Genomic DNA, 72,089 nt, shown 5'->3' on the forward strand with positions numbered 1-72,089 from the left:
CCAGGTCCATACACCCACCCTAATGAGGCAGGAAGACTCATCGGATGGAGGTGTTTGGCATTAAATTTACATTTCACATTTCGACAGTGTTGGGCTATACACCAGCAATGTCATTCTTCTGAAGATGAAGTGAGTGATATAGACTGGTAAGTGGGGGGGGGGGGGCTGTGCATATTCAAAATGGTCTGACTGGTGTGATCCATATACTGAGAGGTATGTGACTGTATAGACTAAAATACCCATTTAGTCATAATCCACCACAGCACCTTGAAAGGCTGACAGGATAGCCATGTTAAAATAGGTTACACTTTTTTAAAATAAACATATACATATGAAAGAGCATGCAAATATGGAATTTATAGCCAAAGTTAAATTTTACATCTTTAGCAGAAGTAGCAGTTTAGTTAAATAATTACTCCATCACACTGTAAGCAATTACCCCAGGATTTAAAAAGAAACAATGGCTAAGAGTAGGTAAGAGAAGGAGAAGGTTTTAGTACAGAGCCAAAACAACATAAATAAATACATCTCTGTCTAGTTACTTACACCCTGCCCTTTATGTGTGGACAAAGAGGAAATATATATGTTAATATAGACTGTAAAATACATATAAAGTCAACACTAATCATATTAAATAAACCCCCCACACATACCCATTCTTGGATGGGATTGAATGAACCAGTAAAATAATTTACCATTAAGGGAAATTAGAAAATATGTACCTTTTTTTCCACATACAGTTTCAGCAAAGAAATGTATGAACCCTTTGGAGTATTTCTGTATAAATGGTTCCAACATATGATTTGATGTGTACTTTGTATGGTTTCTTTATTCAACAAACAGTTTAAAAATGTAATTAAGTGTTTGAACTTCTATGTATATAATTTTATATATTTTATTCGATTTTGTTACTCATATATTTTATTAGTATACAGAGGTGGGTAGTAATGCACTACATTTACACCATTACATTTACTTAAGTAACTTTTTGAGTAAATTGTACTTTTAAGAGTTGTTTTAAACGATGGGACTTTATACTCTTACTTGAAAACATTTGCGAAGTCAAAAATGTGCCTTTACGCTGTTATACATATCATTATGTATAGCAGGCCTATGGAAAATCAGTACTAAGGAAAATGGAGACCATCTGTGTTGGCAGACTATTGCTGGACACTCAAGATGGATGTTTCTGAGGCCAAATATTCAGGGAATTAAATTTAATTTGGGCAAATAACACACATGGGGAGGAGTCTAGAAGGAGGGGGTCGTGCCTTGACCGAAAATACATGGGGTTGGGTTTGAATTGTCCTAAGAAATAAGTGTGTGTGTGTGTGTCTGAGTAACAGAATTGTTTAAGGAAGGTTCCATACAATTTAGAGGACTTAGTTGAAAGGCTGTTGAAGCTCATGAGGTTATAAAAGGACATAAAGGATTTGGGCCTCCCTCAGGCCATAGTTAGACAGATAGCTTACAAATAAAACACCAGTGCTGCTCTCCCTGTGAGTAGGCATCCTGCAAAGATCAGTGTAAGAGTACTGGGTAGAATCTTCAAGCAACTTGCTCCAAAACTTAGGCGACTGCTAAGGGTATGCAGGCTTCTCTTGCCTTTGATAATATATGTGTTCATAAGTTTATTGAACAGAAGAGTCATTCTTGGAGGAAACCAGTCATCTTGTAGTCCCTGCACTAATTGAATAAAAAAGAAACTGCCCTATGACAATTGAACAAATGGGTTTTTCACAGCAATACTGAAACAATGTTCTGTGGAAAATGGTATGTGGACAAACGTTGAACGTTTGGCAAATGTACACTGTTATGTTCAATAAAGTAAATACACAGAAATCCAAAATTTTATCTACCTGTGAAGCATGTATTTGCAGTTACCATGGCAGTTAAATCACAAGTTTTATGAGGAAATACTTATGAATTCTGAGAGTGTTTGTAAAGTAAATCTAAACAGAGTTAGGCCATACAACATAGCAAGGATCCCAAATACAGATGTACATAAAGAAACACAGGAATTTAGATCATTCTAAAGAGCTCACAAGCCTTCTCACAGCCTTTACTGGTAATTTTTACAAGATGCAGGTGACAGAAGCTTTCTTTGGGATTATGTGAATTAGCACAGAATCACAACACACCACCCTAAATGTCTAAACTGTCCTACTGTTTTAATCCGCTTCCGTGAAACTACAGGAATGACAGCACACGTCCCCTGTTATTCCTCAGGTTTGTGTGTACTGGCAGCTCCACAAGGCCCAGAAGCCTATCATGCTGCTGTTGGGGCCCGGCAGACAACCTCCTGAAGGGTGCTTGCCAGATGATCTTCTAAGTGCTCTAGCAGTTTCCTCTGAATGCCTCACAAGTGGGCTGTTATGCATGTTGCAGCCTGGGCTGATCAAGCAGCTCATGGTACTACTTGCTGAAGCACATGCTCAGCTTGTGTGCCAATGAGCAAAAAGCTCTGAAACTTTCAATGTGGCCTTGTACAAGTGAAACATTGCCAGGAATGTGTTCCAAAAAATTAAAAGTTCACCATAAGTTAATGTGGAACTCCAGAATGTGTCCAAACTCCAAAATTTCAGACCTCCATGAAGTTATAGGGTGAAAACAGGCAATATAGGACTATCAAAATTTAAATGTTATTCATATTTGTTAGTAAAGCAGTATTTATAGCCCAGCATAAAACAAAATGGTTAAAGAATCAGTGCTTGTACCCTTATGATCACTGCCAAGCTTCATGATTAGAAAACCGAGAACTAACAACTGGAATAGATCCAGAAATCCATACTAAATAAAATCAGCCGGTTTTGTGGAACAGACTAGCACAGTATCACTTGTATGAACTACCCAGGATGTCAGAGATGTTTGAGCACAGCATGGTGTGGATTGTCTGTAATATACACTGCATACCTTATTGTTAAGAAACAGTAAATTACCCTCATAGATATTCAGCATTTTAGTAGAGCACAGCGGTGGCATGTACAGAGACACTTGTCAGATACTAGTACACAGCAAAATTCTCCTTGTGAGACAATAGCCCAACACCACAACCTTCCACATTTTGTTTTAAGTGTGTTTTGTTTCTGATATTTTTTTTCTACCATAACACAAAACAAAAAGCAACAGGTGGTGGGACCAAGACTCAGCTACATCACATGCCATTATCAACCTACTGCCAATGACAATGATTAAATGAATGATTAAAAAAGTTCATTTTCAAAAAAAAAGGGTCATTTTCAATAAAAGTTCATTCCACATTCTTATTTAAACAAATAACTACAGAGCAGATGATAATTTCCAGTGACTCTGTACTTAAGCTAACCTTTATAATGAATTTCAGAGAAATCCTTGAGAGAAAATTCATTAACTTTGTTCTAATTGCTGTCTCCTAATGCCTGATCAATGTCTTGGCCCTAATCCCCTTTTTTAAATGTCACATCCATTCAAGATCACATTGAGGCTTAGCATTTATTTATTTACTTATTGCATACATGTAGGTTATAGAAAAATATCTGATGCTAGTAACTGTCTAAAAAACAAATATTCCAGGAGGAATGTGAAACATGTGGATGGGAGATATTGACCATCATATAAAGACCTCTGCAATAATGTTGGCCAGCAGTAAGATTAAGATCAAAACAGCAGTCAGAATCACCTGTAACTGGCAGTGTACTAGTGTTGCAAAAGCAGAAAATGCAAAACTATGTGAAATCTCTGACTGAACTTTTAGTCACAAAAAAGTAATAAATAAAATATACAATAAGGCACTCATTCTTGTCTACATATACTTCCAGTCTCCTTATAAAAATAGCAAAGTAGTGAAAATTTCATCAGTGCATGTGTAGTGTGTGTGTGAGAGAGAGAGTAGATGCAGATTATGACTCTGCTTTTTCTCTTTTTAACCCAGTTACACACCTGGACCCCCACCTACTTATTGTGCGTCGGACTAGTAGCACAGTTCAAGCGAGTCAAGGACAGTCAGAAATAATAAAGGATCATATTCATTCATTACACAAAAAGGATGGGGACAAAACCATTTAATTGAACCTAGCCTTGCACCCTAAACCCTGGGAACACTACAGGTATCAACAGAAAGAGATAAAATTAGCTATTGGCCAAATTTCCTGCAGAAGCAATAATACTGGCTACAGGAGGGACTGCTGCTCTCTGCAATCTGCTGTTTCACAATTGTCACTTCTTTGCCTAGTTCCATTTCCCATGTAGGCCTATTAGACACACATTTACACTAACCCTTCATCTGGGTAATACCATGACCCAAATAGGTCTCTGTTAGGTGTGCAGCAAGCAATCAATGACTATCAAGTAATCACAATTACTAAAGTGCTGATTGCTAACTGGTTTTCCCCACCAAATCAGAATGATATGAATGTTTCCTGGAAAGACCAGAATAGTCTTTGATGTCATTGCCATAATTTTACAGTGCCCTAGAGCAGGAATGAGAGAAGATGAACTCAAAATATGCCTTCTTTCCTGAATATAAAACACACGTTTAGATAATCCCAAGACAAATCCTCTGTGAGCCACTCAGACCCATGAATAAATATTACAGGAGACACTTGCTACAGAGACTGCAAGAAATGGCAACATGTTATGAGCAAAAATCATTGATTTTCTTGTGAAAGACCAGGAGCTAATGGGAGAGTCATTATCAGCACAGATGGTCTGATCATTACCAGTAATTAAAAAACAATATGCAGGCCCAGGTGTTCTCTGTCTTACTGCTCATTATCGCTGATATAATACAGTTACAAGGTTATTGTAAAGGTCACTATAATGTAAATTTCCTAGTGGATGTATATATGGTATAAACTTATGTGCCTGAAGAAAGTTCTATTAGATGTGCTTTCTTATGCACCTGACAGACTGCACAAATACTGAGAACAAAGTACTTACCTTTAGCTTAACTCTTGCAACAAATATACAAAAGCACTTTTGTACCATTGTACAGTATGCGCTGGCCTCACTGAATGTCATATCCAGTTATCCAGCAAGCTAAACACCCCCATACAATGACTCTCGGGACCATGATATAATGTTAGTCCTTTATCAAAAATAAAATATGTAATAGGATTAAAGGAGCCAGTAAGCATTTCTTTTCAAAGTGATTGGAGAAAATTTGCATTTCTGAGTTTTAAGGATGACTTTAAGTACATGCAGTGCTAAATTTTCTCTATAAAATGATGACCTTGCATTTTAAGAAAAAGCGTGCTCTCAGCATTTGGTGTATGAAATTGTATAAGTTACAGGTTCCATTAAACTAGTAGTCTTAAATTACTGCACAGTGACTATGGCCTAAACTTGGCAGACTCCAGTATAGATTGTTGCCATTTCCTCCACCCCACAGCCCAAATGCCTCCACTCATTTAATAGTAAGTGGATGCTTTATTATGCAGAACAGCTGCCTGGATGGATGCAGCCAAAGCCATTCACCAAGAGGCTTAATAATTCCATTCTCTTCTTCACAAGCCAGCATAATGCTAGGCTGAAATGTCTAGGATGCAGGCACAAACAACCATAGTTGCCTCATGTTTCACAAAGATGTACAGCACCAAAATAAAGTTATGCAATAACTGAACTCTGGGAGAAAGAGTATGCCTGGAACATCTCCTTTATGAATAACTTTTTATATATTTATACCAAATGTACATTCTGTTGTCCATGATAAAGTTTACAAACCACCAGCTCCCTATCTCATCACCTGCTCATGTGCTCCTATATGTATCTCTAAACAAATGTGCATTCTAGGCTTCTAGTTCAAAGCCCTAAAGTTTTACATTCACTCTTCAAGCCATAATCCATACACCAAAGATGTGCCTCACTATTGCAAAACAACATGTATGAGTGAGTTATCTACATAATGTTGAGTGTCAAGTAAACCAATAATCTAGCTCTTGCAACATATATACAAAAGCACTTTTGCTTTTACAGTATTACGTTGTACAGTATATACTGACCTCATTGAATGTCGTATCTAACTCTTCATCAAGTGAAATACCCCCATAAAATGGGGGGGGGGGACTCTCGGAACCACAATGTGATGTTTTTATCATATGAATGGTGTAAAACTGAAAATATACATACAACAAAGTAATGCTTACATGGAATAATAAATAAATACATTCCCTAGCAATTACAGCATATGTTGTTGCTACTGTAGTCAACAACCAGAACACTGTTCATGCTTACCTCTCAACTGTTTGTGAAGATAAAACAAAACAATAATATACATTATCATCCATACTTCATTATCCAAGCATCCACTTAAACCACAGATTAGCAATAATAAAACATTAGTACTCATAGGAAATGCCTTCTAAACAAGCAATAATCACAGATTCTGATGGATTCTGAGATACACTGTCCAATGTGTTCTCCCTGAATACTTCCTGTTCAACTAATTCCTAATGTTATTCCTGTACAGCAAGCAGGTGTCACTAAATTTCCAGAACTCTCCCAACTTGGCATCTTAAAGATACCACCGCTAACATTAATAAACAGGAGAGAACAGGAGAACCAGTTCTGAGATGGGCCTGTACAAAATCATTACTACACCTTGTTGTACAACCTTTATCTCTGCTTTTCTTATAAATCCACCTTTACTGGAAACACCTTTCACTACAACATCCATAGGCCACTAATTTCTCCTTGCTTGACTTCATCACCCTCTTTGATGTCTGGTCTCCTCTGTTACCATTTCTGAAGAGGCTGCAAGGTGTTTCTATACTTCAGAAATTAGATAGGAACTGTACACACTTTCCTTGGTCTCTTACCCTTTCACTTTGGCTGAGACCACTGTGCAGAGAAGAAGGTGTACCTGTTTTTTGGGTCAAGAGCATAGAGGGTGTAATGATACTCAGGGTTGGATGATTAATTATAACTGTGACCTCTGCCAAAAGTGTGGTCAAGACTTCATGTGCGAGTCCTACTCAACCAGCTTGCAACAGCATACAATATACACTGCGCTACTCCAATCATCCGCTCCCATGTGGGATGAATTGGAAGTGTTAAAGACCCATGTGCATTTCTGTTCCCACAAATACTCCTGCACACTCTTCTACCCTGATGCATCCATGCCGAATTCCCTGCAAACCCCAGTGATGTCTTGGTTGGACCATGTAATGCGAAAAATGCAAAAAATAAATTAGTGCATTAATGAAGCTTGAAGAACTAATTTCTTTAACAACTTCTGTGTGAACTGCCCTAGTACTTAACCAGACCATGAACACTGCCCACCTTTTGGCAATTGCCTGGCTTCCTCTTGTGTGCCTTGTGGACAATGACCTTGTGGATAACCCATGAACCGAACATGTCTATGCTCACATGGGAAAACAGGGGATCTGTTTAAAGCAGTTCTCTTGGCAGATCACACATTTTCTGTTCTTGCACTCTGCCTTCAAGTTTCTTGCAGGTAACAATTACTTCAGCTATGCATCATTTGGTTCAGATCAGTCACAGGCTACTTGCTCTGACTGCCCCCTCTGTAAAATGCCTTCCTTGATGGACTTTTTTATGGTGATGTCTTACAAGAAGAGTTGCAACATGGTGACTGCTGGGGATAATGATAGGGTTTGTTTCTTTCAAGTCAAAGCCTGAATGTCTGATGCATTCACCAATTCAGAGCAGGCCACTACTATCAATGATGGGGTTCAGTTTTATGAGTAGCCTTTGTCAAGGAAGAGCATGTTTCACATTGAGACACTGGATTTCCTCTGAATACACCTCATGTTGTGGCCTACTGATGAGAAATTCCTCAGCCTTGTCCAACACATAATCTGAAACACCTTTCCTGCAGATGTGCCAGCCAGTCTTTGACCTCCGTTGGGTGACCAAAGTAGAGAGCAGATGAGCTTTAGCTTTGACTAGGGATTTCCATTCCGATAAATGTTCACATTGTGTTGAGCTCAACCAGGCCTTGAAAACGTGTGTAGACAGTGGTTTCACCTCAGGATGGATGTCTGCATCAGTCTGTGGGTCAACAAATTCAAATCCCAACATCAACCATTGCTCCTGAAGCCCATATGGAAGTAAGTTACTTAATTTTCTAAGCCTTTGTTGATCTTTGGGGGATATATTTGGAAATTTCTCTACCTTTCAAACAAAGCACATTCAATGGTTTCTGGTAACCCGTTCATCTTTTCCACCCCCTCCCAGATTACACTTAGCCCAGCAGATGGGTTCCTCACATGTATTGAGTAATATGCCGTGCATATTCCACAAAGTCTTTTCCTAGCCACTTGATTAACAGCTCTGTCTCTACTACACCATTAAGATCTAAATTCTCAATGATACAGAGAAATGATGATTTCCAGGATAAGTAATTATCAAGTTGGTCATTAAATCTAGTGATACCTGATGACACCACTTGGCTTCGTGCCAAGTATCTTACTGGATCTGATGAGATTATATCCCTGGAGCAACAGGTATCAGTATTTCAGTGATATTTTTGATAGCCAGAGCAGGGCTTGTAGGCTTATATCATGACGTGACTGGCTATTCAAAGGGGTGGGCCAGTCATCTTCTAGATGACCTACAATTGCACTTTTTTGGCATAGACTGGCTATTTTGCACTAAAGGTTTAATTTCTAATTGTTCAGCTGCCACTAAGTTGTAAGAATGAGTATGTGGAGTGCATCTGTTATTTCTAGTTCTGTCTCTGAGTGATTGGGCACTGGCACTGAATTGAATATGTGCCTTTACAAACTCTTCAAAATGCTTCTGCAGGCTTTGCTTAGGTGAAAGCTGAGCGCTGTGTTCTCTGCTGCTTCCATGTATATAGCTGCAGCCTCCATCACAGCTCCTTCAGCTAAGGCAGTTTCTGCCTCTCCTCCTCTTTCCAAGGTATCTAGTGTGGCTTCTAAACAGGCCGTTTCTAACTTTATTTCAGTCTCCCTCTTTGAGAATGCATCTCTAGCTTGTATCTCTAGCTGGCCTCACTGAATGTTGCACTCAGCTACCCAGCAAGCTAAACACCCTTATACAATGACTCTCGGTACCATGACGTGATATTTAGAGTGTTTTATTGTATGAATGGAATGAAATACAAACACATACAAATAAGTAATTCTTACATAGAATTATAAGTAGATACATTTGCTAGCAGTTATAGCATATGCTGTTGCTCTCTAATCAGCAATCAGAACACTGCCCATACTTACCACATGACACTTTGTGAAGATTCAACAAAACATCCAAACTTCATTATTCAAAAGTCCACTTAAACCACAGATTAGCAATAATAAAACATTAGTACTCATAGGAAAAGCCTTCTAAGCAAGCAATAATCACAGATTCTGATGGATTCTGAGATACACTGTCCAATGTGCTCTCCCTAATTGCTTCTTGTTCCATTACTTCTTTTCTGTTTTTCCTGTTCAGCCAATAGGGGTCACTAAACTGCCAACAAAATTAACTGGCCTGGCCAGAACACAGTATCTGCACCAAAACATATAACCTGTGTATAACTATTATTTACTATTTCCTCAGCATAACTTGCAATTACTAGACTGAACAGACTGTCAAGAAACCTAAAATTTGTGTATTTAGGAGTATTGATAATTATTCTCTCTCGTCTCCAGTATGTAAGCTCACCATGAATGATATCTTTAAGGTCAATATAAAAAATCAAAACCGATTTGGACTTTATTATTTTGAACTGAAGTGGGTGAATTTTCAAAGTTTGAAAATCAGTGAAGAGGGGAATGATCATTAGATTTCTGGTACCTTACAGCCATGCAGAATATAATGATTCTCTCTATGCATGAATTATCCTTCGTTAGGGGGGGAGAATATTCAAGATGGGGCTTTCACCTACTAACCAAACCATGAAGAAATTTTCTTCTCTCCCTTAAAGAGCTTTCAAGATGTAAGAGTCTTCTAGTCTGGCAATAGAATCTGGTTAAATTGAATGTTGTATTCCTCTTACACAGAAAGTAATACCATGATGTAAATTATTATGCTGAGTTCTTGATAAATTATCCCTCAGAGTTTCTCTAGTTTACACTAAGACTGCTTTAGTCATAATGTAAAAGTATACTAGCATACAATATGCACCAGTGAGACAAAAATATTTGTTTCTTCCTTGTCAAAACTAAAGATTTAGAAGTTAAGATTTTTGTTTATTGAGTGTTCAGGAATAAGGTAATATTTTTGGCTCACCTACATTTTGCAAACTACATTTTTACATTACCTAAGTGCTTATTCAACATCCATGGTCATTAATTCAGGTCTAAATATATGAATACTGCAAATAACACTGACCTGATATAACAAAAGACTTGTCATATTCTTGTGCAGACAAATTATTGGAGAAAGTAAATAGACATCTGAAAAAAAATACATTTTTCAAATACCTCAGAAATAGATTTTCCCATTTTAGCAGCTGAGCATATTTGCATTTAATTACATTTTCACTTTCATACCTAGAAAGCTGCTATTAAACTAAGTGCCATTGGACAGGTTAAGCAAATAGTAGCCATTATCCTTTTCATGGCATCACCTAAGTGTTTGTGTTGAAGCAAACGATACCCTGAAATAAAAGAAAAACTGCTTTTAAACACCTAGGTAGGCAATTAATCTTCAATAAAACAACTGGAAAAAGAGACATACACAGAAGGTCCTCTGCAATTTGTATGAAAGAACAGAACCAATTTATTTGTTTATTTTTCTAACAGTGACTTTGGCACCACGTGCTAGTTCTGAAAACAAAACAGAAGAAAGTAAGAGAGGAGAGAGCAGTGAAAGAAGAGAGAGAAGTGAGAAAAAATGAAAATGATTTGAGAGGAGATTCATAATTCAGGCTAGGGCTTGAAAATGACATTTTCCAGTAATTAAGCTATTATGACTTGGCCTCAAAGTGCCACTGCAAGCGTGTCAGCTACTAATGGTGTTAATTATATACAGCAACCTTGATGTGGATGGAGGCTGATTAATGCAGAAATGAAATGGAGAACATACAAACTTGAACATCAAAGTAAAGGATTTTGTGAGTTTTGGGGCAAAGGAGCAAGGTGCAAGTGAGATTTAAGCAAAAATGACTTTTAATGAAGAAACACGACAAAGGGATCAACAGAGGAGTGAACTGAGGCCAAAAATGTAACAGAAAAATTAGAACATAAGCAAAAAGGTAAACATGAGCAAAAGACTGTCTGGTCTTAAAGTTCACAGTCTTGTGAAATAGGTTCTCATGAAGGCCAATGCAAGGCCAATGCAAAGCACTGACATGATGGTCCTGTGGGCTTAAATGAAGAGGAAGTAACGAAGTGCAGGTTTATGTGATAATTAGTAAATTTATGATTATGAATGTGGAAGTGTTATGAGGGACTGGTGATTCTTGGTTGAGGGTGAATGGGACTGTATGGATGATAGGGTGTGTGTTTGGTTGGGTGTGGGCTGGAGGGTGACAGATTTTCTTACTCCTTTTGAGCTGTCAATCTCCACGAATTGTTTGGAAGAGAACTACGAGACACTTAATCTTAATGAATAATTGTGTAATTCATATTTGCAAAAAAAATATTTTAGTGACTGTAATGTAAATATAAAGTAAATGTAATGGTCATCATAAAAATACTGACCCCTAAGACCCCTCTTACACAGTTATGTTTCTTCCTGTCAGTCTGTCTAATCTGTTATTACTGTCTTTCATAAACAAGCTCTTGGGCTGTCTATTTCTGCAGTCCACTTCTAACTCATACTAGATCAAACAGTTATGGGAGCTCAATGGAAAATTATAAGATATCTTAAAATATTCATTTCCTCCTGTTTTTAAAACTCAGGGTCTAGGAAATAAATGAATAAGACAAACATTAATCATTAAATTTCAAGTTATTCCACTGCACTTGGAAATCATCATGAAAAGGCAAAGTTGGGATACATCTGAATTCAGTGCTTTATCAATATAAATATCAATATGAATATCTATGCTATTTCTGGGAGAAGGATAAGTGGTCCAGCACAAGGTAATGGTCCAGATCTCACAGATTATTTTCTTAATTTAATGTCCATCTTAAACAGCATAAATAATCTTGATTAAGTCTTAATCAAAAGTCTTTAAAGTTAAAGCCCTTTTTTTGCATTTACTGGAAAATAACTTTCAAGCTGAAAGCTAATTAGTTGACCTTGTACTTTGGAATGTAGTTATGGTAAGAATGGCATTTTGTACTCTATTATGTGATTCCCTCATGGTAATTGTATTACCATGCACTCCAAGATGAGCCTCTTTATCAGAAAAGTAAAAATGGAAATTCTTTGATAAAAATCGCTTTTTAGCTAAAGCGAGGTTTAGACTGAATATCTTTCTTTTGGTATACTGTATAGCCTAATTCAGGCTTGGCATCTCTTTTACAGGCTTGGCCAGGCTAGGCTTGGCACCTCAAATAGAAGTCAATCACACCTGATCTGACAAATTTATCAACAAATTACATGCAGGGACACAGAGTAAAATAAATCATGCTTGGCCCAGTGTGTGTAAGCCTGAATTAGTTTCAAACAGTGCAAATTAGCCACCCAGCAGAGGGAGTATGCTCTCCAGCCAAGTCAGAGAAAAAGGTTGATTGTATATTTGGTTGTATATTTGCTGACAAGCAGAAAATGAAATGTAGGCAAACAGTATTCATGTTCAGCTTTATGTTGCCATTTGTAAGCATTAATAATACATATACTGGGAATGAAAAAAGTGGACATCGCTGAGAAACATAAAAAGACAAATCAAAACATTATTCTACAATACATATGCACACATGTGGCTGCTAATAATATCAAGTCATTTAAAATTCATATAGCACTAGGATAAAAACTGTTGAAGTCTTGTCATTTTTGATTAAATTGACATTTTCCCAATTGTAAGAGAACAAAGTTTGCCTTTGATGGATTGTATCTATCTTCCATGATGTTTAGTGCTCATGAACGTATGCAATCTGTATACAGAGATTCTAAGCTGGGGAAAGCAGCACCAGAAATCCTTTCTGCTACACACACACACACACACACACACACACACACACACACACACACACACACACACACACACACACACACACACACACAAACACAAACACACAACTCAGTCCAGAACTTTCTGACCGTAGTAATTCAAATTTCTATACCAGAGCAATATAGAATATGTTAAAATACTTATATTTACAAACATAATTCAGATCCGTGTATCTATCGGACACATTTAAAGGCAGATCCTTTTCTCGAATGAAATGCTGAACTGAACAGATCCAGACACCTGTGATGTTTTGCTTTGTTTTTTCTCACCACAGACCACAGTGCCATCTTTCACAAACTTTGACAAAAGTTGAGAAATTATAAAGCATAGTATGGCCTGATAATTGGACAGTCAACTCCATTTATCAGTTTATTTTGATGAATGTGAATTTAGCAATGAGGACAATACCTGGGAAAAGTACTACCGCAGCTACCAGGGATAAATTGAAAGACAATGCCTACATGGCCTTCTGAAATTATAATATTTATATAATGGGGAGTGACTGAGATGCGGATGCACATGCTGAGTAGAGCAAATGTTATTACGGGCAAATCCAGAATTGTAATCGTTAATACAGTCCATAGTGGAAGAGCCAGGAAATCCACAAGCACAGAGACAACCGAAGTACATAATTATGTGCACGAGACCAAAAACCAGCTATTTACAAAAAGCATCAAACACACCGACATGAACATTGAAGATAATAACCAGGCAAGAACAACCGGAAACACAAGTTTTAAATACTAAAGCTAACGACAATAACAAGGGGCAGGTGAAATGGATAAACGGAGAAAACTAAGACTAGGACAGGACAAGGAATGGAACAGGATAGCCAAGGGATTGTGACTAGCGGAGATGATTCGTGACAGTTTATTTCACTATACATGCTATGGATCAGACCATGGATTCTTTTCTCAATATAGCTACCTGATATTTTTAAGATCTACCTTGTAAAATACATCTTCCAGGAACGCATCAATTTAAAGGTCCAATTAAATTCTGGCAAATATTGAAAAAATTATCAGTAGATATTATTATAATGGTAAATATGACAGGGAAAGATATACATGGAAAATAGGGAAATATACACATGGACATAGCTAACTGCCCAAGGCCAAGAAGTGTGTCATAAATGCTGAATAATTCCAGATATTATATAGCTTGGGAGTTTTTTTTATTTATGGTATAATAGGGAAATATATACATGGACCTGTCACAGGCAAAGAACGTGCAGGAAAAAAGGAGGAAGCAATCACGAATCTTCAGCTGAAGAGTTTAATGAAATGAACAGAAATGAAACATAACCTTCAGGTAGTATGGCAAATGAGGCACAACACACATCACCTGAGTGAGGCGATGCAACAAATCAACACAGGGAGAAACGTGCAACAAAAGATAAAAACATAAACAATGCCATGTGCAAAGTCACCGCTGCATAATGGAGGCTACTAGCAGGAACAACAGGACCATGAGCTGGGAAAAAAAGAAAAAAAAACTTTTGAAAATACTTTCAAAATGTTTTTGAACAACACAAAGCTGCTGTACATATTTTAGTTGATATGCGCCATGTTCACTGAAAAATTATTTCAGGAATGAATGTAATAAATTTCAGGCAAAACATCTAAGCTATTTCTCTGAGAAGTAGCATTAATAAATTAACAGCTTTCAAAGTTGCATTCTCATTACGAAAGATTATAACTTGGTGCAGTTTATCTTAAAGTCTTCTAGTAATACCGACAAACAGATTCTACAGAAATACTTAAGTAGTGGTGAAATGTCCCCCTTTATTCCTTTTTACTATTTCCTTATCTTCACTCATAAATCCACACAAGCTGATAAAAGGCCAGCTGTTGTTGGCTGTATTTGCTCAGGCCTATGTATTATTGAACAAACTGATTTTAGTCTCAAAAGTAATATCTTCCAGAATGGAATAGCACTAAATGGCAATCACTTTAGGCCACTTGCCAGTGGATTAATGTACTTCAGAGTATCCTCTGATTTGATCTTTGGCTCATGGCAACAGCTAATCCACTGCTCGAGAGAGACCAAGAACCTCTCCTAAAGGGCAAGAATTGCTTTATCTGGGTCAGTCAACATGGCTAACTGCCCAAGGACAAGAAATGTGTGGCATCATAAAGGCTGAATTATTTCAGATATTTCTGAAATACTTGATAAAATGGTTTATATTAAGAATGTCATTGGTATCTTAGTGGTTAAGGTACTTGACATGTAATTGCCTGTTCAAGCCCCACCACTGCCAAATTGTCACTGTTGGACCCCTGAGGAAGGCCCTTATTGCTCAAGTTGTACTCACTCATAATTGTAAGATGCTTTGGATAAAAGTGTCATGTAAATATATATAGTTTGACAGTTTTTCTTTTTTTTGCACCAAATGACTTCCATTTGATTTCACTGTCACAAACAAATTTCCAAAGTCTGAACTGAATCATGAGAATTTTGCTGGAGTCGTGGCATGCTCTCATCAACTCGATCGTTTGGTGTAAGATGGTCATTATAGCTGTCTTAAGATAACTTTTCTCTTGTTCTCTTGACATGCCAATAAAATGACCTGTGTTTAATGTTTTCATGGTTATCATGTCACTTTAGTCTTTTAAAAGTATTTTCAGAGTTTTTTCAAAGTCTTCTACAGTATGGTTATAATAAGACAAGTAGCATTCAGACAGTACTGAAAAGGAATTTGGTGACATTTGGTTATTTATGTGTTTTAAGTCCTGTTTTGACTCCATGCTGACTCAATTAACATAGCTCTGAAACCTTCTTATTCAAACATGAATGAAAATCCTGATTTATTCTGAGACCCTTCGGCTTTACTCACTCCCAGTCATCATTTCACAAAGCTTGCATTTTAGATGTTCAATAGTACACGGACATTCACTACCTCTATTCTCCTTACCACTGTCTCCTCTGCTATTGTCTTCATGTTGGAAACCCTCAACGTCTGACTCTTATTTTTCCACAGTTGGTATAACCTACTGACTAGCCTCTGATACTGCTGCCTTAGCTTAAACTCTGCTCTTTTGCCATCTCTTACTTCATTCTGTCCTCTTGTCTTCAAACCAGTGAACCTCCATTTATTGGCTGTCTCGGTGTCTCAGATCAGAATGAACACGGCTGCAAAGACCTAAAAGGAAATGGCAAACATCCAACTTTCAAACAAAGTGGGCTGTATCTCTTCTGCCATCACTAGAGCAAGTGTCAAATTTATTCTACTCAGTCATTAGTATGTGAAGATTTATCTTGCTCAAATGACATTCCACTCATCTTCTCTTAATAATCATTCCTAATCTATTAAATTTGATTTCATATCAATGTGCACATTAATCCCAACATTATTGTTTCATCAAATAATCCCATACAAAAGTGAAGACAAAAAATTCACTAAATAATAATTGGATAAATAAACTAAATTCTGCTGTTTTTTTAAAAACTAAAAACAATTAAGTGCTTCTCTTTATTTTGAAGATTTTCTACTGATATCCTGAGTTTCTATATCAATTCATGTTGCGTACAGATTCATAAAACACTAATACCCAGCCTTACAAAAGCCTTTATTACCTAGATCTCTCACTATATAACTACTTCTTAATTAAGAAATAAAATGTTTAATGAGGTTACAGTTCATATTACAGAGCTGAACATTAAGGATGTAAATTGAGATTCACTATTATATACACTATGGCCACAGATCATATCCTGACTGAGCATTCTATCCTTTCACTGCAGTACTAAAATGGTAAAATGTTAAAGATGTACTAAAAATGTAACATCTGTAACATTTTGCATTCCCAATTTATTTCAGTATTAGACTCTAGCTATTAGTCATATACTTTTAATCTCACTTATTTTACTCTTGATCCCACTTTGATCTCACTATAAACTCATTATGAAATCAAGTACAATACAATATTGTTTTAGTAAATGAGCAGAAGAATAGTTAATCGAGGGATGAAATAAATGCTAATGAATGGAAAAAGTGAAGCTTAAAATTGATGCTGATGCAGTATTAGAGATTTCCTTCCTCTAAGCATTTAGTACATCACCAGCATTTTGTACTAAAACTGTTTCTCTTGAAAGGTGTAGATATTTATTGGAGGTAATGAGGCCAAAAGTGATACCCACACTGGTGTTCAATATAATCAAGATCTGGACCCTTGTTAGGTTTGTTTCTTCTTAATTAGCTGACTTCCATACACTTCTGTGCAACATCACTGGCCTGTAGCTAACCAGGGAAAAATGTGACTTGGAAGAAAACAGTTCTGTGGTTCAGTGGAAACCATGTAAGTTTGTACATTTGAATGCCGCAGAAGAAATCATCATTACATGCAGCTAATTCCATAATTCTAGGATACCTTATAGTTATTAATAATTGAACAAAAGTAGACATTTACCATAATTGATTCATCAATAGCTATGCAAAAGGTGTGTAAAAATAATTGCAGTTATAGGAAAAACAACTTTTTTTTTTTTTTTTTTTTTTTTACTGAAAATACATCATATAATCTCTATATCTCTAAAATAGCATTGTGAGGAACTGTTCACCACAGCCATTATTATTATTATTATTATTATTACTCATTCAAACAACTTTGACAATATATGGACCACTGACTCATTAAGGAACACCTTCAAATGTTAATGCAGGCTCATCTTTATCACAATGATTTTTTTCACTGTATTAGAAACACATTTACCCTGATACTGTTGAGTGGCAAGCTCCTGGTCACAGTCAAAGAAAGTCCACTTTCTCTGCAATAGGACAGAGCTGTATGGTAACGGTCAAAGAGTTGGATGTGCATTTATTTTTGGATTAAGACCAAAAGTGAATGGAAGTGAATAGATAAGCTCAAATCTGGTGGCATGCTATAAAAAGTAAAGCTTGTGGGTCTGGAAAGTGTTTAGTATGTGGAACCTCGATTTGGTCAATTATTGTTTAAGTGGAACCAACCTTATACAGATACTAGAGGTTGGTGTCCAATCCTGTCTAAGACTAAAATTCCCTTCTTCATTTTCTTGGTTCAGATGGCACAAATCTCCTATTAAATCCTCTAAAATACTCATGAGGAGTACAGTCCTAACATCTTATTATAATATATCATTTGATATATGATATATTATATATACTGATATATTAAAAGTACTATATATTTTTAATTAGTACCTTTAATACACTGATCCACAGTACACAGTACTAGACATTTTCATTTTCAAGTCACTTTATTTCTATTTATTATGTAGAAAATTCTTCCTAAAGGTTCTAATCTACAGGACTACAGGGCTGTCAAATGAATATTAGCTACATATGTGGTCACATAACCAGAACAACCATATCTGTTTTTATATAGCTATAGTTGATTTTGCATTATATTTTATGTTTCCATCCAATTTATGTATTTTTATCATTTTTATCATATTTTAAAATATTTTATTTACAAATATAAATTTAAAAAACCTGTGAAACAAATTCATAAAACATAATTAATACACATTTATATGCATTTAATTGTAATTATTGTTCTCTAAATTTACATTTTAACTTTCAGAAATGTTTTGTAGCCTATATCAATTAAATATCCTCATGTAAAAATACCTAGGTCAGTGTTAAAAATATTATCAAGCTAAAGCCTGGCTAGAGTAGAAAAGAAGACAGTAAAATATGTTTGTTTGTTTCAAGACAGCCAGTGCTGTTCAGATAGCCAGTGGAAGTTTATTCTGGACAGTGAAGAGTCTTGATGCTTTGTGGTTGACATCGACCAACTATGTAGACTTTAAGGCAGAGTGGTACAGACAGGAATATGACTAGTGCTTTTAGGTGTGTGGGAGCTGGTCCAGCTTTGGCTTTGCAAGCAAACATTATTGTTTTAAATCTGTTGCTCTGGTCTAAACCCTGTTCAGTTCCAGATTTTATGGTTCAAATGGTAGTGATGAAGAGGGATTTTGGCAATAAATGCTGAACTGCTTAAGTTTAATTGCTTGTGGTGTCAGTCATAGTCAATGTGCTAGTCAATGGCCCATGGATCCCACAGGTTCATTTCCCTTAATTGCACTACATGTGCCTGGCCCATGCAAAAGTCTGTCATCATTAAAATAATAAGCAATAGGAGGAGGAAAGTAAATATTATAGCAACAAAAAATGAAAAAGGGACATGCAAACTTTATTCTACTGCACTGAGGACTGTTACTGTTTTGTGTGATGCTTTATAGAATTTTCACTCCTGAAAGAATATGATGGCCCTAATGAAACAATTTAGATCATATAGAGCATTTAGGCCATAACTGCAAGACACTTTAGTCAACTGCCAGAACATTTCACTCTTTTGCCATTTATCTCTTAAATCCATACATAAAAGGTGGGTGATGGTAAAAGTTTAGGTTCCAATAATCATACTTGAATAATCAGAGTTGCAGTCAAAAAGTAAACTGGATAAGCCAGACATTCTGGTAGCAACTCACTTCAACATAAAAAAATAAAAATAAAACATGACCAGGCTATAGGTCAGAAGTGCTGAACAATTATACTGGTAAATGAGATCATAATGACCAAAGGGTATTAGAAAGTTTCATAGATTGCACACTAATATAACTCATTGGTTCATGGGATACAACAGCTTATATAAAAATGTTTCTTCTTTTTATGAATGGGAAGCCCAAGATTTCTTTAGCTCATGGCCCTGGCTTGCATCTTATTCTTTGTTTGCATTTTAGCATGAGTCAGTTGAATCACCACAATAATTGAACTTTTAATAACCACTGGGATCTGACAGTCCTGTGATCAATGCAGACAACAAAGTGCAGAGAGCTTTTATCAGAAAGGACTTGTTTCAGACCAAACATCTTCCTGAAGTTGATATGCTGTTACCCCAAATCAGACATCTATCCAGTACCCATGAAGTAGAGCATTCACTAAGGTTATTGGTGAATTAGTGATTAGAAATATCTATAAGTAGAAATATCTCTACTTTCCAATAATTACCAGTAAACATGGTGATTATACTGGCATGTTAAAAAGCATGGAGTAAGTAGTGCACACTATCTTAGCCAGCCAGTTATAGCTTGCTATGACACATTTTTTAGGCATGACTCATTTACATTTTTTACATTTCCATTTACAGTTATTTAAATTTCTACTTTCATGAGTTCTAGCTAAATTTGCTACTGGGGATAATGCAGTATCAATATGATTCTGTAATTTCCTTTATGTACTGAACAAAACACTATAGCACAATATAATTTTTTTATACATTTATCTAAATCACTATAGTATTAGAAGTGTAAAGATTCCAACATATACTGAGAATTACACAACACAGTTGAGCTTTGGTGCAAACCATGTTTAAATGTTAATACTAAAATCAATTTCTCCCTTTTAAAGTAAAAGACAGTCATGTCTAATTATAGATTCATTCAAATTAATTCCATATAGGTGTAGAGGTTTTAACACATATTGTCAACCAGAGTTGATAAAGTTAATTGGGGCACCATCCTGATTAACTGGTAAACATGCATAAAAATCATTGACTAAGATTCTGCTAAGCACCAGAGGTATAGAGTTCACTAGAATCACTACAGTAAAAAAATACATAACAGCATAACCAAACCAAAATTGACCCAAATGAGATGTGTTGTGGACCAAAATGGCTAACTAATAAGAGAAAGAAAACACAAAAAAGAAAAATTGCTTGTTTAAGTAACTTATGAGAATGACCAACTAGACAGTCTACTTATCAAATGACAAACAAAGGAAACTTATTAAACAAACAAGATTAATGGTGAGAGAGCATGGCTAAGGTATAACAGGAACACTAATGAGAGAAGTAGAAACTGTTGTGAAACAGCCAGAAAGAGAACTAATTATAGGATTGAGGAGGCTCCATCGCAGAGGGGAGGAAAGAGTTACTGAGCTAATTTTGATATATAAACAGATGTGTTGCTATTGATATCAACTGATACCATAAAAGAGGAAATGATTGTCCTTACAACGCGTTGGACTCGACCATGTCAAACCACCTGGGTGGCACTCAGAGAGAGTGCCCATTTTCCATTTAAACCATATAGATGGCACTGACAGTGTCTGATTTCCTTCAAACTGTCTGGATGGCACTGGGATGGAGTCTGTTTTTATATTTCAGGCTTGACCCTGCACGAGCAATATAGGCCAATGATGATGAGACAATTAGACATCTTGAGCTGCGGGATTGGATTTTTTGGAGCTGGCTCAGTTAGAGAGTCCTAGGCCTTTTAGGGTATGCCTTTCAGAAGTAGGAGTTTTGGGTATCAGTGGTCATGCATCCCGTCCTTGCTTTTGATGAAGATTCTAGCATGGTTTATTGCCACAATCAAAACAGTAAGGTGAGTTTGATTCATATAAGCTGTGCTAAGCAATTTCAAATGAACATGATCTAAAATATAATAAATTAAGCAGAACCAACAAAACCAAATACATATATAAAAAATAAAATAGGCAAACATGTAATTTGAGCATGTTCAAACTGCTTGGCAAGAGACTATTGACTTATTTTTAAAAAAGGAAAGTTTTAACTTAAGTCTTAACTTCTCTTCACTGATGAAGAAGTGTGTGTGTGTGTGTGTGTGTGTGTGTTTTAGTCTAATTGGTTCATATATGATTTCTAGTAAACACAGTTGAGAGTGGTTAACAATTTGTTTACACTAAACACAAGGTAGGCAAACTACAAGTGAATTGATTATAAGAAGTAAGGCAACTTAATAATGAACAAGTAATGAAGAAAAATAATGAAACAATGAACAATTAGCAAATGATACAAGCAAACATCACAGTTGGAAGAGTATTAATATATTATTAATATATTAATATAGCCATACATTATTTCCATTTGAGATCATAGTAGGTTCGAATAGTAAGTATGACTTTGTGAAGCTGTGGGACAAGAAACATGTACATGTGTGAACATGAGAAATGTTGAGATGTTGGAATGAGAAAAGTTGGCTGTCCTGGTTAGATTTTGAGTCTGATGGAATTCATGGTCACAGTTCCTAGAGGTATAACTGGGTTGATCAGATGTTCTTGCATTCCAATCTGTGGGTTTATGACACCTAAGAAGAGTGGGAAGGGTCAGAAAGCCAGAACAGCATGATTAACTGAATAATTAGCTGGGCCAATTTATGGCTTTTTTACTCAGCATTATGGTGCCAGAGGGGTCCTGGTTCATGCCCATGGGCCAGGCGTGAGAGAAAGCCTACCCTGACCAGATAATTTTCATCAGAGGGATAATTTATAGTCTATCTTCTCTTCACAAGTATTTGCATGAATCCCGGACAGCCAATCCTACACAGTTAATGTCAAATTCTCAGTGGAGAGGCAAGACCATAAACCTCAATAGATCAATATTTAATACAATGCTAATGCAAATCCTACTTTGTTTAATTATTCCCATGGCAGGGGCACTGAACATATGAAAGTTAGCTGAACCTATGAGTACAATGGTTTACTAATGTGTCCTTAGTGGCAAAAAAAAACCATGCTATAAATAGCATATTATCTAAAAAAGCTTTGCACCTACCCTAAGTTAATAATGACACTTTTAATTACTTTTAGAAAGCATACATTCTTACATTGTATTAAGAAAAATACAGATGTGGAGGCAGTGGACTCTTAAGAACACGTGGCTACACAGACTTTTTGTTCCCTAGGTATCATCTATCTCAATTTATGGAATAAATGTAGCTCTTTTCTCTCACATCTGTAATTCTAGGAGCACAGTGCACAATAGCTGTCAATCATTTCAAAACTGTGACAATCATAGCACAACATTTTTGTCTAGGTTCTGAACTGGTCCCCCTGAGCTGCTTTCCCAAGATACACTCATTTGAATGGCTCCTCATGTCCAAAAGGAACAGGAGTTTTAGGGAGCTATCTGATAAGTGCAGCAGCTGGAAGATGTGTTTGGTTCAGTAAAGACATAAGAATTCCCCTCTAGGTATTCAGTGTGAGAGACTGAGGGGAGATGGTGGGGGGGGGGGGTTGGTTCAAAAGCATAGTCTTGCTCTTTAGTGCAAACATGCAAAGGGGTTTATAGGTGAAATTGTGTACAGATCCATTTAACAAATATACTCTGCTGCCCTATGACAGTATTTTGCACTTGCATCCATTAATGTTTTTATAGCATGTTGAATCTTTCTGCAAAAAGAAAAAAAAAATCGCTGTCTACCTTTAAATCTTTATATTCTGATTTAATGCTAAGTACCGATATAACATTAAAGTCACATCAAAGAACAATGTCGAATTTTCTTATTGTAAATCAGATGATTTATGCATAAGCAATGGCACCATTCATAATCAAAAACCTTTATGAAATAATTATGTTGCAGATGACTTGACTCTGTTTGGAGGGAACAACCTGATACTTGATGAAATGTGACACGACTTGAATTGTGATGATGAACCAAAAGTCAGCATCGCTAAACTGTGAGTGGATTCTATTTGCACACACTTCAGAGCAGAAGTCTCTGTCCTGACGGGGTGTACCGTGTCTTTAGCAGAAAGTATGGCTCACTGATTAGCACTGCTTACAGCCTGTTGAGGAAAACAACGGGGCTAGAGAGGAGCTTCTGTCAGCGTCACTGTGGCCATATGGTCAGCAGGCCGACTGCACAAAATGCTACACTTTCTCTGATGTCTTTATCCTGAATCTGTTGCATTTGTTTGGCATGCAGTGACATGAGTCTTCAGCAGGGTATGGACATATGTGTGTGTGAGAGAGACCAGTGAATGAATGTGTCTGGTTATGATCGGTTTAAATTACTCAAGCTGAAGTCCTATTGGACAAATGATGGTAGCAAATGAATGAAGCAAGCCTTCTCATAGGTGGATGCTAGACAGTCACTCTGAGGTGTGGATCTTCATTAATGTCTGATCCAGGGAGAGCAGGGTTGGCTAAGGGTTGGCTAAGCAGAATAAACAAGGTTTGATGAAGGTGGAAGGTAATGGAGGGTGGAAAGAATGTAGGTGTGCTTAGGTAATATTACATGCATACTAAAGAAAATTACATTTAAGATTTAAACGTCTGATATAATAATTTCTAATCTTCTTTGTCTCAGACTGTAAATTTCAGACTTCAAGATGTGTGAGAGAGTGACAAAGATTTTTTTCATTCTGTTTTTAAACTATGTATATGTCAATGTGTAAGTGGGTGTGGGTGAGTGTGTGTGCATGTGTGTGTAATAGGGCAGAAGTTGGCAGGATCACAGAAGACACATTATTCATTGAGCAACAGTGTGGTGCATCTTGAGACCAACTGTTCACAAATCACTCTCGCGAGATTAATATGCTACTCTCAGCTAGCACCCAAAGCAAAAAACTTTGTTACCATTCTATTTTAATGTTATGGACATTTTTATATTATGATAATAACCATATTGCAGCATCTAAATCTGAATGGCATTTGTTGCTATATTAACTTGAAGGATATAATGTTGGGAACAATTAGTGTGGCTTTGGGAAGAAGATGACTGAGGCTTTAATGATCAATTTTGATTGGCCAAGCACTGTCTGTACATACAGATATACTCATTATGGAACTGTAGCACCAGACTACTCTTCTACTCTAAAGCTTCTCAACAATTTGAGGTGCTGCTGTCTCAGTCTGCTGGTTTGATTTGGTGCTGCACACACAGTACCGGTGGCTCTCTCTCACTGCAGTCATCCTTGACTTTAACCCAGATCTGCTTATCTTTGTTTATTACCTGCTGGGTCTGTTTGGGAAACATACTTGATGTATGCTCTGTCTAGGTTTACTTGTCCCCTGGTTGTTTTACTCATCAGGTTAAAGAACTAATCATTATTTTATGATATCGACATTATCTAGCTGATGAATACTAGCCTTATTCAATAACTACTGCTCCTAAATTCAGGTTAGTAGGTTTTATATGTGTAGCTATTAATGGCCTATTTTCTATCCCCATCACTTACACGTTTTTTTTTTTTTTTTTCTCATCTGTAAGAGTGAGGGATATATCTTTGTAAAAGCAGGCAGTTCCCATTTCAGGATACACATCCCACAAACAGCCTCCAAGGACATCTCTAATTTTAATGTTTACTGCTGTAGGATATGTCACCATCAGGAAGGCCACACACCTCTGTTAAGTGTTATTGTGTTTTTAGTCGATTAGTGAGCTCAGCTTGAAATGAGAAGGTTTGCTGTTATGGTTATTATATTCCACTGCTTCTGTCCGTTTGCACCACTTGCACAATCTGCACTAGCCACCCCCTTTACAACCAGCATTCGTCACTAGATTTGATTGAGAGATTAGATAACGTTGATGGAGATGTTCACTGCTCTCCCTGGCTGAAAGGGTACTAGATCCCTATTCCTTTGTGCCCTATACCACAGACAGAACACAATTTTAGTTGAGGCCTTATTTTGTTGTAATAACTTGCTGGATGTCTTAGGTTTAACATCTCATTTTTCCTTTGTCAGCCAATGTCTTGATACATTTGACTTTCTGTTGAGTATGAAGTGGCTGTCCATTCTGGGCATTTGGATGACTAGAGCATCAAAGTTGCATATGGTGACTAGTATTATTTTTAGGGAGTTGTAACAGGAGCTCATTACTGCTACTTGGTTCCTTTCTACCCAGAGGTGTCCTACCAGCTGCTTATACAGCTCTTTGCCTCGGTTTATGCAATTTTTTTTCCTTTTATTCAAAGCTGCTGCTGATGTAATCCAGGCAAGATATCTCTGAATGATTCACAAGTTTGAATACCGATGATCGTACAAGCTAAAGGAACGAGATGAGAAGTGCAAATCAAATTTAAATGCATGGTTAAGTGGGTTTGCTGTTTTCATGTTTTTTTTTTCCGATCTCAAATTGCCTTGAAACATTTTGGGGTTCGGAGTTGCATTACACTTCAAAACTGGAAATAAATTTAAAGAGCAAATGTGGTATGAACAATTTCAACTTCAATTTTATGTCATTAAAATAATAACTGAATGATATTTTAAAGCCCTTAAAGTAATTAATGGAATAATTTAATTATTTATTAATACTTGCTAGGAAAAAACACTGAACAACTAGATAAAAGATATTTCTAAATAAACATGCACTCTGTGGATAATTTTTATCTTTGCTGCACTACTTGTATGTACATGCAGTGCCCCAAGGTTCCCTTTGGCAGCCTGATCTGTTCCCTTCTACAGTATGTGTCCTTGCCTGTGTATTTCAGTCATTCTGTCAGCCTGATTGCCCTTAGTGATGGGGGAGAGCTAAATCAGACAGGATTATTAGCTGCTGTGGGTCAGGCCAGGTGCTCAAGTCCTGGACAGACCATTGAAAATGACTGTCTCACTGGCACAATGCATGCCTGCTGGTGCACAAGATAACCCTGTAACCCTTTTGTGGATCCATGCTTGAGAACACTGTGCAGAAAAACACTGTTCAAATGGAAGGTCATGAGCCTGTAAATTTGCATGGTTCATATTTATGAGTGTGTGCTTCCAGTAAAGTTATACATAAGATATGAATGGCTGGCCTATATTATAAGCCTTTCAGCAGTGTATAAAGACTTTCATACATTTATACAAATAGTACTATACACACAAAAAGAAATCCAATAAAACATATCAAAATGCTACCATCAGTTTTATTTATATATATATATATATATATATATATATATATATATATATATATATATATATATATATATATATATATACACACACACACACACACACACACACACACACTTACATACATGCATACATACATACATAACGACATATGTAATGACCTGAGTGGTGCAGGATGCACAGACTCCCTCCAAGGTGATAGACATTTATTAACATACAGCGCAGACAATGGCAATCACATATAACGTAAACAGTGAACACGAACATGGCTACAGCTAACAAGAACACTATGAACATTATAAATATGAACTTGAGCAATGACCTTCAACAATGCACACACCAACAAGAGTTTAAATACATACAAGCACAAGACTAAACCATATGTAGGTGTGTGTTGACAAACAGGATGACTCAAACAGTCAAACTCCTACAGTCACTCTCCGGTCAAATGGCGGGCCATACCAAGTGATCAGCAGGACGGGGAATGTTCCGTGACACACATAGACACACACACACACACACACACACACACAGAAAAAAAAAAAATATATATATATATATCGTTCCTGGTATCACATATTGGACAGCTAAGTGACATTTGACTGAAACATCAAAAACAGACCATTCAAATGAAGCATTTTTACTTCACTATTATTTTAGTTATGTATGGCGCTATGTATGCCTGTGAGCTTTGGTAATTTATTACAAATGCTGTAGGTGCAATAAGGAAGATTGTGCAGAGTGACCATGCATTTGCTTGGGAGGGACTGAGCTTAACAGAGTAATTTTCTGCATCATTTGCATTTGGAATTCTTATGTACACTGACCTCTCTGGTATATATAGTACAACTGTACAACAGGCAATTTTACAGAATATAGACTTAACACAGCCACCCACACCCCCCCACCCCACCCCTCAGCATTATTAACAGTAATAGCAGACTCTGGAAGTAGACACCCAACTCCTCATATAGTTACTTTTCACCAGTATACTTTCATTTAAGTATGATTTCTCCATAGTCTGTCTTTTCTAAAAACATAACAATTCCAGGCAATAGATAATTAGTAATCTAATATTTGTCAAACAGCAATGTCTTAACTTTCCTATGGACACAAAAAGTCCTCAGCAATTCAACACCTATTAATCTGTTACAATTTGGAAATGTAGAAGCTAAGTGACCATACAATCTGTAAGAAATGTTTTTAAACCCTACGTAATTGGACTGGTGCAATTATTCACAGTGGATAACTGCTCCATAATTTGTCTTTTAATGTAGCAAACTGTTCATGAATAATTGATTGAACATTTGAAGCTTCTGTCCTTGCAGATGGTAACAAGCTTACCTTATGGTTTTGCAAATAAGTACTTAAAACATTATTTTTAGATTTGTTCATTAATATCCTTTATTTCTCTATCACCCATGTCTTTCATAGTATAACCTGATCAATCTTTATTTTCTAATAATAACACAGGGATCAGTTTCACCAACAGATTCATTGGTCTGACATTCAAATCTCAGCACAGTCACATACAGGTTAACACAATGTATAATGGCAGGGAGCTACTGAGTCAGTGAGTTATTTGGACAAGATATTAGGCTATACATTGCATTAAGATGGTGTTTTACTTACATAGGGTGTTTTACTAACTGTTTTGCCAGCAGTACAAAGGCTGAAAACTATTGCTAAGACACTCCAGTATGAAGACACAGTAGACAAAGTATTAGGCTGTGTGATAAAAGGGGATTTGGCACTTGGGAGTCAGTGGAAGATGACTGCAGGAAAAGCACTTAATACCCTGTTAGCTTGTCTACCATACTGTGGGAAACACCTGTGGTATAGCCAATGGCTAATAAGGGTAGACATCTAAACAGTGTGTGAGGAAGAAAATCTGTTCAGGCACCTATAGCGGAAAATACACTAGAGATTGAAACTAAAATTCAGTGCTTAAAAGTTGTTTCCTATAAATGTAGTGGCATAAGTTTTGTTTACCTAAGGCATTTAAAGTATTTTAAAAGGAACAAACTACATGGCTATGGGATCTTAGTTCTTTGTCTGTATTTTTGCTGGTAAAACAAGGTAAACATATCATGAACAAATGTCTGAGCTACTGTGTGCTTCATGCATCATAACAAGTGAGTTTGTTATGATCTTACCTTTGGTGCCAAGAGCAGCAACGTAAAGCCTCTCTGGATGACAGTGGTGCAAACACATTGAGAAACAGAGAATGGGAAAGGTTAGTTTCATCATCCCAGAGAGTTGTCATGGAGATGACAGAGTGATGACAAATGAATGTCTTTGCCATGGTTCACTTCCTGCAAGACTTAACACACAGTCAACAAGGCAGCATAACCAATCAGAGGCTAGGAACAAGCCTCCTCTCTACAGTTAACAGGTGTAATTATGCACAAGGCTCTGATTCAGCATAATCACCATGTCAGCTAGAGGCAAAATGAGCAGGACGCACTTCTTCAGGGAATGAAGGTCAGCATCAGTTATACTTGCATGACTGGAAACATTATTCTTATTATAGAAAAAATTCATTTTAGTTGAAGATCACTATACTCCCTTGTCCCATGAAATAGATTACTTTCTTTGTATACTGTGATAAATAAATGGCTTTGTCACATTGTTTCAACAACATTTAATAGCATTTTCTATTTCTGGTAAAAAAAAACAAAAAAAACCCCAAAGAGAATATGCTGGTCTATTCTGTGTATATGTTAATATCCTCTAAAACATAATCTGACATCTTCATGGTTTAATGGAGAGATGATAGATAACGTACATTTGGAAAGAAAGACTCATGTCTTGAGCTATCCTCCAAACCCCTCACAGTCATTAAAATTAACTAGCCAGCATTATCTGTGAGTTCCATTCTCTGACCTCTCTGACCACTTCTGTGACCTCCCATTTCTTCAACTCTGATCAGTGGTTTGCACTCAGCACTGGCAGCATTGTTTTGCCTCATTTCACATTGCACAAGACTAAGCTGTATGTCTCATAATTACTCTTCTGGAATGATCAATGTATGATCATTTAATGTGCCTATCACAGCCCAGCCCCTAGACCCACAGAAATTCATCAGCACAGCAAAGTAATCAACCTCAACAGGCAAACCGCTGAATACCATTTCTCTGGCCCCACCCCTTTGGCTCTGGTTTTTATGAGCATGCTATCCCAAGATCAGCTGTCACAAAAGGAGATCCATCTCCATGCTGCTCCCATTAAACATGCTGTGTGTACAGCACCGTAATTACACTGACAAATGCCGTCGCCTCCTGTCGCACCACCAGCAATTTATGACTGTGGTGACCCAAGTCACCGCCATGCATGAAGAGCAACTTATACAAGGCAAAAAAAAAAACTGCACATAACAGCTACACAATGCATGTTTGTGTATTGTGCATGCAAGTATTCACACACATGCATGTGTTTTTGGTTGGCTGACCACTGTCAACCGAGCATGCTGTGTTTCATACACGCATATCAGCACAGCACCTGTCTCCCAAACTGACATATTCTGCTTTTATTTTTTATTATTTTTCAAATGTATTATCATTTTGCATAGAGTTTCTAAATGCACCTACTTAAAAACTTTTTTTTCTTTAAGACATTTGATGAAGGACATTAGGATAAAGGTCCTGCTAACCATCAAAGACTTATGCCAGAAGACAGAAATTGTGTCAGGGATCAATATGACCTCTTGGCTGTTGTAGGCATATATATATATATACACACACACACACACACACACACACACACACACACACACACACACACACACACACATATATATATATATATATATATATATATATAAACACACACACACACACACAATTTGTGTGGATAATGACATGCCTACTAGAGATACTGATTCTTTGTTATGAGAAGAAAATTAACCTTTGCCATCTCATTTCCTGGAGACTTCCTGGAGACCCTGCAGTGCTATGCACTGGGGTAGCAGGTGTGCCAAGACCGGATGTGTAGGATGAGTGGGGTATCTTTAGTCACCATGCCCTTTAAAACAAGGAAATACTGTCACAAAAAAGAAAGAAAAATAAATCAGTAACAGAGCTCTATAATTTTGTTGCTTTTGGTGAGGTAAAACCTACATGTCTCAGACAATAAAAACAGCAATGCAAATAACACAATACCTTTATTCTTCAGTCAGGTAGAGGAGGTAGATACTCAAGTGTTAAGTTCTGTATGAAATTCTATGTTAATCCTATATCTGTTTTCTGTGAGGTAAATGGGAATATGTTGTTCTTTGGGAATGAGACAACCCTTATTTCTTCCCACATCTCCTACTCGGGTGTAGAGGTCAGACATTAGCTGACAGGGTCCAGACATGCTTGACAACTCAAGCCCCTTAGTGGAAGGCACAGCGGTCATTTAAAGCAGCATCATATGGAGACGGAGCCTGGGGGATGCAGATGTTAATACTAAAAAAATGAATGAGAGAGCAAGCTCAGATAAAAGGCAGGGTGATAGGATTTTACACATCTGTAATAGAATGCGTCACCTTCCCCACTGCTTGCTCCTCCATACCAGCTTGTTCTAGTAAAACCTGTTGCTAGGCGACAATCGTGCAGGTGATTAAAAGGTTTGAGTTGTGAACTATCATAGGACAGTGGTGCATACCTTGATAGAGAGTTCAAGGATATCAATGAAACACAGTAGAAAGATCTTCTGTCATATATAAGAAAATTAAGGGTTAACATATGCTCAGGGACATTACATCAATCACACATAAAGAGTTACATGACATTTCATCATGTGGTAAACACCTTTTTCACCCTCTGAACACAGACTGCATGATGATATATTACAAGTCACTTGTCTGATAGATTATCAGATTTTAACACATCAGAAACAAGGAATTATATGTAAGGTATAAGGAATTCTATTAATCTATACTTTGTGAAAAGTGTGTGAGATGGTCCTTTACATATACAGCTTACAGCATCAGTCACAATAACGACAGAGCAGTTAGACTCAGGTCAGTGCTCAAATGGCCCAAGTCACGCTATCAGATTTCAGCAAAGGAGTATTCATATTCATGTCCCCACTGGACGGATGGGCTCTGGGCAACCCTCCTGGCATCTGGAGACTACCTGCTTTCTACTCTCTTCAGTCTCCCTTATCCCTCTTCAGGAAAAAAATAACACTCCTGTAGTTCTCTCCAGTCTATCACTTCTGTAATTTGGCCCTTATTGGAAAGTTCCACTGCACCTTGCAGTTTAAATTGTGTCTGTCTGCTCTATGGGACGACAGAGCGTGGGAGCTTATGAGGATAGCACAGTGAGATGTGTCATGGTCTTACACTCAGAGACTGGAAGAGATTGCCACATCAATGTGTGTGTGTGTGTGTGTGTGTGTGTGTGTGTGTGTGAGAGAGAGAGAGAGAGAGACTGTGCAGATGTTGAGGCAACTGTCATCAACCCACAGAAATAGTAGCAAATAGTAAGGATGATGTGGTCCAAGCTCTATCTGGGAAAGGCCAATAAAGAGAGAGAGAGAGAGAGAGAGAGAGAGAGAGAGAGAGAGAGAGAGAGAGAGAGGATTTTCCAACATCAGAGTCAATGGAATTTAGTTTCCATTTAATTAAGTTTGACTGACAGATTAATTTAACAAAACCCCCTAAATGAAACAAAGCACAGAATTCTTTAAGGAGAAAGCTACATGGGGGGATTTAAAAGTTAACATGTGAACCCAGCATGCCTTGCATTTTATAAAGTCTCTTTTTCCAAAGTATCCTGTCTGCTGTTTGACATGAATGTGAGTGTAATTCATGCTACCAGTCATGCATCACATTTCTCCTTTAGCTGAATAATAGGGAGAAGACTCAGAAGTGCCAAAAAGGGATTTCAACCTGCAAAACCTTGGCTCAAGTTTAATTAAAATATCCCCAATAATCCTATACAATAATGAGTGCGTTTTAGTAGGACCAGCATACTGCAGCCTACTGCAGTAAAAAGGAATGTTAAAATGGTATCCGTATTTAGAGGTGTCAGACACTGCTGGTTGCATGTTCTGCAGAAATATTCAATTTGACAAGCAAGTGGAGCAGATCAGTGGCCCTGCCAGTCTATCAATTTCCTCGCTGAATGACTGGGCCTTTATGATTAGAGAACAGCAAAATCTGAGGCTGGCTGGCCCAGACCAGACCAGCCAAGCAGTATTCAAACCTCAGTGTTAATAGGAAATTTACATTGGGAGCATAAATGAATAAATTCCTGGGACAGACTGAAAACTGTTCCTGGCATTGTCTGTTTCCAGGACAAAAGTAAAAAAAAAAAAAGCCTGAATGGAGACAATACTTTACCCCTAAATTAAAGCTATTTTTACCCACACGTTTACACACTGTCCTTCATAAATATTGAAATAAAACCTTTTTGCTATCTGCTCACCATGATAGCCATGACACCCTTTTGATATTATTTGAAAGATGGAAGAATGTTTTGAATGATCAGTTATAGTTTGCTTTTATTAGTCAGTTGTTGTGTAGAGGTTTATTATTGTCTTATCAATCTGTAAACAGAACTCTACTGATACAAGTTTGTGCCAAGATGCTATCTGACTTTTCAGTTTGTTTCTGATGTTTTTGAGGAGTACAATATCTATGGTGTTGTGGTGTAACATCATGGTTTATTTGTGCTGTTGAACTTTGTGAATTGGAAGATACAAAATGTTTCAATAGCACATTTTAAACTTTTATTAGAATCTTAATGATTTTTATAATTATAATAACATATAATAATATCTTCAGTCATTTTTATCTCATCATTATTAATTACATCATATGTAATTAATAAGCTTACATGTTTATTTATGTTCTAATTAATGAACTTACATGTTTGTTATCATGTACTGTACAGGCAAAAATAATAAAAGAAATTACACAGTGCAGTTATACTCTATGTGTGCTTAGTTAAAACTTCATGCTTAAATTGAACATAAACATATTTGTAATGCGGAGGCTTTAAGGAGGATGCGGGGATGAGTAGCCTGACAACCCAACACACATTTATTGGACATTCAGACACACACTAACAGAGGCAAAAATCGACAACACAAACACGTAAACGACAGACCGTTATACATATGATAACGACACAATAAGGAACAGGTGTGCAACGTAAGGATGGCGTGGCCACATTGACGAACACACATACACATGCACGGAGACGTTTGGGGGGAGAGGGACCGTACCATGACAATATTTTGTATCACATCATAAGGATCATCAATCCAAGCAGTGTACACAGCAAAAATAAATAATCATTCACAGACACACATACTGTATTTAGAAAATTGTAACACACCAAACCTTTAGATCCAGCCCTAAGGTACAATTTTAATAGGGAGGGGGCCTAGGTTCACCTTCAATCAAATAAGAAATTAATAGTTCTAATTATCGCGTTCTTCCACATGAGCTAACTAGGTGTCCTATATAGCTGTATACCTCCAGATTCTATTGAGATGACCCCCAGTCTCAATACATAGTGTAATTACTGAATACTCAGACATCATGAATTTGCTTATGATATAATTATTAATTATTCAACATTACCTTTTATCACACAGAACTCTGTATAACAATAGAATAACAAGAGAAGAGACAAAATGTTTATAATAAACCTTTTCTTAGCTTATTCCTTTCTTAAACCTAAAACCTCACCTAACAAAATCCCACAAAGTCATACTAACTAAACCAGAACCCCAAAATAATATATGTGGCAGGCCTGAGTCAGTGCTTGGGAACAATGAGGCCAAAAAAATACAATGGCCACTTCACTCTAATGAGCACAAAACAAAACACAAAATATCTTCCCACGGTCAGTCCTCTAGGTATAAACATGAATCCCTCTCCTCAGTTTGAGATGACGTATTATCCCTCAATGGGTTAGTGTTTGTCACACTCACTCTGAGCCCCTCAGTGACCCAGAACATTATCCAGTTCAAAGTCCAAATGATTCTCTCGCTTTCTGTGGACGGATTGAATGATATGGTAACAGTCTTGGAAAATGACTAAACAAGTTATCTTCTTTCATTTAGGATGTTCAGAGGAAATAACTCTTAGCCAACAAAGCTAATACATCTGTATACTACTTCAGTACACTATGTGAAATAAAATAAAGCTTCTCATAACATACTCATAAGCCATTGTTAGACACAAAAGACAGTTATGCAAGGATTCCTAATTTGTAAATCCAAATCACCACTGTGCTTTAGTAAATTTAGTTTACTGTACAGGAAAACCTTTCTTTGTTAACCTCCACCCCATGTCTGTGCCTCTCTCTCTCCCGGAAAAAAAAATCCCTTAAAGACACAATCACTACTGCACCCCAGATTAGCACATTACATTTACAATACATCCACCCACTAGTAAACACAAATTTTCAACTGGGCTACACCCTCCCCCTCCTACCTGTGTACTTTTATGAATATTCATTCCTCTGTATGCTATAGAGGCCACCCTATCCATTGGTCTTCCAGAGCATCATAACTAAGGTGAATAGTAGTTTTTCCTTTCCTCTGGGATCTTCTCTCTCCAACCATCTCAGCTACCTCCTCCATCTCAAATTCTGAAGCTCTATGGGTTTCTTCCTTGTCTAATTCTACGTCTCCTTCTACTTCAGAAGACCCTTGCGGTTCCCATATTTTCTCTGCCTCCAATGTTGCTTCATCCCCCATCTCTTTTACAGTCACTTGACCAGGATCATAATCATTTGGAATAACTACCACTTCTTCCAAGGCATCATTCCCAGGCTGTTCTCTGGAAAAAATCCTTGCCAATTCCGCAATAGCATTCTGGAAGACAATACAAGATTCCCCATATTCGTGTTCAGAAGATGAGTCACTTGCTTCATCCTCCTCATACTGTTTACCTTGCTTCTTTTCAGTGGTTTCATCTCCCCTCTTCCTCTGCACAGTATGAGCCCTTGTTCTTGGCCTATACAATATCTCTCTCTCCTTGTGTGCAGTGGATAATTTCACAAGCTCCCGTATAGGCAACAGATCCCTATGCATGGTATTCATGCCTTCCATTCCTCTTTCTGGTTTTAACTGATAGACAGGAATATCTGGAAGCTTGATTACCATGAGATAGGGTAAGGAATTCCATCTGTCCTGAAATTTATGTTTTCTAGTGAACACTGGTTATGTTTCAAGACCTGATCTCCCTTTTTTAGACCTTGGCCCTTCACTCATTCATCATACCATCTATTGTTCTTCTGATGGTTCTTACTGGAAACCTCGGAGACCATCTTATTGGCATTATGAAGCTCAGCCTTCATTTCTGCCACATACTGATGATAATTCACGTCCTCTCTACCTTTAGCAGAGGTATTAAAACAGATATCCACTGGCGAATGAGCGTCTCTCCCAAACATATGGAAGAAGTGAGAATGCCCTGTTGCTTAATTTTTAGTGCAATTGTATGCATGCACTAGCCGATTTATATGTTGACTCCATTTGTTTCTTTGTAGGATCTAAGGTCCCCAATATTGACAGAAGTGTACGGTTGAGCCACTCTGGTTGGGGGTTTCCCTGAGGGTGATATGGTGTAGTTCTGGACTTATGGATCCCCAGTGTGCCCAGAAGTTCATTAATGAGATTACTCTCAAAATCTCTTCCTTGGTCAGAATGTATTCAAGCTGGCAAATTGTAGTGCACAAAAAATCTTCTCACAAAGAATCTTAGCAACTGTAAGAGTTTTCTGGTCCCTGCTTGGGAAAGCTTATGCATAGTGAGAGAAATGATCAGTTATGACCAAGACATTAGCAGTTCCCTTGGCATCTGGCTCTAGAGATAAAAAATCAATGCAAACTAAGTCTAAAGGCCTACTGCTCGTGAACTTGTTCAACAGTGCTGACCTTGGAGGAAGTGTTTTCTGGGTGATACACCTTCTACAGATCCTAATATAGTCTTCGATCTTATGGCTCATACTAGGCCAATAAAACCTGTTTCTAATGGGTTCTGTGGTCTTTTCCACTCCCAGATGTCCAGCTTCATCATGTAGAGACCTCAGTACCATCAGCTTGTACTCCTCAGGTAAGACAAGCTGCTTCTGCTCTTTCCCAGAAGGAGTTTTTGTGACTCTATGGAGAAGATTTTCCCCTATGACTAACTGTAAACCTTGTAGTAACAAGGGGATGGCTGGGTCTGATCCTTGATCCTCCATCTTTGTTTGTATTGTTTCCATCATTTGTCTTACAGTGCCAATCATCAGGTCCTGCTCGTGGGCTCTCTTTGGGGTCACATTACTTAGTTGCTCTAAAGGGCCCATGTCTATCTGCATTGGAAAGCAATAGACATCTGGAAGATTTTGTGGTGCAACATATAGTTGGTCTACCAGCCTAACAGGCAACTAAGAAGCTTCATGGGTAACTGTGAGTTGACAGATACCCTGCACATCTGCCAGTGAGATCTCTTTCCATTCATCTGCAGTGCATATGTTTGGTGGATTGAGTGACAGTGAGTCTGCATCAATATTATGTTGTCCTGGAACTGAATGGTGAAGTCATAGGTGGCCAGTGCAGAGAGCCACTAGTGACCCATTCATTCAGTTTTGCAGTACATAGGTGAGAGGATTATTATCAGTCATCACTGTAAACTTTGCACCATAAAGATAGTCATGGAATTTATCCATAACAGCCCATTTAAGTGCAAGAGACATTAACTGGTGTATGAGATAATTCTGTTCACCAGTACTTCATTTATGAATGGCATAGGCAACTGGCCCTCGGTCCCTCAGGATGCTCCTGACAGAGGACTGCTCCTAGGCCCTTTAGGCTTGCATCCACATGAAGTATATAGGGCTTTGCTGGGTCAGCAAATGTTAATACTGGTGCATGAGTGAGACAATTGATAATTGTGTAGAAGGCTTCAGTGCATGCCTGGTCTCAGTGCTCTCCAAAGAGATCAAACTCCTTAAAGTATGGCCTCTGTTCACCAGAACCCGTCTTATGCTTCCCTTTGACTGGAGAACAACACTTGATTAGTTCAGTCAGTGGTTTAACAATTGCTGATTAGTTCTTGATGAAACAGCAAAAATATCCAGAGAACCCCCCCCCCAAAAAGACCTCAATGACTTTAAATCAGAGGGCATTCTCCAGTGGCATATGGCTGCTACTTTTTCTGGGTCTGTGGCCACTCCTGCTGTGGACACGATATGCCCCACATATTTGAGGTGAGGCTGACAAAATTGGCAATTATCTAGAGATTCATTCAGGTACATTATAGCTTGGATGAGATGCATGTCACCCATGCTTTTATCCATGAGCCTTTGAAATGTGGCTGGTGCTCAAGTGATGCCTTGTGGCAAATGCGCAAATTGGAAGAATCCAAGTGGGCATATGAAGTCTTTTCTTTGTCTTCCTCTGCCATTGCAATCTGGTAATATCCACTCTGTAAATCTAGTACTCCTAGAATCCTTGATAATTACTGCTGACATGAGATCTTTCAGATGTCGGTATACGTCTTCAAAGTCCATTGCAGCTAATCGTTTGAACGTTTGCAGACTGGCATAGTGTCACTCAGCTTTATATGGTGTTCTACTCCTTTGGCTAGTCCTACGTCCCATTCATCCTCTGAGAATACTTGACTTCTCTCAGAGTTTCTTCTGGAGCCTCCTCCTCCACATTTCAGGAAGACAGGAGTCCCCGAAGTCAAACAAATTTGGATCTACTTTATTTGTCAGGGTTTTTGCTTTGCAGCTGCTGTGTCAACAGAATACAACTGAGCCACTACAGTCCCTTCAGGGATTACACAACCTTTGAAAGTCTCATTTTAAATCAAATCTCTAATGTTATTCTCTTCAATTGCACTGTAGGGGTAACCAGCACTCCTGCAGGTAAAAAGGACATCAGAGGTGCCTACACCAGTAATATGTCCTTACTGAGGGGTCTTCAGGACTCAACCTTATAGACAGTATGTCTCTTGCCTCCTGGTGGTGTCCCAGTTGGCCGGTCATCCACTGGAGAGGACACACCCACTTTAGATAGGGACCGTCCTACACCCCTACCTTGTTCCCAATTACTGGAGTTTTAATCAAGTACACCTGTTCATACTTATCTTTGTTATTTAAACCTACAGGTCTCTGGAGAAGGAGCTGCACATTAGCACTCTAAGCCAGATGGAATACTCATCCCATGCATCGCTTCCTCAGATCCTCAAATTTAGGATACTTCTTTTGTTGTGGATTTGTTTAAGATCATGAAAAATAAAGAGCTCCTTAGCTCAACCTCGCCTCTCGCTTCCTCTGTGCCGTTGCTACCATCACAGAATGTGCAGTCTCCAGGAAGCAAAGCAAGTAGCCCCAACTGGGCTCACCTGCTTGCAGTACAGATGATGGCTCTGGATCAACAGAAGCAGGAAATTGTAGAGATCCATTTTCTAGTGCAGAGCCTTGGTCAATGCGTGAATCGCCTGACTACGAGTTCCGAACAGTGAGCATCCTCTTCTGTCACCCCTCCTAATCAGGAAGGAGTGAGGTGTATGATTGCCACTCCCGAGGCTTACTGGGGAGACCCCAAAAGCTGTGAGGGCTTCGTCGTCCAATGTGAACTTTTGTGAATTTTCTATATTGCAAAGCGGAAAAATGCGAATTGCACAAGAAGGAGATAAACTTCCTGGGCTATGTCATTCAGGAGGGCAGCGTGCATATGCAAGCAGGTAAGGTAGAGGCAGTTAAGGCCTGGCTGAGACCACACATGCGTAAAGCCCTACAGCATTTTCTTGGTTTCGTTCATTTCTACAGATGCTTTATCAAGTCTTTCAGTACCCTGGTGAGGTCGGTGAGCGAGTGAACGGTGAGGTTCTTCAAGGAGCTCAAAAACGCCTTCTCTACCGCACTGGTGCTACGACAACCCAACCCAAAAAAAACTTTCATGGTAGAGGTGGATGCATCAAATGTAGGTGTGGGAGCTGTGCTGTCACAATGACAAGATAATGGAGGTAAATTACACCCTGTAGCCTACTTTTCCCTAAAATTGAGTCCCAAAAACCTTGAATACCTCCAGAACATTAAGAGGATGAATTCCAGACAGGCCCGGTGGTCACTCTTCTTTTCATGCTTCAGTTTCCAGGTTAACTATAGACCGGGAGAGAGGAATTTGAGGGCAGACGCGCTCTCACGCCTATACAATGCTGAGGTGCAAGAAACCTGTTTAGAAACTGTTCTTCCATTCTCTTGCTTCCTGGCATCGCTAAGCTGGGAGATCGACAAACAAATAGAAGCAGCTAACCCTTATCCACAATGTACATCCAATTGCCTGTACATGCCACCCAAACTTTGTGACCCCCTCATCACGTGGGCACATACCTCAATGGAAACTGGTCATCCACATGTACAGCCCAGTTGCTAGGTGCAGACTACTGGTGGCTGCCCTGAACAGGGATGTGGTGAGGTTTGTATCTTCATGCGTGAATTGCGCATGTAGCAAATCACCGTGTACTCTTCCTGCAGGTAAGCTACTCCCCTTGTCTACCCCTTATGTCTGTGGTCTCATCTCGCGGTGGACTTTATTACAGATTTACCTGCATCCGAGGGTAATATGGTGGTCCTCATAATAGTAGATAGATTTTCAAAGATGGTCCGATTTGTTCCCTTGGCAGGTCTACCCATGGGATGGGCAATGTCAGATTTACTCTTTCGTCATGACTTTAGACAGTTTTGCCTACCAGAGGACATCATTTCCAACAGGGGACCACAGTTTACATCGTGGGTGTGGAAGAAACTACTAGGGAAACTGAATATCACAGTCAGCCTGACATCTGGCTACCACCCTCAGGCCAATGGTCAGGTGAAGAAAGCTAACCAGGAGTTGGGTAAGTTCCTCCGACTGTATAGGCAATGACACCCAGAAACATGGAGCACTTACCATGCCTGGGCAGAATATGTACAGAATTCTCTGCATCTAACAGGAACTGAACTAAACCCATTTGAGTGTGTACTAGGATATCAACCGCCACTCTACCCTTGGAATCCCCCTACCTCGGATCAGCCTGCAGTGGAACAGTGGTGCTAATGCAGCGAGCGAGTATGGGAAGAGACACACCAGCACCTGTGCAAGGCAGTCACTGCTTACATGTGGAAAGCTGATAGAAGACGTGGGGTGACTCCTCAGTATGAGATGGGGCAAAAGATGTGGGTAACCACAAAGGACGGCCAAGCAGGCCCTACTGGAAAGCTATCTGCGAAGTACAAAGGCCCTTATGCCATCACAGGGAAAGTCAACAATGTCACGTACAAGGTCGGTCTTCCGGGAAGCAGTCGGGCATCCCAGAAGTTTCATGTGTCAGCCCTGAAGCCAGTGGTGGAGGGTCCTCTCGCTGAGGAGAGCAGCCACTCAGAGCCTCCGCCACCACCACTGGAGATTGAGGGAGGCCCGCAGGACAGGGTGCGAACCCTGCTTGACTCTTGAAAGAGAGGCAAGCAATTGCAATACCTTGTGGACTGGGAAGGGTACGGTCCGGAAGAACACAGCTAGATACTGGCCTTCCAGCTGTTAGACCCCGACTTCACTGCCTTTTTCCACAGGGAAAACCCGTGGAGACCGGCTCCACGGCGGCCGGGTCAGCCGTGCTCTAGGAGGCTGGTGGTGTTTTCAGGGCGGGAGGGGTTCTGTCATGGTTGGCTGGTCATCCACTGGAGAGGACACAACCACTTTAGATAGGGACCATCCTACACCCCTACCTCGTTCCCAATCACCGGAGTTTTAATCAAGTACACCTGTTCATACTTATCTTTGTTATTTAAACCTACAGGTATTTGGAGAAGGTGCTGCACATTAGCGGGTAAAGCCAGATGGAATGCTCATCCCTTGCATCGCTTCCCCAGATCCTCAAATTTAGGATACTTGTTTTGTTGTGAATTTGTTTAAGATCATGGAAAATAAAGAGCTCCTTAGCTCAATCTCGCCTCTCGCGTCCTCTGTGCCAACACTACTGTCACAGTTGGGAAAATTAAGGGATCTGGACAGACTCATATGGCCTCTCCAATGGGCTCATCAGCCTGTTTTACCCGAATGCCTTTGTGTTAACCCTTGAGTGTATTGTCTGGAACCTCATGACGAGTGTTCTATCAAGGTCCCCACTCTCTTTACAGATGGCATTCAACCATTGAAACAGACTTGCATTCATTCCAATAATGACTGGTACATCATCAGGACCTCTGGTTTCTGGACAGATCAGTGCAAGTACTGATATGGACTCCTCAACCCCTGTTCTAGCTACCGGGGATGCTATATCCACTACAATATAAACTAGATAGGGATTATTGGATGTGCTGAGCCCCCAAATAACCAGTCCATCGATAGGCTGGATAGGTACATGTGAAGGATGCTGGGAATACGATCTCTCAAAAATAATTGTCACTTCTGAGCCACTATTTAGCAGGGCATGACAAGGGTGTACATTCACTTTAACTGAAATGGTGAGTGAGGGGCCAACTAACCCCTTTGAAAGATTGCAAGAGTTAGCTTTAACTTGACTACATTTAGAAAAACAGCATTTGCTTTTACCATCATGTAAATTATCGAGTTCACTTTTGGCCTCTTTAGCTCTCTGAAAGCACCAAATTAATTTCCGTGTTACTTGAGTGCAATCCATAAGAGCTTTACAGTGCATAGCTATATATCCATCCTCCTCACCACATCGATAACAACAATAACAAAAAAAAAAAAAAACACCTCTACTCTTATCAGGTCTGTCTACCACAGGGACATGGGTAGTACTAGCCCACGGAGAATCATCTCTAACTGTACGAGGTTGCCCCACAGTAATGACTGTTATCTGATATGGCAAGTGCTGGATATGGTCCTTCAATGCCTGTACTTCAGAGTCTTTATGTGCCTCTGAACTTTAATTTAATTGTTTAATTGTTTTCTGCCAGGACCTAGCTACTTTTGAGGTAGCTGAACCTTTCAGATGCAACACGCCTTGGATTCTGCTCTTTAAGCTCCACCTTCAGATCCTTGATCTACTCCCTAGGATCATTTTAAAGTTGCGTCTGTCTTACAGTAACATCTAGTTTACACCTAGCTGGTTCACTCTCTTCTTCCTCACATATTTCATTAAGGAGGTGGGTTACCTTTTCTCTCTTGCAGTCTTGCTACTGAAGTCTTGTTTCAGTAGCATTATGTCAGAGTCAACTGCTCCTCACATAAGATGCTACATACAGGTTCCACCCTTGTTGTGAAAGACCAACCCTCTGCACCACTTTTGTCAGTGATCTCTCTATTCTACAAAGAAATTCTCTCTGGTAGGCTGGCAGAGTAGCCTGAATGCAAAATACTAGGGGTGGGACTCGATTTAAAAAAAATATCTAATTAATTAGAAGCTTTGTAATTAATTAATCGAATTAATTAATCTTCACAATAATCTGTTTTACTTCCCTTTCCTCATCATACAGCTGCTGGATTTTTTTCGACATTGTCTTTCTGGACGGCAGTTCGTAACTTGCATCAGCTGACGCAATTTGCGGCGTCTCTTGCAACCCTTTATCTTTGACCACAGAGAGCGGTCTACAGTCCACAGCAATCCATCTCGCCAGTGAACTGGTCAATTTGTCTGACGTGGACTTTGACATTTTGTTTCTGAATGTGAACCCCGACATGTGGTTGAGTGTTGACTGGCGACACTGTTTGCTCGTACTAGGAATACTATCACATTTAGCAGCTAAGTTAACATTACTGACCTGCGCGCTAGCCCCAACATGTTTTGCGTTGAGGTGGTAATGAAGGGTGGAAGTGCTCCTAGGATAAGCAAACTCCTTCCTGCATAAAGTGCAAATAACAACATTTTTGTTTGTACTTCCATCTGTAAGTTTCTTGTATTTAAGTTTCCCATCCACCAGCGTAGCCTCTTCTGTCATCTCTATCATGCTCATCACATTGTACGTCAATATAATATGTATGCCTGGAACTCGTGCACTGAGAAACGTTCCACGGTGCAAAAGTGTGATTAAAATGCGTTCATTTTTTTAATTAGTTATTTTCCCTGTAATTAATTAATCGAAATTAACGCGTTAAAGTCCCACCCCTACAAAATACAGATCTTCCCCTGACTCAGAAGTTTCAATTTCACTCTCAAATCTGCAACATATTCAAGGACTTTAGCTTCAGGACTGTTCACTCTAACAGCTTTAATTATCTCCAAAACAAGCCCCTTTGGGCTTTCTACAATCCTTCTTTGCTTTTCCTTGTCAGAACATTCACATTAAGATATCATTTACCGGGTTTGTTCAATCCAGTTATCCATGGTCTCTTCCCCAGGTGATTTAGGAACTGTACCAGAGTAGGTGCGCAGACATCAGTAAGCACTGCCATCTCTAGTGGGTTTTATTGTTTTCTCCAACAGTCCACCCAGTGAATTAATAATAGACTCAGGGGAACTTATACTTGGGGCAGGAAGAGGAACTAAAGCATGTACATCAGTTACAAACTTCCCTTCATCATCCAAGAACTTTTGGCATTTAGCTGCAAAGCCCAAAGAAGCTGGTTCGCATTTACTATCCCCTACAATTTTCCATGGCTTTGCAACACCCTTTGGCCATACCTCCAGTGAAATGCAGGATGGATTCATCTTTTCATGGCACTCACACCAAACCATAAGAGTATGTGGGTCACTCTTGGTCTTATTAGCTCATACACGAACTCTGCCAAACATCTTAATTGTATATAGTTGTATACCTTCAAATTCTATTGAGATGACCCCAGCCTCACCACAGAGTGTAATTACTGAATACTTGGATGTCATACATTTTCTTATGACATAATTATTAATTATTCATGTCATGGACTGCTCCTCCCCCATAAGTCATGTGGTAAGGCCCGCCGCATACAGGGGGGGTCCACATATGTACTGTGAATATCTGTTTTGTACCTACTTCCCTTTGGGATTGCATACACATACACTGGGTTTATTGTTAAGTGTTAATGTGTCTATTTAAACCCCTGTTCATGCATGCTCCGTTTTGCTGGTCATTGTCGCTACGTGTGTGTTAACTCCTGGCTCTGTAGCATTAATGTTGGTTTGTATAGTTCCCGTTAATATGTATACATCTTCGTTTAATGTTAAATGTATAGTCATGTTTACTGTAAGTGTTATGTGTGAGTGCCACATGTGCCATCTATGTTTTATGTTAATAAACAAGTTTCACAGATGAGGAAGTCTGTGCATTCTGCCCTGCTCCATGCAGCATTCAGGCCAGCTTCGTTACAGAATGACCAACCACCGCAGGATGCCTATTTCCCCGTCATGAAACAGACTTCCTAGTGGGAGTTGCTTAGGTACATTGCAGGGTTAGCAGGTGCTGCAGCACAGCGCCTTATATGTTTCTGGATTGGCACTATTCTTTATGTGTGTTCATGCCTTGTGTGTGTTTTCAGGCACATCACGTCGCAGGGAATGATCAGACTGACCCAAGAGAGGCAGGCACTCTGTCTTTCTCCCTCGCTTGGGGAGGTTTCCCAAGTGGGAGGTTCCTGGGCTGCCTTGTGCTGGGTGGGCACCGGGCAATGCCACACGGTGTTTGTATGGTAGCACGGCGGCCCGGAGTTCACTATCCCAGAAGGGAAAGCGTCAGGAACTGTGCCCCTAGGGAGGAGTCATCTTCGAGGAATGCTCCCCCCTCCACACATTACATGGAGCATCCCGGAGTACCCAGATAGAAGCAGGGACACTGCCTTTCTCCTTCGAGAGAAGTTTCCCCAGTTGGCGGTTCCTGGTCTGCCTTGTATTAGGTGGGCACCGAGCATAGCCATGTGGTGTCTGTTTGTATGTATGTGCACGGCAACCTGGGATTTGCAGTCCCAGAGGAGGAAGCTTTAGGAGCTGCGCCCCTTCAGGATTGCATACATGCGCACAGGGTTTATTGTTAAGTGTTAATCTGTCTATTTAAACACCTGTCCGTGTGTGCTCCCTTTTGTTGGTCATTGTTGCTACGTGTGTGTTAACTCCTGGCTCTGTAGCATTAATGTTGGTTTGTATAGTTCCCGTTAATGTGTATACATCTTCGTTTAATGTTAAATGTATAGTCATGTTTACTGTAAGTGTTATGTGTGACTGCCACCTGTGTCATTTATGTTTTATGTTAATAAATGTCTTTCACAGATGAGGAAGTCTGTGTGTCCTGCCCCGTGCCATCCAGCACTGAGGCCAGCTTCTTTACAGAATGACCAACCACCACAGGATGCCTACTTCCCCGTCATGAAACGGACTTCCTAGTGGGAGTTGCTTAGGCACGTCCCAACCTGCAGCCTGGATCCCAGGAGACTGGGGAGAGTACCATGACCGAAGTTCATGGAAACTCTGGAAGGGGAGAGGAACACCCCCTGGAAAATTTTGGGGGGGCTTAGGGCGATCGAGTCGGCAAGATCTACAGCCAAGATGAGAGATCCCAAGTTCTTCCGCTTCTACAGACCCACCAGGAGGAGGACTGGAGGGGTCCGCCCAAAGTCCCGGAGGGGGAGTTCCTCTGGGGCGCTCCTAGAGTGGCAGGATTAAGGAGGACTGTTAGGGGAGACTGCACGTACGGAACCAGGGCGGACATGTGCCCCCGTGCGTCCGAAGGGCCCAAGGATATGTTTACAGCGCCTGCGCGGTTAGCAGATGCTGCAGCACAGCACATTATGTGTTTCTGGATTGGCGCTATTGTTTATGTGTATTCACGTCTTGTGTGTGTTTTCAGGCACATCATGTCACATCGGTGTATCGGACTGACCCAAGAGAGGCAGGCACTCTGCCTTTCTCCCTCGCTTGTGGAGGTCTCCAAAGTGGCCCGCCTTGTGCGGGGTGGGCACCGGGTGTTATGTGTGAGTGCCACCTGTGTCATATATGTTTTATGTTAATAAACGTGTTTCACCAATGAGGAAGTCTGTGTGTCCTGCCCCACACCCTGCGGCACTTGGGCCAGCTTCGTTACAATTTGACATTAACTTTTATCACACAGAACTCTATATAACAATGGAATAACAAGATAAGAGACAAAATGGTTATAAAAAGCCTAAAATTCCCCACCCAACAAAATCCCACAAAGTCATACTAATTAAACCATAACCCCCAAAATAAAATATGTGGCAGGTCTGATTCACTGCTTGGGAATGTTTAGGCCAAAAAATACAACAGCCACTTCACTCTAATGAATAAAAAAACAAAACAAGAAACAGAGTCAGTCCTCTAGGTACAAACATTAATCTCTCCCCTCAGCCTGAGATGGGACAGTATTTGCAACATGCTGTCCATTGATGGGTTACTGTTTGTCACACTCACTTTGAGTCCATCAGCGACCCAGAAGGTTATCCAGCTCAAAGTCCCCATGACTCCTTCTCTTTCTCTGTATGGATTGAATGATATGGTAATAGTCTGCAGCATAAAAAGCATTATCTTCTTCTGAGGAAATAACTTGTAGCCTACTGGGGTAATACATCGGTATACTACTTCAGAACACTACATGAAAAGAAAATAAAGCTTTGCTTTGAAGCTTCTCATAACATGCACATAAGCCATTGTTAAACACAAAAGACAGTTATACAAGGATTCTTGATTTGAAAACCCAAATCACCACTGTACTCTATTAAATTAAATTTACCGTACAGGAAAACTCATCCCCAGATTAACATATCACATTTACAATACATTCACCCACTACTAAACACATATTTTCAGATGGGCTACATAATAAAGATATAACCAAGCTTTTAACAGCATTCAAAATAGATGTGTTTGACTCATACTGAGCTGGACTTTACACAAAAGTTATGAGTAGCAGCTGGTAGAGGTCATCCAGTGAAGCCTTCTGGTAATGACAGGTAATAGAGTACCCAGTTTTTCAAATGATCAGGAAAAAGAGTCAGCAGAGATCCTGCTGACCTCAGACACAGGGAGAGAAACAAAACAGCTGTCAATCTTTTCCCAAGTTCACCTAAGTCTGGGAGGGCAGAGTTAGAGATTTTACATGATGCAAGAACTATACTGAGAGGATAAGGGGCTTCAGTTGACACAGAAAAAAAACTTTATTTCATGGGTAAATGAAAACACACTTGCTCAGTGATATATATTCGTTTGATGCAGCTCCCAGGAAATGTTAAATTTGCAAGTAAAATCTTGTAACAAATGAAGGTGGTTTCACCTAGTTGGTGAAATTAAAATGCAAGAGAAAAGATACTGCAGGACCAATTCTCAGTTGGGCATAACAGCATAGTTGCTGTATACAAGCTGCTGTAAAAATCTGGTGATCCTTGCAAGCTGAAAAAGTAGCTGTCAACATGGAGCTTTATGGCAGCTTCATACTATTGTGATATATATTTCTGTGATGTGCTGGGAGACTTAAGGGATGGATAATAGTTTGCACACTAATGAAACATGTTACCTAAAATTTCTATAGAATCTCTCTCAATAGGTTTTTGGTATGTAAGAAGGTGGAATCTTAAAGGAGGATTTGTGGGCTTTTGTGTACTTAATTAATTAATTAATTTTTTAACATTCTCCCCCTGTGTATGACATTTGTTTAATTTAATGTACCATTTTAACAGGAGTGTTGTGTAATCTCTCTATTCTTCAAGCAGGATCTATGTAGATGACATCTGATTACAACCCTAAACCTAGGCTAAGACCACAAAACATAAAACTGAAGGAATCATTTGACTGTGTGCACAGTCATGGCCAAAAGTTTTGAAACTGACACAAATTTTGGTTTTCACAAAGTTTACTGCCTCAGTTTTTTAGATCCTTTTGTCAGCTGTTTATATATGTAACGTTTCTGCTGGCCTGAGTGCCGATGGGCGTGGACCAGGAAGCACAGACTGCCTCGATGAAGTGACCTATTTATTAATTTATTAACATAAGACACGGTGGCAACAATGGTGACACTCATACATAACATTAATGAAAGACATGACTCTTAACGACATGACTCTTAACGAATCACAGACTAAAATAACACTGAATGATGATCACACACAAGTTTTACATTTAACAGCAGACTAACAATAACTAACAGTACACACACTATCCGAGATTTAAATAGACAAAAAACACAAGACATTAAACCCCAGGGTTTTTTTTTTCACTTTTTAGTGACAAATACATCCAGTTTAAACAAAGACTTAATAGTTACAGTGTTTATCCTCCTTTTTAAGACTTCTGCAATTTGTTACATGCTCATATCTGCCTTCTGCTATTCCTGAACAAGCTCTCATCCAAAGGAGTAGTTTGCTCAAAATCTTGCCTATGAACACTTCCATGAATTTTGGGTCCAAGGCCAGGAAACTCCCTAGATCTCAATCCCATTGAGAACTTCAGTCCTAAAAAGAGGGTGGACAAACAAAAACATGGAAACTGTGATAAACTCCAAGCACTGATCAGGCAAGAATGGATTTCCATCAGTCAAGATTTTGCCCAGAAGCTGATATCCAGCATCCCAAGCAAATTTCAGAAGTCTTTAAAAAAGAAGGGTCAACAGTATTAAGTCTTTGATTAAACTGGATTTGTTTGTCAATAAAACATTTTAAAAAGTATGAAAAAACTGAGACAGTAAACCTTGTGAAAACCAAAATTTGTGTTAGTCTCAAGACTTTTGGCCATGACAGTACAAATGTATATACATTTGTGGTATGTATATACACCTCACTAACCTCACTAAATATATGCAATTAAGGGATGCCACAATTATATATCTAGTTAAATTTCATACTACTAAAACACACGTATGACAACTAATTATTTACTAATATACATTTTCCAATTCTTTTTGGCAGAATATTTTGCCAGATTGGACTGCAAGCATCTGGACAACCATTTTCAGGTCTCTCCGGAGATACACGAATAGGTCCAGATCCAGACTCTGACTGTGCCACTAGGACTTTCATAGAAATTTCCCACAGCCACTCCTGTGTTTTCTTGATGTATTCTTAGTTTTGTTGAAACATAAACCTTCACCCCAGCCTGAGATCTGGAAAGGTTTACATCCAGGATTACTCTACCAAAATATTTAACTGTATGTAGGGATTGAATGAATGAGGCGATGCTAAATGCTCCATTCAAATGGGAATTGTGGCCAAATTCTTCAATTTCTGTTTCAGTAGACCTGATAATCTTGCCTCCCATGTTTAAAAGTTGTTCATGTAAACTACAAGCATATGTGTAGTTTATGATATGATATGAGTGTTGCAGAAGAATAGCTTCTCTCTTGTCACTCTGCCATAAAGGGCTGATTGGTAAAGTGCTACACTGATGGTTGTCCTTCTATAAGGTTGTCCCATATCCACAAAAGAGCTCTGGATCATTCATAGTGACATTTTGTTATTGGTCTGATCAATGCTACACCCAGTTACTTAGTTTGTCTTAGCAGTCAGTTCTAGAAGATGGTTCCAAAAATCTTCTGCTTGAGAATAATTGAGGGTTTCATGGTCTTGGACACTTTCACTGCTGCTGAATTTGACCTTATCTCATTTTTGGATTTCATTCTGACATACACTATCAACTGCGAGACCTTATATAGACAGGTGTGGGCTTTGCCTACTTAAATCCAATTGATTTATTTTGGCACAGGTGGACTGTAGTGAACCTCTAGAAAATTTTCAAAAACTTTTCAAAGAAAAGAATTAGGGTGCACCAGAGCTCAATAGTAAGTTTCACAACAAAGGGTCTGAATGTTATGTAAATGCAATATTTCAGCGTTTTATATTTAATAAATTTACAATTCATCCCAAAATGTTTTTGCTTTGTCATTTGGAGTTTTGTGTATAGTTTGAAGAGAAACGACAACACCACACTGACTCACACATCTGAAGCATTTACCTCCACAATAAAGGGCTTACTGGAATCTGTTTCTGCTGCTGCAGTGCGGGAGCATTGGAGAACATGGCTTTGAGGTCCTCCAATTCTTTCTCTGCTTTGAGACTCCAATTTAGTTGCTTAACTTGCCCACAGAGCAGATCAGTGAGAGGCCTGACCAGGGTGCTAAAGTACTGGATGAATGACCGAAAGAAGTTGGTAAACCCTAGGAACCACTGGAGCTCACATGGCATCTGGGGTCTCAGCTATACTGTCAGTTTCCACCTTGCAAGGTTGCAATTGTACAGAGCCATTCTAAATAATGTACATCAAGAAGCTCACCTCACTAGTATGAAACTCACATGTACAATAGAGCAGGTTGCGCATGAGGGTGTGGAGGACTGTAAATACATCATGCACATGTTGTTCAAGATGAGTAAATCACTTGTCATCAATATAAGTAACAACGGATCTACCCAAAATCACCCTACTTAAGACCTCATTGATGTGTGCCTGGAAGACGGAGGGGGCCGTGGCTAGACCTTAAGGCAGAACTAAATACTCATAGTGTCCAGAGGACATACTAAAGGCCAGCTTCCATTTGTCACCCTCCTTAATCCTGATCAGAATATAGGCACTGCGTTTGTCTAACCTGCTGAAGTACCACATTCCCCTAAGATGCTTAAGGGTGGCCAGAACTAACAGGAGCAGGTACAGGTATTTAACCAGTAACTCACTCAGTCCCCTATAATATACTCATGGCCTCACCCTGCCATTTTTGTTCTTTATGAATAAGATGCTAGTTGAGGTAGGTGAGGTGGAGGGGTGGATGTAACTCTGTGCCAAAGCATCCCTGATGTACTGCTCCATAACCTCCTCCTCCTCCTGGGAGAGTGGATAGAGCTTGTAGCTGAGTGGCTTTGACAGGACTGAATACTCCAGCCAGGTCTCAATACTCTGAAGGGATGGGGAAGTTGTTGGCTTCCAGTCTCTGCTGGAATGTAGACTAGAGAAGCACAGCCTGGTCTGGGATGCATTGTTTGCTACAGGAAGTCACCCAATGTATGATGCTCTTTTTTCCAGGATATATAAGGGTTGAGTGTGCACAACCAGGGTAGACCAGGGAGATGGTGATGGGCTGACAGGGAGATGAAAACAAATAAAAGAAAATGTGCTCAACATGCCCTCCGCCTACTTCAAGATGGACACAAGGCTTGCATTGAACCCTGGCACCAACCAGCTGCATGGATTTTTGGGAGCTGCGTCTGGTCCTGCTGGTGACCCTCTGAGAAGATATCTATGTCTCTCTTGCAGGAAATGGTCGTAAGTGATGGTGAGATGAATCATTAAGGGTCACTGTCTTCTACTTGCAGGCTAGTTCAGCCTGCAGGTCTCTCTACAGAGCTCCAAGGAAGGCGTCCACCAATGCTGGTCTGTTCCAGTGGGTCTCAGCTGCCAGTGTCCAAAACTCCATGGCATAATCTGCTGCTGATCATAGACCCTACCTTAGACACAGAAGAGCCTGGCTGTAGATCCTACCCTGGCATGGATGATGGATCACTGCTATGAGTTCCTTTAAACTGGAGGTATTTGGCCAGCAGTAGAGTTGGGCACTAGCACAGCTCCCCAAGTGCAAGCCTTCTCCGTGAGTTGTGAGATGATGAAAGCTACCTTGGCATGGTCAGGTAAACATGGCTGGTAACTATACTAAAGCTCACACTGCACCATGAATCCTTCACATCTCTCTGCCTCTTCTCCATAAACGTCCGGGGTATGACACCTTACCCATTCCGAAACAGGAGGAACAGTAGGTCCAGCAGCTCTAGCCTCAGAACCCACAGAGAACTCTGCATGCTAGAGTCTTTTTTTCATGATACAATACAAATGAACAAGCTGCAAAGCAGTAGTAAGAAAGCAACGCAGCCATGCAGTGGATAAGGATCCAATGATAGCTCAGTCAGACTAGCAATGTGCAGCGCTGATGTAAGGAACCCATGGACTTATATAGTGAGAGGGAAAAGAAGGAACATGTGTGAAATGATAATATGCTGTGGACTGGGACCAGAGCAGGTGCAATGAGTGTCTATGTGAAAAAGTGGGCATGTTCCTCCTACAAATTGCTTGTCTTTCTCTTAAGGAAAAATTATACTCCAAATTCATCTAATACTGTGCAGACGAGTCTCTCTCTGCTCCACATGTATACAATTAGATTAACATTAGTGCATTGACTTGACCTTCAGGTTGTCCTAAGTGACCTGCTGTCACATTTGAATAAATTTGGAAAAAGGATGCACACAGAAATTGATTGTATTTCTTTATATGTATCAGTACATGGAAAGCATTGTTTACAGTCTAAACAAGGAACCTTTAACAACAAACATCTGCAAATTTAATTTTAATATGATTGCAAGTAGTGCATACCTTGCACCTGTTACATTATTTCAGAATAATACATTCTTACTCTAGTAAGGATTACTGGAGGGTTTCAACAAGATGTTCAACAAGATGTGAACATGAATGTTGTGACATTGATGGCACAGAAGGAGCGACAGGTGAGGTTTCAGGGAAGTAGCTTTTATTGTCCATGACAACAAGAAGTGCAAAATAAAGGAAAAGTAAATATATGAAGAAGTCAGCATTCCAGTGGTGCTCGGTAATTGCTCTGAAGTCTGATAGTGTGCAGCACTGACTTCAGGTACCTGTGGGCTTAAATAAAAGGGGAAAATAAGGAACAGGTGTGTTCGGTTAATAATCGGGTGATTGTGAGAGGAGCAGGTGTGTAGTGCAGTCCTGAGCAGGAGTGAGTATGTCCCTCCTGCTGGACGACCGGCCTACTGTGACAAATGTAAAGATTTGTGGTAAATTATATAAGTGTTATGAACAGAAGTGTTTGTTTTTTTAGTATTGTGTAAATAAATAAATAAATAAAATAAACAAATAACTGATTACTAGTGTGTGACAGTTATGAAATAGTATGTATGTGAAGACTGGTTTCAACTGAACTATGCACTGAACTTTTTTTTCTTGTGTGTTCAAAGTATGTGAAGTTCAGATTTGTGCAGTTTTGGTGAAAACAGTCTGTTTAAAGACAAGTCTCTAAAATTTACAAACTCATACCTCGCATCTAAGGTGAAATGCTGCTGGCTTTCTGAGATTATGGCGATATAAAAAGCTAAGTACTATACTGTGCTGCTCTAATGATATGCCATTACTATAAGAATAGCTTCCCTTGCAACTGTTACATTAAATCAGATTGAGTCATACCAACCAGACTTGCTGGAGGGCTTCAACAAGACATTGTAAACATGTAGATGCAGTTTGATGGTGACTGATCTAAGCCTTTTTTTTTTTTTTTGGTGTGATGAAAATAAAAATGATTAATATCCCTCTCCCTAACTACATGTACAATTAAGAGTTTTGTGTCATGACACAATTTTTGTTCTTTTGTTATTAGGTATATTACATATATTTTCATTCTTTCAATCTAAATAACTATTGTAGAATCCCCCAGAAGCTGCTTCTCAACAAAATTTGGTAAACAATCTGATGACACCAAGTATTTTTTTTTTTTAAACTTGTGAGGTTAAGAAAACCATTTCAAGACTTGTCTGTTTCACAGAACCACATTTTTCTGTTGTTGTTGCCAAGATGATCTACACACATGAAATAGAAATATAATAAGACAGACCAGTTTTAGTGTTTGAAAATATAAGTAGTGGTCTATTAAAAACCCTAGAACTAGTTCACACAAAAATATTTGCAATTTTGCGCAATATGCAAATTATCTCAAAAACTAAGTAAACAGAGCTCAATAGTTCTTGAAGTGTTTAGTAGAGTGGAAGATTAGTAATCACTGAAAACATTTTTTTTTGGCTGTATGACATACGGTGTTATGTGTTATGGACTGGAGCATGTTTGGATGTGCTATAATGATTCCTTCAAGCCTTTTGGGTTTAAATCACTTGGCACTTTAGCTTGCAGTAGTGTGGACCAACTGACCAAGTTTCATTTCTCTAGAACTTATGGGTAGTTTTGCACAGGTAGTTTTTGGGGAGAATCAGAAGAAGAAAATCCATAACATTATTTAGATTTGGCATATACTCTTATCAAAAATGACTTAAATTTGCAGTGAAAATGCCAAATAGACTGAGAACCACTTCCTTAGTTTGAGTGACTCTGCAGAGTATAATATGTTTAAACAAACAAAAAACTAAGAATAACTAAGTAAAGTGTGACTTACCCTTGGCCCCTGTGCAGAGCATAGATTTTGCATGTGCAAGTTTTAAATGATGATAAATTAACAAATTTTGGAGGGGCTGTTGATATTTTCTTGTTACTTAATTGCTTTTTTTGGGTCTCGTCCATTTGACATTGGACTGAGTGCAAAATGGCGTGTTACCTGAATTGAGTATGACACCTCTGGGGGGGATTCAAGGAAGTGCGTTTAACAAATCTTAAACCTAAAGAGACATTTGATAGTTTAACTATAGGTTGTGTTGCAATATGTTTTAATCAGTGATTAATCCTTAATGATTTCCAATCTTTCAAAATCACCACTTCTCTTGAAAGTTTTTGGAATTTCTTTCCCCAACTGTCACTACAATTGTGCATCAGTGGTATTTTTGAAACATTCCAGTCTGATTTTAAGACTGTTAACACAGAGTTTGTGTCTTATGTCAGAAATACTTTTGATTCAAGAAACTGCCATTGTAATGCTATTAGGACTCAGTGGAGCATTTTACACTATTGAACAGAGGCACTTGGGAGAAAGACATAGGAAATTCTAAAGACTGATATTAGGATCTTTTTTCATTAGGGCCCAAAATCTCTGCCCCATGAATGAAGTAGTTTTGACTCAGACCTAAGATTTGTTCTACAAATCAACTCAGTTGTTAAGTTGTTATGATCAGTTTTCATGAACTTAGAAAAATAGTTCAGTTCAAACAGTTGATCACTTTCCAGGCCCTGGAACAAGTCACTCATGCTATTATAAAATTTTGGTTAGATGACTGTAATACCTTGTAAATTGATCTAAACAACCAAACACAGCCTCAATTAGAAGTGGTAAAAAGTACAGCAGCTGATCTACTCACTGGCCGGAGAAAAAGGGACCATATCACCCTTATTTTAATAGCACTTATCTGACTTTCTGTCTATTACATGGTGCAGTTTAAAGTTTTTTTTAAGCCATGTTTTCATAACTTGGGATTGCTATATCTATTATCATTGCTGCTTTTTGTATTTTATCTACTATCACAACATTTCACTATTGTTTATCTGTATGGATTTGGAGGTCCCACAGGATTTTACCTTGTTCTCCATCACTCTATGTGGCTCCTCCCATCTGAACTTTAGGGGTGTCCAGATCAAATATATTCCAGTATATAATCCCTGCCTATTGGTTGTGTCTGTCTCTTTATGTATGCCTTCCTTGCCAGCATCCTGGGTGGTCTTTGCACTGGGCAAAGGTAAACAGTCAGCTAGGGTCCCCAGGAGCCAAAATCCCCAAGGAACAAATACAAATATGATTTATGTTTTGATGTTAATAAATTATGAGTACATAAAAAGCTTATCTGCTACAGTCGCAATTGAATTGATGTACCAAAAGTCATGGGACATGATCTAATAATGTGTAGCACCCCCTCTGGCCTGGTGAAGTGCAATGATTCCACAAGTTTGTAGAAGATGTCTGGAGAGATGTTGAGCCATGCCGGTTGGATAGTCACCCTATCTACCACATCCCATAAATCCTTGATTCAGCCACACCATTCTTTGAAACTCTCCAAAATGCTCCTCAAACCAATTTTGGATAAATTGGGCCTGATGTCACTATGCATTATCCTTCTGGAATATCATTGTGGGGTTACATGAAGTCCATAAACAGCTATAAATGCTCAGCATGCAGTGAAACATAGCGAGCACTGGTAAATAATGTGTTTAAGTGGACCAGTGGACCCAACCCATGAGAACATATTGCACATCACTATGAAACCACCACCGACCTGCACAGTGCTTTGTTAACAACTGTGTTCTACTTCAGGGTCCAGTTAGCAACATCTAACGGTGTCTGGTCTCACGGTGTTAACAGAGGAATTTTGGAGGGTATTCTACTTCCATATCCAATGTAAGATAAAGAACGCTGCACCGACCTGTGGAATGTGCATGTGAAGCCTCCTGCACTGATTGTGAATATTATTTCTGCCAGACATGCTTATCTGTTTACACTGAAAATTCTAGCCAGATGCCATTGATCATTAAGCACCTGTGGGTGGCCATTGCCTGTCCACTGTGGGTGGTAATGTCTTCTATGATGTATTCCCAGTACACACATAACACTGTGGATCAAAGAATGTTAAATGCCTGCACAACTTTGGAAATAGAATATCCCATCTATCTGGTACACACTGTCATGTCTCATTCAAACTCCAATAATTCAGATTGTTTTGCCATGAGCATGCTGGCCAGTGTTCAACCTCATGCACAAGATATGACCTCAAAACGTATACAGCTATGGGCATTCCCAAGCCATTCCTTAAACTAACACCACTTCATAATCAATTTACATACTGCTGCATACAATTTACTGATTCTTGACACATTAGTGTATATTTATCAGTATGCCACTCGTGAATTGAGACTGGTGCTACAGTTTGGATAGGATGTGCTTCAAAGTGATTTTCTGAGTGTTGAGAGAAAGAGAAAGAGAACGAGAGAGAGAGAGAGAGAGAGAGAGAGAGAGAGAGAATAAACAAAGAAAATCTGAAAATATTTTTCATTCAGAAAAAAATGCTGCCACACAGACTCTGCAAACAACACTTAATGCTAGTGCTAATGTTCATATAGATTATTGATGGCTGCTCTGACTTTTAGTGAGTTATATCTATCAGCTCTGCTCACCAACAGGAGCACTATTTCTGTTTCCAAATAGCTTTTAATTTACTTGTAGTGAGATGTTTTCCTACTTGCCAGTATATATTTTTGTCACAACGAATCCAAATGTAAGCATTAAAGAAACATTTAAGTATTAATTACAAGATTTTAATCTGAATCAAATTTAATCAGATTAAGTCAAATATGGAAATGAAGTTTCTGATGATGATCTGGCTGCACTACAAGCAAAGGAGTTACAGGACCTATTTCACTTATATTTAAAAAAAAAAATTGCTAACATCTAAGGTGCATTTTGGAGTTCTTGCCTTACTTTTGGTTTCTGTTTTACATCTGTGAGTGCATCGGCTCTTTTTCTGCCCCATTTGGTTCAGTCGTTGTGTGATGGTATCTTCTCTTTTGTCTACTTTGTTGTAGCTTGTGTCCTGACATAATTATGTTGTTGCTCGTACAAAGAAAGACTGCATCAGACATGGAACCTACAAGTCCTGTGTCTGTTTCTGATGCTGCACTTATGGTCCTTTAAAGGAGCTGGAGGTTGAGTTGCAACGACCACATGTACAGGCTCTGGAAGTACAATCTGAGATGGCAGTGACGTTGTGACTTGTTAGAACTGGAAGCAAGGATGATGTGAAAAGGCAAATCAGATTGGTCCCCCAGTTTTGAGAATCTATAGTAGATTGGTATGTCAAGGCTGTAGAGCCCATTGCAACCTCATTGCACTGGTTAAATATGGTCTAGCCCCTTTTGCTCCATAATCCAAGAGTTCAAAAGATACAGTGTTACATGGTTAATAGTTAGGGTTGGAGGTAGCCTATATAGTTATTATTTTAGAGCATACATTAAATCAGTCAGTCAAATGTTTGTGGAGTTTGCCCAAGTGAAGATTTACCACTGAAATTCAAAAGAACAGTAATAAGGTTATTATTAAGATGATGCTGAAATACAGCTGCATTCAGTAATAAGAAACAATGCATACGAACTATAAGTGTAAATTTCGAGTGAGTGTGTGAGGTAGTCATACTAAGCAGAAAGAAAGTTTTTTGTTTTATATATATATATATATATATATATATATATATATATATATATATATATATATATATATACATACACATACAAAATAAAGCATATATATCTCACCCAAAACAATTCCCCCAATCAATTAAACTACATGTGGTTTTTAATAAGAAAATATTGGATTGGTATTGATAACAGTTGCCATTCAAGATATCAGATCAGTACCAGAAAAACTGGTATTGTGGCATCTCTAATCACAATACTTTAAAAAGTAAATGTGATAATAAAATTTAAGTATCTACTTCTATCTGAGATGTCTTTTGGTTTCCATCTTGTGTTTCCCGGGGGTGAGGGGGGCTTATGACTTGCATTTTGTATCCTAGAGTCACAATAATGACTACTGCAGCAACATATACAGCAACACATTACTGGTTTTGGTTATACTGGCAGTTGGAAATATGATTATTGCTGCATTCATATATAAGCTTATAGTTTGTCACAGAATTGAAGGTGCCCACACTGGTGGCTGTTTGCAGTTAGCATAGTCATGATCACCTTCCATATGTACACAGAAGCACCACACGATGTGTCCACTATACACTTTGGTATTCTTGGATTTTTTTTTCAAATTCTGACCTTTTGGCCACAGGGGCAATAGCATCAGTAGCAGTAGGTGTATTTAGGCAGTGGCATCCTTTAATTCATACATTTCCAGTTGTGATAGGAGGCATTGTTTGACAGTATTTGAGTGCTGGGAAACTAGTTGCTTGTCTGTTAGTGTGGATGAAGGCCTTATCCTCATCTATAGTTCCCCTCTGGCATTTCATGTAGTCTCTTTCTTTGGGCTTACTGTTGTAGTAGTATCAGCTTCATGTTATCTGACCTAATCCATAGCACTGTTACGTAGTCCTGGTTCATCAACATTTTACACATACCTTGTTAATCTGAGTAATGTCCAAGCCATCAAGACTGTCATTGTTTGTGCTCTCATGTTTCAGAGATGTTCTTGGTAGTCTTGCCATAGGACACTTATTGGGGTTAATAGTGATTTTTTTCAGTCCTCTGAAATCACAAGCATGTAGTTGTATAATAAGTTCGGTCCAATAAGATGTATTTGAGTGTAATTTGTAACTTTGGCAAGAAAGACTGAATTGTTGTTAAGTAAACATCTGCGAAGCTGTGGATATAACAATTATCTTGATAAATCCATACATCCTCAGTAGTTAACAGATCCAGATATTCAGAAGGCATTGTCTGCTCAAAAATATTGGACTGTTCAAGTCTATTAGCCATATTGTGACAGCTTCTATGTAACATCTCAATCAGCTAACTTAATTGTAATTGGACCAATCCCATCTTAAACCTGTATGTCTCTGAGTGCTCTATCATTCAGTCCTTGGCCTTTAATTGTACTGATTATCTTGTCAATCACACTATGCCTTGTGGAAAAGAAAGAAGTAACCATGAATAAAACCCTCGCCACAGACTTCCAGGAAACAATAACAGTTTATATCATCAGTTTATATAATATACAAATTAACTCTATTTTCTGTGTATCATAAGATTTATGAGCAATTGATCAAAATAAATTAATACATTTAAACGGTTGTGAGTTTACATGAGTACTGTCAACATAGTAAAGTAATAGTAATGGTAAAGAGCATGGAACATTAGGAACTTTATTAGTTATACCTACTTATAGCTCCATGTAATGGCATCATACAATTTATAGTCAGTTGTACCATTTCTGGTGCTACTTTAGTAGAAGTTATTTGACTGATGGGAACTTAAGTGTATACAGCCTTTCTACTAATGAGGGCAACATTATAGCTTGCAGGTGAATAGCTCTTATTTCAGGACCTGCCAGCTGCATACATTTCTGTTTGATATACCACTGAATAATCTTATCCTTATAACAGTTCAGGATGATTTAGGAGTGAATTTTGGAGAGCATATTTACTCACTGCAGATAACATTCCCTTGGATCAGCATGCTTTAAATTTACAAATACTATTTGAGTTTATTTATTTGGAACTCCTTCAGCTGTATCCTAGCACCCTACCAATCTTTTTGTAGTTCAGAGATTATTAATAATTGGAAAATTGGTAGAACTCAGTAACAACTAACAAAACTTGTTTACCAGATGCTTTAATAAGCCCAGAGAAAGGCTTTTATCTTTAATCTTTTTATGACTATTCAGCCACCGTACAGCTCCCAGTCTAGAGTGGTGTGGCTTGAACCAGCAACCTTCCAATTACAAGTCATGTACCTTAACCATTAAGATACCACTGCCCTAAACAGGACACAGTTATAAGGATTAGAGCTTGCCATCACTATTGAGTGTGCTAAAGTATGTTGATGATGATACTACCCTTCTCCGAGGCCCTAAACTAAACTAGATTTAAAAAAAAAAAATTATTCATCCTTTACCAGAGTAATTTACCATACACGCATTCCTTAATTACCCTTACAACTATCTTCCATTAATAATATTTTTACCTGGAGTATGTTGTTGGGTGTCTTTTTTTAAAATTCTCCTTGTGAATAAAAATAACTTATATAAGGAAAAATGTATATTTTCATATAAGATTTTCAAAATACCAGTTCTCTTGAGGGTGTCTCCTGGCACTAATGTTCCCTGGAACATCACTGTGACTTTGAGCCCAAGGATGGTTCAGTGTCTGTTGGTTTAATTCTGTAACGGAAGACCCTAACTCCTCAAAATAGAAGCACAGACAGAATGCTGGCCATTAGCACGGCATTGCTCTCAGGGCTGGTGGATCCTACCCCGGTCCTCGTGGGGGATGCAGTAGAGATAATGGAGGTGTCTGAGGTCAAGCTGCCCATGGCACTCTGGCCAAGCAGGGGAGACACACTCCAGAGCAATGTGTCGGCTTTTCATTGTACCACTCATTAGCCATTGTTCACGATTTCTCATCTCACCCTTACAAACTTCCATCATCATCCTGGCATGAAGCTGACCTGCACCGATGTCAGTGGAAAAAAACAGATGACTCACTGAGTCACTTCAGAACAATAGTTTGAGGTGACCAAAAGCTCAGAAAAAAGAAGGTATATATAAAATTCCACCTACCAAGACACCCTGATCAGCCATTTTCCAAAAGTAAAATGATAATCTTTTCTACTCATTTGCAATTAAGCTATTTTGGACATTTGAAACAGACTCCTTGATAACATGCTAAAATCACAAGATATTTACAAAATTAAAGCTGCACATAGACATACCCAGACATAGACATAACCAACCGTTTGTGAAAGTGATTGTCCATGGGATGTATATTACAGGATGAAACTTTAGAACAAAACACTAGTATTCAGGCCATCTAGACATGTGTGAAACACACTTTAAAAATACTAGCTGACACCTTTTTCAAATTTCAGATAAAAGAACACTAAAAGAATGACAACTATATAATTATTGAAATGCCACCCAATTCTCTTGGAGAAAAGCCTTCATCTCCTTTTTCTGTTTTCTATTGAAAGTGCTGAGAATACCTGGGATTCTCCAAGATATAATCAAGTTATATGTTCTGTGTATGTACCACATGAGGGGGAACAAAGTTCTAGCTGTCTACATGTCTGTGGCATGGCAAGGCTGTGAAATGGGGTACGTCTTACCCTGGCATATTTGGAACCATAAATGTCAAAACAGAAACAACTTTTTGATTGTAGATTTTAGAATTCCACACTTTACATACATAGCTTTTTCATTATACTTGATTCAAACAGGTGTCATTTCAATTCATTCACATTCAGATTATTCAGATCAATTTACAAATTCATAAACAAGTTAGAAGTGCAATAAATTATAAGAACACCCAACAATTATAATTTTATTTTTTATTCAAAAAACTTCAAAATAGGTTTCAAGTTCAAGAAAGTAGAATAAGCTTAAACACAATGCAAAGCATCATATACAGACGGATAAAATACATTTTATATACTGCAGACAAGCCATTTGGGGTATTACATATGTACAGTATGTAAACATCTATGTACAACATTTTCTTTTACATTAAAAAAAAAGCTTTGCTTCTGTTTTCTCTTTGTATATATATAGATATTTTAATATTTCGCACTAGCATTTGTACTACAATAATGAAAAAAAAAACATTTACAGATCTGTCAATCCATTTTCTTTTTTTTTTTATATTACAAATGTATTTCCATAAAAATATATCTCTGTACAAAAGGTTTTTCATTTATTTGTTCTCCTATCTCCTTGTGAAATTCACACCAGGCTAGTCCACTCAGGTACACTCATTTTTACACTTGCTTTTCAATAGATCCCTTTTGGTCAAAGAGCAAATAACCGCAGTCTGACTGTTTTTCATGAGACTTTGTCTAGGCCAAGCAGTCCCCTAAGTCACTCAAGGCCGGGCACTTCTCTCTTGCTGAGTGGAGAGGAATGCATTGTTTGGGTTTCAAAATGAGAAGTTAAAACAAGTGGACAGCAGGATCTTGAAAGGTGCATTCTAAAGTGTTTCAACATATATCTCAATTATTTAGTCTAATTACTTCTTTTATCTATGGAAGAATACATACTCTGGTGATAAAAACTCCATCAATATATGTTATTGTATCATTCAAAATATATTGAAAAATATGGATAATTATATTTTCTCTGGGGATATTTTAAGATTTAATGAAAGTAATAATCTGATTAATTTTCTTTTATGAGCCTATGAACTGGTCATCATTTATTAGTTACAGTGGGGAATATGAATGTAAAGGTATTTAGCTACAGTGCAGGAATTTCAAAACAAACACAAACCTGAGATACATTCAGTGTAGTATGGATAATTCCACTTTGAATGCTACTTATTGAGTATGATTAAAATTACACCTGGGGCTGAAATGAAATCATGAAAGGGCAAACAAATAAATCTTATGTCCTTTACCATAATGCAAAAGACATAGAAGTATCTCACCAACAGAAAGCAGCTTGAAAACTAGAATCAGTGAGGTTTTCACTCTGGCGTGGGGATCATGGAAGATAAGCAGTCCCCTCACAGTTCACCAGGACAGACAAATAAACCTGGCTCAAGGTGATAAAGAAAAGCCCAATGAGTGTGCTTTCACAGGTGATGAGAAATATGTGGGGTCGCTGGCATGTCACCGACACCAGAACCTGCTCATCCATCTGCTCTGTCTCTTGCAGAGTGAGAAACTGAAGTGACATCATGGATGATTGATAAGGGAAGGTGCTTGTTGAAATGGAACAATGTTACTTCCAAATGGCTTTCAAATGGCAAAACTGATTTTTTTTTTAAATTGTTAAATGTATTTAATAGGTCAAAACAATACAATACAGGGAGGACACATCTGTTATCAGTGCCTGTTACTAACACAGGGAAAGAGACTCATGATTAGCAAAACCATACATGAGAGCCAAAGGAGTAAAGCAGATGTTTATTTTGGGTAAAATTCTAATGAGCAATTGGATCGCTGCAAATGGGTTTAAAGGTTTTCTCAATGCTAAGCACTGTTTGCTCTCTTATTCTCTATGTGTTTTTTTTTCTCTTGGGTTGCATTAGATGATGAACTCTGAGCCTAACGCAGCAGAAAGAAAACCAGTAACTTTGCATTCTCCTCTGGCAGTTGTTTTCTCTCTCTCTCTCTCTCTCTCTCTCTCTCTCTCTCTCTCTCTCTCTCTCTCTCTCTCTCTCCTCCCCCCCCTTCCCTCCCTCCCTCCCTCCCTCACCTGGAACTGGAGAAAGACAGAGCCCTCAGTAAAGCCAGATGTTAGGGAGAGGCACCAAGATGCTTAGGTATGAATAGACGAGCAAGTAGTCCAGAAACACCACAGGTTTTATAAATTTTCTAAGATTCTTAGTCTACCAAGTATAAAATGTGAGATAAAAAGGGGGAGAAGGGATTTTGCTGCCCCCTTGTTTAAAATCCATGCCTTTCTTCCTAGGGTTTGCTTAAGAAATTATATGCTAAGTGTTATCATAGTATGTCAACACTAAAACAGTAAATCAGGTCATACACTGTTCATCATCTTTGCTTTGCAAAATAGCCACTGAATGTATATCAGGGAAAATCTGCATTTTACCATTAGAAACAGGCTTAGAGGATACACAGTTCAAATGACATGTGAACGGAGATGTCATTCAACTTGATAAAGCAATTTGAAAAGAAGAAAAAAAATCAGGTGAATGGCAACAGGTTTAAGACAATGTTCCTGCCAATCACTTTGTCTGTGAAATCACAAGGGAAATACAATCTTTGCTTTTTCCATTAACTCACAATTGAAACAAACACTGGGCAATATTATATTCAGCTGAGATAAGCTTCAGATTTAAAAAGTAAAATAATTGTAAAAGCAATTACCAAAAGAGAAGTGAAACAGACTGAAGAACAATTCAGACACTTCTTTCAGAAGCAGTTTTCTATGTCAGCAATTTTAAAAGCTCATTGGAAATGCACGCCAGTGATAGTAGGCACTACAAAATTAAAGGCTTTGAAGGCTGTACAAAGCCAAAATCAGGCAAATACATGTAAAAGAAGCAAACGCCATATCAGTATGCTAAACAACTGTACCATTATAAATGAATTTATGAAGCTTCAGCCTGACATTGTAGTCATCAGCTCTAGGCAGATATTTATAAAGGTGTCTGTGGGACATGAGTGATGAAGACAGACTGAAAGTATGATAATAATCTGCTGCATAGAGCAGTTCCCTAACATTCACCAATCCATCTAACTGAGAAGACATCATTTTTAGTTGGACACAGATCTTTGCAAGCCCATCGTAGCTCCATTGCCCATGTTCTCTGATTTGCCGAAATGTTTCGGCTTGGACTATTCCTAAAGGCTCCTTTCCTGTACAATCCATTAAAGTGTTTTGTTGTTGTCCTTGTTTTGTTTGTTTCCGTGTGTTGAGGAAAGTCAGCTTTGAAGAAAGAAGTCAACAACCATTTCAAAAAGAAAGCAAAGGGACTGAGAAAACAGACCTCAGCAGCCCTCCAAAGAATTCACAACTGCCAAAAAGCCAAGAAGTAGTGTTTCTGCATGCTGCCTGGAGGCCACAGGACCCAAAGCCCTCCTTTACTGTTTACTTCAGGTTGTTTAAATAGCAGTGAATGGAGCTCAGGACATTCACTGCAGAGTAATGAGAACTGGCAGGGGGGACAATGGCACACAGATGGCCCACATAATAGACGCAGGTGTCGTCTAGGCCCTGAATGTGCATCACTTTTCCTCCTGTAAATGCTGAACCCCCCCCCCCAAGAAACAAACAAACAAACAAACAAACAAACAAACAAATCATAGTACAATGAAGATAATTTGCCGCAAGTTCTGCCCCACCTTTCACCATTTCCATTTTATTTCTCACAGAGCAGTGCTAATGATGGAATTCTTGTCTTCTAATAAGCCTCAAAATCTCATTCAACTCCAAATCAGCCTCTGTGGCTTTAAGTAAAAATTTCAGAGGAATCGATCGTGAAAGTGTCACTGAACACCAGTACCATGAACATATTTTGCTGTTATCTGTGATCTTGCAGTGCAGGTGTGAAGAAAATAAAAGCAAAAACGCACCCTCCATGGAGAAAATGTAGAAAAGTAAGACAAAGCTCCGACTGTCCAGGGTGTTGTTCTCACTGGTTTTGCTCAGACCATGACTGTCCACAAATCCCTTTTCACATAGAGGAAAAAGCATATGGCCCAAGTAGTATCTTGCTACTTAAAACCCAGTGTGAAAATAAGCCACTCCTTGTCTCTCGCTCTTTTTTTTGGCAAGCAACAGAGTCGAGTGTCACACTCCTCCCTTCTGTCATGCCAAGTTCCACAAGAAGCTCACCCTGGGAATAAAACAAAAAACTCACCAAAAAACAGTAGATGCATGTAAGAACAGGTAGAGTTTCAGATAACAGACACTGCTGTGGACATCTCCAAGAAGCGCTTATGTTTTCCTGTTCCAGTGTTGTTGTGTTGTTGTTTACTGCCTCATCACCAGGGAGTGATCGCTTCTTGCTATAATTAGACTCTTTTTAAAAATGAAGCTAAATTCTATTCATCCCTTTTAGCCCAGGCACACAGCCTGGACTTGCCTGGTGGGGTGGGGTGGGGTGAGATGGGGGCTCCTTTCGTGCGGGCAGGGGGGGTTAACAGGGCCTCGGCCTGTGAAGTCAGGGATGAAAGTGGAAAGGTTTGGTGGAGGAGGGTTGTTAGGATGAAGGGAAGAAAGAGAAACAAGACAAAGAAACAGAAGATGAAGAAACAGCAGAATAAGAATCAGAAGTAGTACCTGTTATTTCAAGTAATGTTATGAGCATTGGTGAGATTTGAGATTTTTTTGATTATAGATTTTTTTGATTATAGACAATATTCCACTAGATGACTGTAGTTGTGCAAAACGCAAGAATCCAATTATGAAGAACCTTGTACATGTTTACAGTTAGCATCATGGATTTGGTTTATTTATGGACCTCTATGCAGTAAAGGTAAAGTTTAAAATAATTTTTGATTCTCTTTATTCCCTCACCTCAGCAGTTTGTTATTTGTTTTGTCTGTGGGCAAAGCCAGTGCAATAAAGCTTGCTTTATGTCTAGAATTTCAAAGTTTTTTGTTTTATTTTTTCCTCAGATGCTACAGTCCAGCAAAGCACATGCCAAATTGATAGTTTGTGAAATGATGGATGGAATTTCTATCAAGTAAGACTACTGAATCATGTGAATGAGACAAAAAGGTCTATGTCTTGCCCTGAGGGTTCTGTTGAGCTATTATATTTAATTCCATGCAACTTTGTGCCTTCTTTAAATGAAGCACATTAGATACAAAATTAAACAGCAAGTGTGTGTTGGAGTGGAGGTGCTCAGGGCACTCACCAGTGATTAATAAACAATTTTCAGCACTGGATATTTGACTGTGTATGCCACCTCGCAGCTTTGGTTATCCATATAAACTTCAGCCTAAAGTGTGCTCAGTGTTTTAGTTTTGATAAACCTTTGAAATTTCAGCTTGGATATATTTTACCCTATATGTAAATCATATGGTCTGAGTACTTGATGACTTACTTGTGCAGCAAGCAGAGGCTATACAGCTGTGCAGACTGTGCTGACCGTGAACTCAGACTCATTGGCCATGATGTCTGTGGGCTGGATGTTTCTGTCGTACATGGGGTTTTCAAATGTCGCTCTTCCGTTGGTGTTCTCGTGGCCTGCATAGCCATTGAAGGGAACTTTAGGTCTTTTCCTGATGAGCAAAATGCATCATGATTACTGAAACTGAACACAGGACTAACATAGGATTGAGCTCCCTGTTATCACAATTGTACAGTACAAACAAGACAGATTGATGGGTAGGGGCGCAACATATCCTCTGTGCCATCATACTGATTTACCTGTGTTTGTAGAGGTACAGAGCGAATCCTGCTATAATCATGGCTATAAAAGGCACTAAGATGGCTGCTGCCACTGAACTGCTGTTAGATGCAAAGTTGTAGCCTGTATTCTCCACATTTGTGTCCAGGCCCTCTGCAGAAGTGATACATAAAAAGCAACATGTTAAAAAAGCACAACAAACCAATACAATACTTTGCTCTATCAGAATGAACACACTTTTCTTCTGAAATGATTTCAGCCACACTGGGGCATGTCCAATTTTACTAAACAGCTCATTTGAAAATCCATTATTTCTAGAAGATAATATTTCACACTTCACAGATTTAACTTACAAGTGGAAAACTCTGTGACAATACGTATACTCAAATTCATTTTAAAGTGACAAAATAAAAAACAAATAAACAGAAGAAAGTGTGTTCTATATATTTCACTTATGTAATAAACTTAACAGACAAACATGGGGGAGGGGGATGTCAAATTCTATTATTCAAACAGAACTTTTAAATTATTGTTATGTAGACAATAAAGATGCAGTGGTTTGTTTATTTTTCAATTTAGTCCACAGTGACTCCCTAAACAAGAAGAGAGTAATAATGCACCTGTTCATCAGACAATGACAAAATTATAAAGTAAGATCAAGAAAGAGTGGAAGATTCAATTAGCTCAATTAGCTAGACTATGAAATCCACAACAAATGAGATAATGCCTTAATGCTCATATCTGTCTGGAATTGAAACTGCCCTCTGCCATTAGTGAAGAGATTTCACAGAACACCCTATTCTTTGGCCTCCACAAGACATCCACCATAATTGTGTAGACATCACACAGTAGCTACAGACATTCATACAATTCTCTCTCCATTCCTGTCTCTCTTGACCAACAACCTTTAATACTTTAAATCAAGAAGGACTTGTTTATAAACAGTGCTAGCTGTGTTTAAATAGCTCTCTATATAAAATCTATATAAAAAATAATTTTAAAAAATGTGTTGACCTCTACCAAAAATAAGATTAACAATGAATTTTATTCATAGATAAACAAAGTAGACCCAATTACAATCTGGACATAACAGCAAAGTAGTAACATGCAAAATAATTCCCTCTGAGAGAAATATGTACCTAGCCTCTGAAGCCCAAACTGTCCAAATCCTTTTCCTCTAACAAATCCTTGATACACAAAGGAGTTAGATGAAGGCATATATGACACCTGTGACGAAAAGAGAACAAACAATTAAAGACCTCATATTATAAAGTCAATACATTTTTAAAATGTCAAGAATGAGCTCTTGAAAGGTAAAACGTGTCAGTGATGTGGAATACCTTTTACATCTGACATTTAATTTCAAACCCAACTCATTCCTCATTCTAGTGAAAAAACATGCTCATATTCAAAAACACACACTACTGGAAGTGCATGCACTCACACACACACCTACACAAGCCCTCATGACCCACACTTTTAATTACATTTCCCAGCTGCTTGTCTCCGGTGCGTTTTAGTGGAGGGCGCCCCGTCTGGCCCCGATTACTCTGCAATGATTTAACTGACGTTTTAATTAAAAGAGAAACTTTCTCAGCTCTCCTATTCCCAGGAGTGGTGTGTGTGTGTGTGTGTGTGTGTGTGTGTGTGTGTGTGTGTGTGTGTGTGTGTGTGTGTGTGTGTGTGTGTGTGTGTGTGTGTGTGTGTGTGTGTGTGTGTGTGTGTGTGTGTGTGTGTGTGTGTGTGTGTGTGGAGTTCAGGGTCTGGCCTCAGAGACATTAGCAAGTAGCCCTGGCTATAGTGGAATTGTGTATAAGGTAAGCAGGTAGGGTCAAGTATTCAGGGACAGGGATCTCTACCTCTCAAAGAAAATACAATCTAACAATACAACAAAATTAATCTTACAATTCCACAGTTATTAACAAATATAACTGCATATGGATAGAAAATTAAGTCATCAAATTTTATGTGATGAGGTGAACTTAAGGTAGTACACTTCAAGGTTATGTTCTGTCATCATCCCTATTCAAAATGAATGAGTTTGATTAAGTCTAAACATGCACACTTTTGCTGTTTCTAGTAAATTCATTGAGTTCACCAACCTTTGTGTGTATGGATATGAACATTTTTGGAATAGTAGCCATTGACGTTAAACCAAACTAAAATATTACTTTAAGGCTTTTCTTCTGATCTTAACCAAGAACAGTTCAGCCAGTTGAAGGTTTATACAACATTACAGTATGTTATACTGTACAATTAGAAGTTAGAGATGTTTAATCTTAGTGTCCCATATACAACACTTTGTATCCCAACAATTTGATATTATGTGTCCTGTTTTTCATGACATAAAGTGAATATCCTGCATCAATCATGAATACACATGGCAAAGTCATATAGGGGTATCCAGAGGCCTAAAATGTAGTCATGCAGACACACTATCTCATTGGTATGAACCTCACATTTCAGTTCACCAATCCCCAAATCCGCACACAATGCACAAGTTGTGAAATTACCAAAAGGCACTTTATGCTGTTGTGAAAATATCAGAGCAACTCTTGATGTAATGACAGGATTTGTGTATAAATGAAAATACTAGCATTGTGCTTATAGAGTAGTGATAGCGTTTACAGATTAATAAAAATACCAGTGCTAAGCTTATGGCATAGTGTAAATCTTTACACATGAATGAATGAATGAATGAATGAATGAATGAATGAATGAATGAAAGAATGAATGAATATACAGGCATATAAGATGATCTGTATTCAATGCTTTTTCCTTATGCTTGCTTCTCTATGGAAAGAGTGAAACACCTATAAGCACTGGCTGAGTTTTGTGCTGAGCACTTTATATATGCTTTGAGTTGAAACTCCCTGGTCTTTTGAGCAGTGACATACAACATGAAGAAAAATGGGTATTGATTGTTTAAAGGCCATGCTTGAAGGCCGGTAGTGCATGTAATGTAAAGGTCAGGGGTTTGTGTCCTTATATAGCCTGTTACTGATACTTTGACCTTGAGCAAAAATAATTAATAAAGCAATCTCACTATTTTGATTTAGATTGAGTAAGATCTGTCACAGCTGCATTTAACAAACATCTTTATATATTTATTTAAATGCACACTTCTTATGGTCTTGCTCTTGCTGTTAACACAGTACCTAATCCTTTCTGAAGGGTGCTTTGTGACAGATATTACCAGGACCTATACAGGAGATTACATACATGCCCATCCAGTGCCCAATTGTCGATTTTGAACTTGTTAACAAAGATCTCCACTGGTCCTCGGATCTGGTGGACCTGCAGCAGCAGGTGAGCCTCCTCTCTCTTATAGGTACCTGCATGAGGAGACAGTCTGTGAGCACACTGCTATGGCTTCAGATCCATTACTATGGATGCTAGGAAACCAGAGAGCGGCATGTTAAGAGTGGGACAAGCCCAAGTCAGGCAAGTAGACATTAGCTTCCTGTTGCAGCATCAGATAATTGTGTGTGCGTGTGTGTGTGTGTGTGTGTGTGTGTGTGTGTGTGTGTGTGTGTGTGTGTGTGTGTGTGTGTGTGTGTGTGTTTAGAAGTCTATTGTTTGAAAGGAATAAAACTCACCTGCCAGATTGAGCTGCACTCCACTGTGGTCCATAAGGGTGCCATTGACACGGTTGCTGAATGGTTCAAAAGCAGTTATACTCAGCATGGCTGGCTGCTTCTTCCCAAGGTACTCATATGATCCCCTCCATAGAGAGTTCTTAGCAAACACTCCACTAGGCACTGAAGAAGAGTGAAATGGAGCAAGTTGTATAATTCTGTTTTATTTATTTCAGTTTTCTAATTGTGCTGTAAAATGCAGGCCTACCCTGAAGCTTTGTGTTTGGTGACTCTTGCACAGTTCCAACTGTTTTCCCACTTGGCCTGTTATCGGCTATGGGAGAGAGGGAATATTACCAGTAGAATTTAAATTACATTCAAGGTTCAATCAGCAGAATCCTGTAAAAGCCAAAGCTTCTTTAAGAATGTTTAGTTCTGTGCCTGCTTAGAGCCCAGGCTGCTAAAATTCTCCATTAACCATGACCAATTTCAACTAATTATCTATTAACTGCATCTCTATTCATTTTATAACACTTATCCCCTAAAACATGCTTGTTTGCACTTCAAGCCATCTGGAGAACCATAGCTTTGGTGAAGCAAGCACTATGGGCTGCAGAAGATAGGACTGGGAGAAACATTTGCTAGGCAGCTAGGAAGAAGTGACGCCCTTTTCTAACAGTACTGTAGGAAGTAATAGATCCACCCTTAAACTCAGAGTAGGAGCTGGATTTTATTAACTGTCAGAAACCTGAAGTTACTCTTTGTCAGCTTTCCCATGGGTGCTGTTAAAATCCCTCCACTGTGAACATCCAGTGGCACAGTACTCTCC

The 72,089-nt window shown here is 38.7% G+C and overlaps 1 protein-coding gene and 1 long non-coding RNA gene across 5 annotated transcripts in view; both read right to left on the minus strand.

Moving 5' to 3' along the window:
• Positions 1 to 14,146: 14,146 nt before the first annotated feature.
• On the minus strand, positions 14,147 to 43,533 carry LOC113571793 (uncharacterized). Of its 2 annotated transcripts, XR_003410029.3 has the most exons (5): positions 43,346 to 43,533; positions 30,544 to 30,660; positions 28,794 to 28,826; positions 16,065 to 16,154; positions 14,147 to 14,485 (listed from the first exon to the last, which is right to left on the minus strand). It is a non-coding gene; the product is annotated as an uncharacterized LOC113571793 (long non-coding RNA). The 2 variants fall into 2 exon arrangements; XR_014126711.1 differs by lacking the exons at positions 14,147 to 14,485; positions 16,065 to 16,154 and adding an exon at positions 26,829 to 27,064.
• Positions 43,534 to 62,189: 18,656 nt separating this feature from the next.
• The window catches only part of csmd2 (CUB and Sushi multiple domains 2), a 194,523-nt gene continuing 184,623 nt past the window's right edge, over positions 62,190 to 72,089 (minus strand). For all 3 annotated transcript variants that reach the window (XM_081701997.1, XM_081701988.1, XM_081701977.1), the window contains 7 exons: positions 71,529 to 71,594; positions 71,282 to 71,443; positions 70,905 to 71,017; positions 68,822 to 68,909; positions 67,703 to 67,835; positions 67,377 to 67,554; positions 62,190 to 66,480 (listed from right to left, as the gene is read on the minus strand). In XM_081701997.1, the coding sequence (XP_081558123.1) occupies positions 67,395 to 67,554; positions 67,703 to 67,835; positions 68,822 to 68,909; positions 70,905 to 71,017; positions 71,282 to 71,443; positions 71,529 to 71,594 (722 nt within the window). In that variant the 3' untranslated portion in view covers positions 62,190 to 66,480; positions 67,377 to 67,394. The remainder of the gene's footprint in view (positions 66,481 to 67,376; positions 67,555 to 67,702; positions 67,836 to 68,821; positions 68,910 to 70,904; positions 71,018 to 71,281; positions 71,444 to 71,528; positions 71,595 to 72,089) is intronic.

The sequence above is a fragment of the Electrophorus electricus genome, chromosome 2, assembly GCF_041902795.1.
Source record: "Electrophorus electricus isolate QZ-2024a chromosome 2, ASM4190279v1, whole genome shotgun sequence".
NCBI lineage: Eukaryota > Metazoa > Chordata > Actinopteri > Gymnotiformes > Gymnotidae > Electrophorus > Electrophorus electricus.